Source organism: Nylanderia fulva, unplaced genomic scaffold (genome assembly GCF_048542155.1).
Source record: "Nylanderia fulva isolate GAGA-0341 unplaced genomic scaffold, ASM4854215v1 Scaffold160, whole genome shotgun sequence".
Taxonomy (NCBI): domain Eukaryota; kingdom Metazoa; phylum Arthropoda; class Insecta; order Hymenoptera; family Formicidae; genus Nylanderia; species Nylanderia fulva.
In genome coordinates, this window is record NW_028189836.1 from 76,313 (window position 1) to 148,401 (window position 72,089).

General features: G+C 37.4%; 4 protein-coding genes and 1 long non-coding RNA gene across 5 annotated transcripts; 3 read left to right on the top strand and 2 right to left on the bottom strand.

Moving 5' to 3' along the window:
- The first annotated feature begins 15,689 nt into the window (after window positions 1–15,689).
- Window positions 15,690–17,594, top strand: LOC114944006 (uncharacterized). Its single transcript, XM_029319706.1, has one exon. The coding sequence runs from the start codon at window positions 15,690–15,692 to the stop codon at window positions 17,592–17,594; it is 1,905 nt and encodes a 634-aa protein (XP_029175539.1).
- Window positions 17,595–17,777: 183 nt separating this feature from the next.
- Window positions 17,778–20,602, top strand: LOC114944008 (uncharacterized). The gene is made up of 2 exons (XM_029319707.1): window positions 17,778–18,883; window positions 18,970–20,602. Exons 1-2 carry the CDS (start codon window positions 17,778–17,780, stop codon window positions 20,600–20,602), a joined length of 2,739 nt encoding a protein of 912 aa, XP_029175540.1.
- A 17,528-nt stretch (window positions 20,603–38,130) lies between these two features.
- LOC146723907 (uncharacterized) lies at window positions 38,131–39,493 on the top strand. Its single transcript, XR_014924309.1, has 4 exons — window positions 38,131–38,517; window positions 38,608–38,667; window positions 39,291–39,339; window positions 39,422–39,493. It is a non-coding gene; the product is annotated as an uncharacterized LOC146723907 (long non-coding RNA).
- Window positions 39,494–43,749: 4,256 nt separating this feature from the next.
- On the bottom strand, window positions 43,750–44,505 carry LOC146723908 (uncharacterized). Its single transcript, XM_085480937.1, has one exon. It carries the CDS (start codon window positions 44,503–44,505, stop codon window positions 43,750–43,752), a length of 756 nt encoding a protein of 251 aa, XP_085337063.1.
- Window positions 44,506–51,000: 6,495 nt separating this feature from the next.
- Window positions 51,001–52,177, bottom strand: LOC146723909 (uncharacterized). Its single transcript, XM_085480942.1, has 4 exons — window positions 51,926–52,177; window positions 51,410–51,558; window positions 51,051–51,287; window positions 51,001–51,004 (listed from the first exon to the last, which is right to left on the bottom strand). Exons 1-4 carry the CDS (start codon window positions 52,175–52,177, stop codon window positions 51,001–51,003), a joined length of 642 nt encoding a protein of 213 aa, XP_085337068.1.
- Window positions 52,178–72,089: the final 19,912 nt, after the last annotated feature.

Here is a 72,089-nt window from a genome sequence, read left to right on the forward strand (position 1 = left end):
CAATCTTTAAGACCCATTTCTCTGTTAATTCTAACTATTATTCGTATTTGATTGTTATTATTCCATGAAAACTTTTTCATGGAGAGAAGATTTAATCAATCGCGTTGCTTAATTCAGCAATCTATAATGCCGAATCAAGCAACACGATTGATTGAATTTTTATTTAAGAGTTTAACAAGGCTCTGTAATATAAATATAAATTTAACGTATAAGACGGGCAATAAGAGCCAAATCGCGGATGACAATGCGTTATCCTAACGAAACTAAATAATTTTCCGTTAGAATTAAATACCGGTGCACAAGGCACCAAATTTTACTTGGACACGGCCAAGATTTTAAATCTGAAATAATCTCATATTTGAGATTTAATTTCACTACCCCTTTAACCCCCCTACGGAAAATAAATAAATGAATGCAAGAGAAAAATATAGATCCGAAAGTCGCTGAATCGGGAATCGAATTCAGCGACTTTCGGATCTATATTTTTCTCTTGCATTCATTTATTTATTTTCCGTAGGAGGGTTAAAGAGGTATTAAAATTAAATCTCAAATATGAAATTATTTCATATTTAAAATCTTGGCCGTGTCCAAGTAAAATTTGGTGCCTTGTGCACCGGTATTTAATTCTAACGGAAAATTATTTAGTTTCGTTAGGATAACGCATTGTCATCCGCGATTTGGCTCTTATTGCCCGTCTTATACGTTAAATTTATATTTATATTACAGAGCCTTGTTAAACTCTTAAATTTATACACGCTGACTTAAAGTTTGTTTACCAACATTAATATATATAACAGAGAAAAGTATAGAATCGAAAGGATCTGAATAGCTCAGCTGGAAGAGCAGTCGCCCGGCAAGCGAAAGGTCTCGGGTTCGATTCCCGATTCAGCGACTTTCGGATCTATATTTTTCTCTTGCATTCATTTATTTATTTTCCGTAGAGGGGTTAAAGGGGTATTGAAATTAAATCTCAAATATGAGATTATTTCATATTTAAAATCTTGGCCGTGTCCAAGTAAAATTTGGTGCCTTGTGCACCGGTATTTAATTCTAACGGAAAATTATTTAGTTTCGTTAGGATAACGCATTGTCATCCGCGATTTGGCTCTTATTGCCCGTCTTATACGTTAAATTTGAATTTTTATGTTACAATTACAATTACGATTACAGAAAGCCTCTATAAACCAGCCTTAATTATTACTGAACGTTTACAAATCTATAGCAAACGTTCAGTAATAATTAAGGCTGGTTTATAGAGGCTTTCTGTAATCGTAATTGTAATTGTAACATAAAAATTCAATCAATCGTGTTGCTTGATTCGGCATTATAGATTGCTGAATTAAGAGTAAACACTCTTGTTAGAAGAAATGGCGTAAAGAACGTTTGCTATAGATTTGTAAACGTTCAGTAATAATTAAGGCTGGTTTATAGAGGTTTTTTGTAATCGTAATTGTAATTGTAACATAAATTGCAACACTGCGGCGTTTGAAAGGCGTTTATATATGGTATAGCGTTTTTGAGAGTTTGCACAGCGTTTACATGACATATGACGTTTGCTGAGAGTTTTTTATGGGCGTTTGCCCATTAAACGCTTAATAGAGGCTACACACAGTTTCCAATAATGAAAATAAACTTAATAAAGAATACAATTAGATATTTAAAAAACAAGGCTCGTGTAATATTATAAAATTAAGATTTAGAAAGACAGGGCCAACTATAACGAGCATATTAAATTAGTGAGAGATGTAATGTCAACACATAATTACTTTATTTTTTAGTAAATACAATGATAATAATAAAAAAATAAAAAAATAAACGTTTCGGCTGTTACCTCAGCCTTCTTCAGTAAATATAAAAAACGATAAAAAATTCTTTTAAATAAAATTATGAAATATTACGCATTAGAGTCTATTTTTTATTTATGAAAATAAACGTTTATTAAACGCTTAACTGAGATTTATATATATATATATATTTATATATATACTTATATATATATATATATATAATACTATATATATATATATAATATATATAATACTTATATATATATATATTTATATATATACTTATATATATATATATATATATATATATATATATATATATATATAATACTATATATATATATAATATATATAATACTTATATATATATATATATATATATAAGTGTAGATAAAAAGAAAATCTCAATGTAAAATGTTAATGTTTGACTTTGACCGAAGCATTCTCGAAAACTTATTCTACACCATTATAAAAGTTTACTTATATAATACGACATGTGACACTCAATTATGATGAAAACTATAACATTGTATAATATTTAGAAATTATTATATATTTACATTTATTAGATATTCTACAGACAAAGATACCGTAATTAAAATATTTATTTATTCCAAAGGCAAAAAAAAAACATATATATATATATATATATGTGTGTGTGTGTTAAGAAATTATCGTGTATTACCTTATTTTATACATAAAACAGATCAACGCAATATAAATATCAAGCTTGTAAAATGAAAAAAAAAACATTCCAGACAAGTGTTTCATTTATTGCGAATTAGGTTACGTTGTGATATTTCACAAATATTTTATTAATTAAATATATAATATATATAAAAAAAGGGGTATTGAAATTAAATCTCAAATATGAGATTATTTCATATTTTTAAAAAATCTTGGCCGTGTCCAAGTAAAATTTGGTGCCTTGTGCACCGGTATTTAATTCTAACGGAAAATTATTTAGTTTCGTTAGGATAACGCATTGTCATCCGCGATTTGGCTCTTGTTGCCCGTCTTATACGTTAAATTTATAAATATATAATGTTTATTATATACATGCCATTTATAATTTCAAAAAATTTATGTTATCTTTCAAAATTTTTGGTTTATTTAATACTATAAAGCAATTATGTAAAGACAAATTAAAATCAGAAACTAAGAACTAAAGTACAATATAAAATACTTGGCTATTTACGTAAGATTAGCAGGGTTACATTATTTTTGTTATTTACGAATACTTGAGAGTTGGGTCGTATTATTTTACCATGGATTAGTGTGTGTGAAAATAGGATTACAACATATTACAGATTCAGTTAAATCGGAGGGAATCATGTCTGGTGTTCTTCTCGTAAGTAATAATTATGTAGAAAAACTAAAAGAAGAGATTAAGAACATTTCTGGTAGCTTTCCTGTAATGCCTGAAATTTAATTACAATTAAGAAGTATATTTGGTTCTCTCTCTCTCTCTCTCTCTCTCTCTCTCTCTCTCTTTTTTCTATTAATATAAAATAAATATAAATATGTAGGCTGACACAGCCGAACGCGATGTTGGTTATTGCAAAAATCAATTTAGCGCTACAATTAAATAATTATGTGTGAGCCATCAATAGAAATACAATTCCTAAGAAGTCTGGACACTGTACCAGCATATTCGTGCCTCGAGTACAATCATTGAATTGCAACGAAAGAAATAATGTTTACAATAATAAGACGCAACGACATCGCGTTCGGCTCGTTCAGCATACATATATATATATCACCATACATATATATATATATTTGCTTAAAATTTAAATTTGTTAAAAATTAAATATGTTCTTTCTTCATTGCATATAATCGGCAATAATAGTCGTACATGTTAAATTGAAATTTATTGTAAAAATACAAAACGACACTTTTCTTCTTAACTTAGTATTTTATGTGCATGTCATGTTACATTTTTTAAATTATAATATAAATTTATAACTGTTTCTTACATATCAAATATCTTTGTATACATAATCGCTATTAGATATTCTGCATTTTATAATGCAAAAATATTTATATATTCAAAAATTTACTCTGAAATATAATATTATAATACCATTAAAAATATTCATATATTATCGAATGTGAGTATATATATATATATATATATATATATATATGCATATATATATATATATTATATAATATAATGTAGTACATGGCGCCCAACAAATATTCACTTTTAAAAACTTAATATATTGATAATACCTCATGGATGATGTGGATAATTATCATTAATCATTTTGTTTTTATTAATAATTTTATATATTTTTTAAATTTAAGATAAAATTCTATGCTTGTATGTGTAATATGTTACAAATTTTTTTAAATGTATTCTTTTAAATGTAAGATTATTCATATCAATGTATGATTTCAATCAATAATGATTTCATTAATAATATATTGTGAAGCATAATAGTTTATTTAAATATTTAAATTTTTGTATTGAGTATTAGTGTATCTCTATATTCATAAAGAATTTATTAATTATTATAATGTAGAGATTTAATGAACATTCTATTAATTCTTCTATTTTTTATACATATTACATTAATATCACTAATATGTGAGAATATTATATAACATATATTAATAGATAAAATTTACTTACATTTTTTTAAAAACAATACATATAAATTCTTATCACCTCGTGGTCATTATTTGTATAAAATGGATTCATCATTAACATAAAGTCATTTTTTTTGAGCGCGTATGGACGTAGCCCTAATAGTATGGGCCTTAAAGGTGTCTGCATATAAATGCTTATAATAGTGAATTATTCTAATATGTGAATACTTATTTATACATATATGGATAGTTTATAATCATATGTGTGCTGGCAAATGAGGATTTCAAGGAAAAGTTAATAGTTTATTAAATATTAACAGTTTATATGTGAGCTCCAATGTGCCTTCCCCCACCACACTGTGATCATTGATTTAAAGACTTATTTCAAGTCTATCGGTTAATTAGGAATAGTGAAATGCACTAGGAATGTTCAATACGTTATTCCAGACTTGTGTGTTAAAAATGTTTTGTGACATTTATATTTTTAAGTCATAATTAAGCATTTATAATTTCGTATCGCTTTATCCTTGTCACTCTTGTGTAGTATATGAAGTGATGGATTTATGACTTAAAATGAACGTTTTTTGACTATATAAAATTACAGAGGTGTAAATAACTGTTAAATGAAGTGAACAATAAGTTATCACGCGTTGATAGAACATTTAAAGTACTTTAATAAGACTATTAATTTTCACGTGGTTTTCTGTCCTTGTCACTCTTTAGTGTGATTGAGAAAGTTTATTTTAAAGCTATCTGACAGTATTTTGACTTATACTGTTCAATATGGGTCACTTATGCGCAGTTTTAGGAGATTCATGTTCATAAAACTGAGTTGCAATGTATTGTTAATGTGTAATTAACAATACTAAAAGTGTGCGCGCGTGCTCAAGAATGAGTTGGCATTACTGATCCTTGAACAGATGGTCAAATCCTATTGGTGCGGCCATATTGATGTTGCGAAATTTGAACTGAGGATATGAATTTTTCCTTAAATTGTTATATATTTTGCTCTCCGGTTGAATATAATTAATATTAGATATATAAACTATAAAACTTTTCTATATTTTTAATTGTAATTGATTGTTACATGAATATTTAACATTTAACATTAATATGGGTAATCTTTCAAGTGAACTGGAATTTTGTAAGCTATAATTCTTTTACGATGTAATATTAGTTGTATTGAATTTTTCTTTAATTATTATATACATTCTAACTCTCTCTGTTTGATGCCTATCAATTGGTCTCACTTAGTTAATTATACGACTATTTCAATTGAGGCCACATGGCAGGAGTATGTGCGCGCGTGCTCAACTTTAAGTTGACAGCATTAGGCCTGGACTAGCTGTCTACTTCCTATTGGCTGAGACATTTCAGGATACCAAATATGAATTACAATTATTATGTGGAGTCTTGATGATTGGATTAATAACATTAATTGGTGACGTAAATTAATAGACATATCTGTACTCTTACACGAGTATTGTTATGGGAATATTGTCCACATGTGTTAATATTTTCATGTGTAATGAAATTATGACATTGGTTAAGTGTTCTAATATTTCTTACATTGAAAGACTGTGTACTGAATATAATTAATAGTTGGATTAAGTTAAATATGTTTTTGTTCATTTGAACAATATAGATGGTTTTTGTATACATTTTATAAATGAATACTTTAATTATTATGTTTTTGTAAAGTAAAGTTAATTTTGACTTTTACTCAACGGATATATATAGCATGTGGTCATTATTCTATCTTGTGGAATGTATATATTGGATGTGATAAATGTTCTTATAATACTTTTGTAGAGGATGTTATACTAATTTAGGTTTAGGCAATGACGAGAATGGTTAAATTAGAAATTGTTCGATCTTTAATAAAATATAAGAATATACACTTAAAACCAAAAGAAATCGAAATATATTGATATAAAACTCTGCGTTTACAGAACTCTCGCGCTCGCTTGTTGTTTTGTTTCTTTCTCTTTGGTATCTCACAAGCGACTCTTCCCCACGCACCTCGCGCTCGCGTTCTTCCCCGAACGATAATTCTTTTGCTTGCTAATCGCGCTAATCATTGGCCAATCGATGCCGCATGCGCAATGATTGATCGCCTAATTTGACATCCTACACTCGGCCATTCTGAAATAAAGGTCGCCTCGACCGTTCGTCGTTTTTTTTTTTTTTTTTAATTTTCCTCTATTTCTTCGTAATCGTCGTCCCGCATCCAAGGCTTCATGTAATTGGCTGCTGACGATGTCTGGATTGTACCCTCGTTTTCGCCTACCTTGCGTACGAGATATCGGTGGTTACGCAAGACTCTTATTATCTTATACGGCCCAAGATATTTATGTGCTAGTTTGAGATGAGGACCTCTCTGCGTGCGCTTAATCGCGACAAGGTCTCCTTCATGATAACTCAGGGGTTCCCTCCTTTTCCTATCGTAGGTTCTTTTATTTTCTTTTTGGATTTTCTCGATATTTCTTTTAGCCTCCGCTCGCAGCTCTTTTCGATCATCATCGAAGGATGCGACGATTTCTTCCTCAAGTAACGCTCTGATGTCAAGGTTCTCCTTAATATGTGGATTAACGCCCAGCAGCACTCGAAAAGGCGTCATCCCGATGCTCCTCTGTATCGTGGCGTTCATACACATTTGTACCGCGTTCAAATGTTTGTACCACTCGTTCGGCTTAGGGGCCGACAGCTTCGTTAACAAAGGTATGAGCGTGCGGTTTATACGCTCAACCTGGCCGTTCGCTCGGGGCACTCCCGTGGTTATCAGTTGATGTTCGATATTTTCTGATTGACAGTATTCTTCAAATTCCTTCGATGTAAAGGCTGTACCTCGATCTGATATAATCCTTCTTGGATTACCGAATATATGTGCCTGTCTTCGTAGTCGCTCGATTGCTTCTGCTGTGCCGTTGATCTGGTTGCGTATAACCAAGTGAATTTTGAAAATGCATCCACCACAACAAAAATATGGGCATAACTTTTCTTTGTTGATTGCAAGGGGCCTTCGTGATCGATATGAAAAGTATCTAGTGGCGCATTTCCCTTGCTAATTGGGCTTAAAAAGCATTCAGCCTTTCCTTGTTTTCGCTCCGCCAGGATGCACGGGATACAGTTTCGCAGAACACCCTCGACCTTGGGACGCAATTTAGGGATCCAATAGTCCCTCCTCACCAGTGCCTCTGTCTTCGCGATTCCAAGGTGTCCCTGCTCGTGCATCTTCTGGATCATCTGCAACTGCATGGCCTTAGGAACGACTAATCTAAGGTCGCCATTATTTTTCCTGTACAATACTCCACCTCGAATCAAATAACCCTCCGAACAACCTCGTTCAATCGCTTCAAATATTTCTCTTAGATCGCTGTCCGCACTCTGGGCTTTCTTTAATCGCGCAAGCATTCCTCCCTCGCACTCGCTCGCTATCAAACACATCGGCAGTGGATTACGGCTAAGAGCATCAACATGCGTCATGCTTTTGCCGGGCCTATGTTCTATCTCGTACTAAAATTCTTCTAATGCTAATGCCCACCCGCACGCAAAGGTCTCGCTTTGACATTGTCTGCGCGAACGCTCGACAATCGGTAATTATTTTAAATTTTATACCTAATAGGTACGTGCGAAATCGCTTTAACGCTTTAACAATTGCCAAGACCTCAAGTTCGTAGCTCGGATATTTTTCTTCCGCCGGGGTAGTCTTGCCACTCGCGTAGTATACTGGGTGCAATAATTGGTCTTTGCTGTCTCTTTGCAAGAGTATCGCCCCGAAACCGTACATGGATGCGTCGATATGCAATTCGGTTTCTGCGCCTACCCGAAACAAAGTCAATACTGGCCTCTCGCTCAGCATGATCTTTAACCGCTCAAAAGCATTTCTCTCAGCTGTACCGAATTGAAACCTGCCTCCATTTTTAACAGGTTTGACAGCGGACGCACGATCATACTGTAACCCGAAATGAATTTACGGAAATAACCGCTCAGGCCCAGAAAAGACTGCACCTGTCGCATGTTCGCGGGCTCCGGAAAACATAAAACCGCTTTAATTTTCTCTTCCGACGGCCGTATCGTACCTTCCTCAACGACGTGTCCGAGGAACTCCACCTTGCGACGCAAAAAACAACATTTTCTCCAATTTATTTTTAAACCGGCCTGACTTGCGGTATCTAACACAATCTTCAGATTTTTTAATCCGTCGTCCTCGTTATTTGAAAGTACAATTAAGTCGTCCATATATATTAATACAATTTTCCGTTTTATTAGATCCTTAAAGATCACGTTAATAAATCTTTGAAAGACGGAAGGAGAATTACATAAACCAAAGGGGACTCTTAGAAATTCGTATTGTCCGTCCGGCACAATAAAAGATGTATATTTAACGCTTGACTCGGCCACTCGCACGTGAAAAAACCCGTTCTTTAAATCGATCGTACTGAAAACTCTCGCGTCCTGCAATTGATCTAATTGGTCTTCGATGAGGGGAAGAGGATATCTGTCTTTAATTATTTTTTTATTTAGCATTGTATAATCTATGCATAATCTATGCGAACCATTTTTTTTCTTTACAAGTACGACAGGGCTGGCAAAATCAGAGACAGATTCCCGTATTATACCCTCTCTCCTCCACTCATCGATTTGACTATTTACAATATTTCTTTCATATTGTGAAAGTCGTCTGGCCTTTTGGTAAACAGGTTCGTCATTTTTCAAAATAATTGACATTTCAACATCTGTATCTCGTGCTCGAAGCGGCTTATAATTGTTTACCAAGTCCGCGACAATACGCTTGTGTTCGGCTTTAGTAAACACACCGACGTCTATTTCTGTATCCGGGCCGTCAACATCGATCGTAAATATTTCAGGTCGTGACTCGTCGGCCGTTAATTCGCAGATAGGACTAATCGACATTATGCCTTTTTTAATATTAATTTCTACGGTATCTATAAAATCCGCGCCAATAATCAAATCGTATGGCATGACGATATCGGACGCGACTCGAATAAGTATCGAATACGTATGCGCACCGATCAGAACATTCGCTCGAAATTCTCCTAATATTTTTGCACTAAAACCGCCTATCCCGCAGAATTCCGTATCTACCGCTCGCATTCTCGGTGACCCCATCTTCGCATATTCGCTTGCTCGTAATATCGATATATCGCTTCCGGTGTCCATCAATGCCGTAATGACTCGGCCGCCTAATGTCACCTCTTGCATATATTTTTTATGCAGCGTTCGCGAGATCGACGCGACAACAGATTTTTCCGCACCGTTATTATTTTTTTTCGGACATTTAGAAGCTATGTGACCGCGCGCCCCGCATCCGAAACACTCAGCTTCGAGGGCCCTCGTCGGGCAATTCGCGCCGACATGTTCGCGCTCGCCGCATTTAAAGCAGCGTTTAACGTCCGTCGAAGTTTTCTTCCTTTTGTCGCTTACTACCTTATCACCGCTATGCCGACTCGAACTCGCCACTCCACGATCGCGTAACGCTACCCTCTCGAATGCCCTCAATAGGCTATCCACCAATGAAAATCCCTGGATGCGCGCCTGATCGCGCATCGTGACGTCCGGTATTCCCTCGATAACGTACTCCAGTAGCTCGTCTTTCTCGACTGGTACTTTGTTGCCCATGATGGTCTTCTCGTGCAGGTATTCTTGGAACGTCTCGTCCTTCTTCCATGTACGACCCTCGAACTACTTGCGCAAATGTAATCTGCTCTCACGGTATCGAAACATGGTTCCCAACTCTTCCAGAAGCCTCTCGAAGGACATCTCGATGTACTCCGGCTTCGAATGAAACCATTCAAATGCTCGTTTTTTCAACCGCATTCTGAGCAAAAGCTTCGCGCAATCATCATCTAGCTGGTAGGCCGTCTTCAGGAACTTCAGTCGTTTCTCCCAGGTATCGAAATTACTAGAGACGCCGTCGAAATCACTCAACAAATCAGCCACCGTCGTCAAGTTCACCCGTGGTCGCGTGCGAGATGCCTCTCCATCACCAAGCATCTCCGCCTCCATCGTTCCGCCAGCGTGATTTCTTTCCAATTGTCCACGCAATAGCGAAATTTCGCGCCGTGCGAGATCAAGCTCGCGTTTAGCAAGCTCTCTTTCCCGCTTATAGAGCTCAATCTCCTGCCGCGACATACTCTCTCGCGGGGTATTTTCTCGCAATCCTCTCTTCTGCGAAACGCCCTCCTGCGCCTCGTTCCTCTCATCCGCGCCACCGCCAGACTCTCCGCTCTCCATCCAGGAACCCGTCGGATCGGATGCTTGCAATCGCAAAATTAGCTCCGTCTTGACATCCGCCGTCGGCAATCCACGCGCCTTCAGTCTCTCCTTTAATTCCGCTACCGTCAAAGTACACTCTTCCGACATTTTTCTTTTCACTATCTCCTGCCACGTATTCACTTCCGGGAAGATCGAACCTTCTCGACCTCGAACCCTCCCGCCACTTGCCAAATCCCGGACCGAGCCCCCAAAGTTGTAAGATGTTATACTAATTTAGGTTTAGGCAATGACGAGAATGGTTAAATTAGAAATTGTTCGATCTTTAATAAAATATAAGAATATACACGTAAAACCAAAAGAAATCAAAATATATTGATATAAAACTCTGCGTTTACAGAACTCTCGCGCTCGCTTGTTGTTTCGTTTCTTTCTCTTTGGTATCTCACAAGCGACTCTTCCCCACGTACCTCGCGCTCGCGTTCTTCCCCGAACGATAATTCTTTTGCTTGCTAATCGCGCTAATCATTGGCCAATCGATGCCGCATGCGCAATGATTGATCGCCTAATTTGACATCCTACACTTTTAATATACTATATAAGTAATATTTGATTTAGTATGGGGTATTGATCAATCTATACTTGTTTGAGATTATCAATAACATTTTAATATTTTGGTATTTTTTAAATTAGTAACTGAACATATTAGGTGCTGATATTAATTTTAATTAAATGTGTAATTTTTGGTCACTTTGTACATTGTTACTGAGTGACGGAAAAATTGAAACTTTGACGCTAATGGTGATTATAGCGACATGAGAGACATCTGATTAGAGTTTCGTTTTATTTATCTACTCATATAACGGATGTGTCAAAATAACCTTTCACGTATTAATAAAAGATTGTTAATCGGTTAAATACTATTATATTATAAGGCAGTATCAATTTGGACAAATTATTATCTTTATTTTTGATACTATGATGCATTAAGTTTCCTTTCTGAATGTTTTTAAAGAATTTTTTAATAAATATAATTATTTTTGAACACACGGTAAATGATTACGGCGGTGGAAATCTTGAAACTGGCTCTTGCATCGTGGTGCGCAGCATAGCCAATGTTAATGTCGATCTAGGGAATATTCCCTACAATAGTGCCAGTTGCTTAGAACATATATATACCTGGAAGGGGAATTGCTATTGTTCTCCATGGTAAAAATCTGTGTCTAAGTTGGGTGCGAGAAAGAAAGATAGCTTTTAACCTATGCTCGCAATGCGCAAACGTAGATGACGTCACGGTGACGTCACGCTCACCGCGCCGTTTGAAACTGGAAATGTAATTGGTGCTTTCGCTAATTCGCGTTTGCGCATTGCGAACGGAGGTAACAGGCTATGTGCACGGTACGTGGTTCGATTCCGTGCTATGTGCACGAATGAGCGCCGGTAACACGTAGCTGTTAAAGGAGATGAGTTCGAGACCTCGCAGGGCCAATTTTTTTTTTCTTTTTAGTACGTCTATATTTGTCAATTTAATCAACTTCTTTTAATTATTGTGGAATAAAGAGATAAAATGCATTTCTCAAGTGTACGCGAAAAAATCAAAATTAAAAATACTGAGTATGCCGTATAAATACGTATGGAATAGAGCGTTATATCGAAGAGCGTGTGGCGTAGCGTTAAGGGGCTAGACACGTACCGTCGAGATTAGAGGTTTGATTCTCAAGGTGTGACTTTTTTTTAATATTTTTTTATTTTAAATAAAATTTTTTTTACCATAAAATGTAATTTTTACACAAAATAAATGTAAATAACACGATTTATTTATTTATAACACGTATATTACAAAAATGCATTTTTCTTTGCCTCAAAAGCCGTGAAAAGCCGTCTGTAGAATAGCTGTATGCGATAGGAACTTGTATGATTATCTGTTTAATTAAAAATTATCCGATTTATGTCGTGTGTTTGGTGTCGTTGAAATCGCAAAAATCTCAATAATCCATTAATATTATTTTCGAATAGATAAAATGCGAAATAAAGGTTTTAGTTTTTCACTTATAAGATGTTTATATTTGTGAATTGCCGTGGATGGGGAAGCCTATTGTTCGAGAGTTCGGAACGTTATCTTTGATCTCGATACTCGGTCGCTCGGGCCCGCTTATCTTTTCGAGCTCATCTCACAACTCGTCGTGTGCGAGAGAGAAAGCGAGACCGCGAGTATAGAGCGAGCGAGAGGACCTATCATCAAAGAAAGTTTCGAAGTCTCCAACAATAGGCTTCCCCATCCATGGCAATTTACAAATATAAACATCTTATAAGTCAAAAACTATAACCTTTATTTCGCATTTTATCGATTTGAAAATAATATTAATAGATTAATGAGATTTTTGCGATTTCAACAACACCAAACACGATATAAATCGGATAACTTTTATAATTATATAAGTTCACATACCGCATACAGCTATTCTACAGACGGCGTTTCACGGCTTTTTGAGGCAAAGAAAAATGCATTTTTGTAATATACGTGTTATAAGTAAATAAATCGTGTTATTTACATTTATTTTGTGTAAAAATTACATTTTATGGTAAAAAAAATTTTATTTAAAATAAAAAGTGCCACTCCTCGAGACTCGAACCTCCAATCTTCAATCTCGACGGTACCGTGCCTAGCCTTACTTTTAATAGAGCTTTATTCAGTTTGGTTGAGTTACATATTCAATAAATGAAAATCATTTAGCTGAAATGTTTGTTACAATATAAATTGAAATTCCTGCCTTATGGCTTAACCTTCAGCTTCTTATAAATGTTACAAATATATGTTCGCCTTCGCTTAAATGTTATTTACAATATTCGTTTTTCTTTTTTAATAATTTGGTGATTATACAGGAAAATGCGTTTTATTAAAAACCTGCTTACGTTTTGTTGTTGGCTTATTTGCTCAAACCTATTTCTTTTACTTAAACAATATATAAATATACTATAAATAATAAATAATAAAAATACGTCAACTATGAATACATTCTGCGTCAGGTACATTGAGTTTTTCATACGCTAATTTATACAGCCATTTCTTTGGTCTAGTTGCTTTGTCGAGACACATTGTTTCCTTAACCAAATCAATTCCATTATTTATTTGTTCTGTGTAGAATCTTGAACCGATTTCGTCAATGTGGTTTTGTATTAGGCTTATATTTGAAAGTTCATGTAAGTTTTTGATTTTTTCATATCTGTCTTTGTTTAATATTAATCGCAGGCATTTATTTTGATATGATTGTAACAGTTTAATATTTGTGGGCGCTGCCGAGCACCAGACTGGAGCCGCATATAACAATATCGGTCTTAAGATTACTACATATATGAGTCTTTTATTTGTAATACTTAATTTAGAGTTTTTAGCCATAAGTGAATATAATTGTCTCATAGTCCCATATGCTCTTTGAATTGATTTGCTTATGTAAACTTTATATGTCAATCTACTGTCCAAGTGCATGCCGAGATATTTTACCGAACTTTTAATTTGAATTGGTTGTTTATACAGTGTAATCGGTGTAAAAATTCGTGTGTTTTTGTATTTTCTAGTAAAAATAATTGCTTCTGTTTTATCTGCATTGAGTGATATTTTCCATAATTTGTAATAATGTTCAAGAATATTGTTCGAGAATTTAGGAACGATCTCGAAGGTCAGAACATATTTTGTTTTCGCACCAAATAAGGCGGACTCAAGTTCCGTCCTGCGTGTCACCTTATTTTTAAAATCGGGAGTATCGATTGGCGATCCGACCGCGAATAGCGATTCGACACGCGCGTGTCACGCGCCAAATTCCAAAGGATGCGTGATCCCGCGACCGTGATCGTCGCGGGATCTCCTATGCGACCAGTAAGCCCGGAGAGCTCGCTGAGATCAGTCGTGCGAGTGAAACTTAAAATAAAGAACCCAAGTGTACAACGAACCTTTCAGTCTCAAATTAATCATCCTGTTGCTAAGTCTCCTTTCTCAACGAATCGGCAGTTAACAAATAAATATCTCTCGTTCGGTCGCGAGGAAGCAACAATACGAAGGCTCGCGTACAGAATTGAATGGTCTTTCGAACCGGATTTTTTCGCGAGATTGTGAGAAAAGGGACAGGTTCGAATTCGAACTCTCTCGGATTCACTCTCTGGGCTTTCTCGCTCTCCGCTTGAGTTTCTAGTGGAGTGTTGCTCTCCCGTAGTGGGTGAGGAAAAAGTGCATTGTGCTTTGCGAGACAAACTAGTCTTCCGCGAAGACTGCCGTCGACGCAGGAATATAGCGTCACGGAGTTCTTTCGTTTAATAGAGACATCCACGTACCGATAAGTGATCGTTCGTGGAAGGGCTGCCGCCAGGCGAAGCTGCCAAGCTCCCCGGCATCCTCGCGTGTTCTCTTCTAATATAATTCGCGAAGCGACAAGAGGTCGTCGCGAGTTACGTTTCGTCGAACAGTGTTCACGCGTCGCGATTGGAAACGCGTTTTTTAAAGGAGAAGTTCGCGCTTCGAGAAGTGATCGTTCGCGAAAGGGTTGTCGCCTGGCGAAGCCGCTGAGCTCCCCGACCTACCCCGTGAGTTCTCCATCTAGTCGTCGTGTTTCGACAGGGTCGATCACGATCTGCTGGCCGTCGGCGCCGCTCTCACGCGCCCGGCATATATTGGGCGGTTCATTCCGAGACAATTTCTATCTCGCTTCGGCAGGCAGCCGTCTGCGAGAAAACTACCGTCGGCAAAATTGTCATGCTGCAGTACATTGTGCAATCTCGGTGAAAATTTTCGTGTGTTTCGAAATACAGTCCACGTCAAAAACATTGACTCGAACGTCGCGCTCCGTCGGTCCGACGGCGCCGTGGTTACGCGCCCGGTACTCCAGTGAGGGGGAATTAGCATTGTCTCGGCTACTCTACATAGATAATGGTGCTCGTGTAAAGTTACGACGGCGAAGCAGGTTGGCGTTTCGCTCGTTCTGTGGCGAATATTGTCACAAACTAAATAAAGTTCGTCTCTTCGCTTAAATTGCGAGTGTCCGAGTCATTTGAAAAAAAAAAACCCGCACTGTGATCATGAGTGAATTGAGAAATTTACTCATCGCGCAAACGGAGAACATCGATTCGTTGAAAAGAGTCCTCGTCAATTTTAAGAAATTGGCAAAAGTCAACGTGACATTGGCTAAGACGCAGGGGCGCCTCGCTACTTTGGAGATGATTTGGGCCTCCTGCCGAGAGCATCAAGTCCGGCTGCTGCAGACTGCGACATCGGATGAACAGAAGACACTACCTTACTTCCAGAACGGGGAGTTTATAGTCGCCGAGGACTACTACAACGACACGGCAGACCTTCTTAGAGAAACGATAAGTAGATTTACTACAAATCAGCCTTCTTCATTCGATCGTAGTACCGACTCCTCCGTACGCGAGAGTTACCATAACAATTTTCAGTTGCCGCGGATATCCCTGCCAAAATTTTCGGGCAACTTTTCGGAATGGGAAAGTTTCAAAAACACGTTCGAGTCTCTAGTCGCGAATAATGATTCTCTTACAAATACCCAAAAGTTTCATTATCTTAAGACAAGCGTCATCGGGGACGCCGCTTTAATAATAAGTAACTTGAAAATTTCCGACGCAAATTACGAGTCCGCTTGGCAACTGATCATTGATGAGTATGACGATAAATTGACTCTTATCCATACTCACATTCACGCCTTCATGTGTCTTCCGACAATGAAATCCGAAAACGTCGCGGAACTACGAACATTGCGAGACACGGTGTCCGCGTCGCTCGCGGCACTTACCAATTTAAATCGGCCGGTGAGCGAGTGGGATGATATTCTCATATATATCATATCACAAAAATTCAGTGCGAGAACGAAGAGCGAATGGAACCTGAAAGTTTTATCGAGTCGAGATCTTCCGGCGTACAAAGATATCCACGAGTTCCTCACACTCCGCATACGTGGTCTGTCTGACTTCTCCGATTATTCAAAGACTATAAGTTCTAAGAATGACAAACAGCGTTCTTCAGTTCATAACGTTACCGTCGTTAAATGCATTTGTTGCTCGGGCAATCATGCTATCACGAGGTGTGAGGAATTTCGTGGGAAAGACGTACCGCAGAGAAGTATCATTGCGCGACAAAATAAAGTTTGTTTTAATTGTCTGCGAGCGGGACATTTCACGAGACAGTGTCCGAGTAAAATTCGATGCGCTCACTGCAAACGCTCTCACAACACGCTGTTGCATCAAGAGAATGTTCAAACGTCAAATGTCGGTGAAAATTCCGATTCATCTAAATCAAAAGCTAACGCGACTCCCTGTGCGAACAAGATTAGTGTCGTCGGCGAAGCTGCCGTCGCCAGCGTGCAATCAATTAGGCCTCCGAATAACGCGACGCCCGCGGTCCTCCTAGCGACCGCGTGGGTTAACGTCCATACGTCCGAAGGCAGATGCTTCAAGGTTCGAGCCTTGTTAGATCAAGGATCTAATTTTAGTTTTATCTCCGAGACGTTATGTCAAACGATCCGCACTAGACGACAGAGGACCGATCTACAAATCAAGGGCTTCGGCGAAAAATATACCGGCTCGGCGCGATCGCGAGTTTCGTTAAAATTGACACCGTGCGATAAGTCAAACCCGGTCTTCCCCGTTACCGCTTACGTTTTCCACCGCATTACGTCATACGCCGCAACGCGTATTCAGCCGGTCAATTCGTGGCCTCACCTGCAAGGCCTTTCGTTAGCGGATCCGTCAAGCAGACACCAGATCCATATGTTAATCGGCGCGGACGTGTACGGTTCGTTACTTATGCGTGACCTGAGAAAGGGTCCGCCCGGAACTCCCACTGCTCAATTGACCGCGTTCGGCTGGGTGATTTCCGGACCGACCGGATCGAAAGAATCAGCTCTCTGTGAGGCTGCTTTTCTGAATTGCGTTCTCGCTGAACAGGTAGACTCTCTCCTCCAGAGATTTTAGGAGGATGAAGAGATCTCTGCGCCGGCCTCCCCCACGAATGAGGAGGAGCAATGCGAATCTCACTTCATTGAAACCCACAGCCGGGATTCTGATGGCCGCTACGTAGTGAGATTGCCTTTCAAGAGAGATCCGCCGTTCGATATCGGGGAATCTCTATCCATCGCGAAAGCGTTGTATCGTCGCATGGAGACTCGACTAGATAAAGATTCCGATCTCAGTTCGCAATACCGCGACTTCTTGTCTGAATACGAATCACTCGGCCATATGACACGCGTGGACGAGGCTGAAATTACGGAGACCTTGCCAGTTTACATTCCCCATCATCCGGTGATGCGGGAAGAGAGCTGCACCACGAAGCTTCGCATTGTCTTTAACGCGTCTTGTAAGACTCGAAATGGGACGTCTCTCAACGACCATTTACTTGTCGGGCCGAAACTACAACAGGACCTTCCTGCTGTATTAACGCGTTGGCGTAAATGGCGCTTAGTCTATACGGCAGACATCGCAAAAATGTTTCGCCAGATACGCGTACATTCGAAGGACGTCGACTTTCAAAGGATACTTTGGCGCCCTACGGCTGACGCGCCAATTACCCACTTTCGACTGCTCACCGTTACATACGGTTTAGCTTCAGCACCGTATCTGTCTATGCGAGTGCTTCGACAATTAGCTCTTGACGAAGGTGCTGACTTTCCTGCTGCGGTTCCTATCATTAATGACTCAATCTATGTGGATGACGCGTTGTTCGGTGCCGACAACTTTGACTCGTTACTCGATACGCGCACTCAACTCGTAGAACTTTTGAAACGCGGCGATTTTTTGCTACGAAAATGGGCTTCCAATTGTGACGAACTTCTTGATAACGTTACAAACGATCAGTCGGAAGTTACTAATCACCTTGTACTGAAGGACGAATTGTTAAGGATTCTTGGTTTATCGTGGCTTCCGTCGGAAGACTCATTTCAATTCACAGTGAAGTTTGATCTTCCGATCGTGTTGACAAAACGTTCTATACTATCGTGCATTGCTAAACTATACGACCCTCTCGGATGGGCTGCCCCGGTTGTGATAACTGCCAAGATAATTCTGCAAGAATTGTGGCTACTACGTTACGATTGGGACACCCCACTTCCAAACGAGTTGAGTCAACGATGGACTGCTTTCGCCTCCGACCTTTCAAGTTTGGAGTCGATACGTATTCCTCGATGGACCGGTCAAAGCCCGGATAATCTTACGTTAGAACTTCACGGATTCGCGGACGCCTCGAATCGCGCTTACGCCGCCGTTGTGTATATGCGCGTGTTTCACTCCCTTTCTGAGTATCGAGTAAATTTAATCGCCGCAAAGTCAAAGGTCGCATCCTTAAGACACTTAGCATTCCTCGACTCGAACTCAATGCGGTAGTTTTATTAAGTCGATTAGTGAAGTGGTTGATAAATTCATTAAACTTCTCAAATACTTCGATTCATTGTTGGACGGACTCCACTATTACGCTGGCGTGGCTGCGTCAACACCCATCGAAATGGACCACGTACGTGGCCAATAGGGTATCGGAAGTACAGTGCAACCTGCCATCTGCTAAGTGGAGTCACGTGCCGTCCAAAGAAAATCCCGCGGACTGTGCGTCCAGAGGATTCAATGCGTCCGACATAGTTGAGCATTCGTTATGGTGGGCGGGCCCGCCTTGGCTTCAACAGCCTTCTACCTCTTGGCCTCCACATAACGTCGCTACTTCACTCTCTGAAGAGCTAGTGAAACAAGTACATGCCGAAAGTCGAAAATCCGCGGTTCTGCATGTAGAGGGCACTCCGGAATGGGACCTTCCCCATCGATTTGGCTGTTGGACTAGACTTGTCCGAGTGACAGCTTACATCTACCGATTTTTCCTTTGTTCTCGTAATAAAACGAACAGTGAAGATACCACTGTATTGTATCTTGGAGTAGACGAGCTCCGTCGAGCAGAGACTTTCTGGCTCGCTTATGCGCAGAAAAGATCGTTCGAACTCGAGTTCAAGACCTTACGGAAAGACGAAACGCTCCCTCACAAAAGCTCGTTGAAATCGCTAAATCCTTTCGTCGGAAAGGATTCTTTACTTCGTCTCGGCGGGCGATTACGAAATTCCGCTCTCTCCTACAAGGAACGACATCCGATTATCATTCCCCGGGGCAGAATAGCCGAGCTGTTAATCGATCATGCGCATCGGATCTCGCTCCACGGCGGAGTTCAACTTGTCCTCCGAACGCTCCGTCAAAACTATTGGCTACTCGGCGGTCGAAGTACGGTAAAATTTCGCATTCGGCAATGCATAGTTTGCGCTCGTTACGCGAAGCAACAAGCCAGCCAACTCATGGGAGATCTCCCTTCTCCCCGAGTTAATCCATCGTCCCCGTTTACTCATACGGGAGTCGATTACGCTGGTCCGTTTTTCCTTACCCCGTTCGTCAGTCGCGGACAGAAGACTCGAAAACATTATATTGCTTTGTTTATTTGTCTCGCTACAAAAGCTATTCATATTGAATTAGTCGAAGACTATTCCGCGGCGGGTTTTTTGGCGGCCTTTAGGAGATTCGCGAGTCGAAGAGGCTTGCCTCAAAAACTGTATAGCGATAACGGAACAAATTTCCACGGAGCGGACCGGGAGCTAAAGAGCACGTTTGACGCAGTAAGTTCCGATCCCTCATTGCGAGACGTCCTCGCTAACGATAGAGTGGAGTGGCACTTCATTCCGTCCGCATCTCCTCACTTCGGAGGATTGTGGGAGGCCGGCGTAAAGAGCTTCAAGACTCACTTGAAAAAGACAGTGGGTTCGCATACCTTATCTCAAGCCGAATTTTCAACACTGCTTTGCCGAATTGAGGCGTGTCTCAATTCGCGCCCCATTGCAACCTTAAGCGACGATCCAAGCGATTTGCTAGCGCTTACTCCTGGTCATTTTCTTATAGGTCGACCGATGACCGCCGTACCGGAGGAGTCTGTACTTGCGATAAACGAAAACCGATTGTCTTGATGGCAACTCGTCAACGCGATGAGCGAACGAGTGTGGCGTGCATGGTCGCTTGATTATTTGCATTCGCTGCAACAACGAGGTAAATGGACGAATAAGTCTTCAGACTTTCGCGTCGGAGAACTTGTACTACTGAAAAATTCCCTGCTCCCTCCGAGCAAGTGGGAACTCGCTCGAGTCGCGCTGATCCATCCGGGATCCGACGGACTCGTTCGAGTCGTGACAGTTCGCACCGCACATTCCTCTTTCAAGCGACCAATCACGCAACTATGCCGTCTTCCAGTTACTTGTGAAAATAATGATAAAACCATTGTTCAATCAACAAATTGTAATTAGATTAAGTTTAAAGTTAAGAAATTCTTATACTCTTTGAATGACTCACGTTACTCAAAGGTCACATTATTCGAAATTGTTTACGCTCTTAGCCCGTTATAACCTTGCTATTCGACCGAGATCAAAGCGAGCGTGTCTATTATTCAAGTATTAACTTTACTTTCGGGCATTCAAATTGTCACTCAGAGTTATAAATCTTGTCAGCCTTACAAGACTGTTTTTTTTTTGTTTTTTTTTTTTGTTTTTGGTCGAGTATTTACGCTTCCACAATTGTTAAGATGTTTTCGACTTTCGAGATTCGTTTCGGAATTCTATACTCTAGTAATTATTTTGAAAATTGTAGTAGGTCATGCCACACTTCTTTCGCATCCGTTCGTCTGCGAGGCGGGCGGTATGTTCGAGAATTTAGGAACGATCTCGAAGGTCAGAACATATTTTGTTTTCGCACCAAATAAGGCGGACTCAAGTTCCGTCCTGCGTGTCACCTTATTTTTAAAATCGGGAGTATCGATTGGCGATCCGACCGCGAATAGCGATTCGACACGCGCGTGTCACGCGCCAAATTCCAAAGGATGCGTGATCCCGCGACCGTGATCGTCGCGGGATCTCCTATGCGACCAGTAAGCCCGGAGAGCTCGCTGAGATCAGTCGTGCGAGTGAAACTTAAAATAAAGAACCCAAGTGTACAACGAACCTTTCAGTCTCAAATTAATCATCCTGTTGCTAAGTCTCCTTTCTCAACGAATCGGCAGTTAACAAATAAATATCTCTCGTTCGGTCGCGAGGAAGCAACAATACGAAGGCTCGCGTACAAATATTTATATGTATTTGTATTTGTTTTGCCGCTACTACTGCGCTAAAAAAGTGTGCGTAAATTGCCGTGTCATCAGCGAACATTGCTAAATTGGTTTTAGGAAATTCTGTGGCATATCATTTAAAAATATATTAAATAATATCGGACCGAGAACTGAGCCTTGAGGTACACCTGCCCTTATTATTTTCGTTCTAGATTTACTATTATTTATTGTTACTCGAAATGTTCTATTGTTTATATATGAATGTATTAGCTTGATCATATGAAACGGGTATTTTTGTTCCAACATTTTATATAACAAACCATCCATCCAAACTTTAACAAAGGCTTTTTCTATATCTAAGAGTAACATCACCGTTACGTTATCTTTATTATAATTTACTCGTATGTCATTTACTATTGTTGGCATTTATTTGTTGGGCTCGACTTATTTAGTTATCCGTCGTCCGTCTTGTTATTGCAGGCATGTATTAGTATAAGGCATTGTCTCGGTATTTACATTCTTTTGTATTGTATGTCTTCCGTACATGTTCATCCGTTCGTCGTCTGAGAATTTGTCGAATTTGTGTCCTCGCGTGATTGGCGCGATTTGAAGCGTCGGTTATTTTTGACGACGGTATATAAGACGACCGCCCGGTCGAGAGACACTCTCATTATTGATTCTTCTCGTACTGAATCCGCGTAATAAACAGTTCTCAACGCATCAAGGGTACTTTATTCAAATATCTCTCGCCCAACAGTTTATCAGAAGTGGGATTCGAAGTTCACGTGTCAATTACTTGGGAAAAAAAAGGGGAGAAAAGTGCATAATGAGTACGCCGGGTAATAATTTCACGGTGGTGGAATTGAAATCGGCTTTACGGGTGAAAGGGCTGCCGTCGGGAGGAGCGAAGGCGGAGTTGATCCAGAGGTTCGAGAAGATCGGCGATCCGGGCGTGTGGGCCGAATTGAACAAGCAACCAGAGGGGCGGCGCTCAGCGAGTGCCTCGCGTCCGGAAATGGAGAGTGAGATGGAAGAGACCCGGGCGGGGGACGACCTTCTGGAGGAGTCTGCTGCGGAGGAGATTGCGTTGGAGAGGACTGCGGCGAGACGGGATGCGGCGGTGCGAGGGCACGAGGGCGCCTCGTCCGCTCTCCTCGGAAATTTAGAACGCGCCGAGTTAAATCTTCTGCGGAGAGAGAGAGATTTGTGGGAGAGAGGGAGATCATTTTTTCAAAGGGAGAGAGAGCTGCTTCGCGGCTCTTCGGTGGCATCAGCGGGATCGTCCGGTGGTGAAAGTTTTAGGGGTGTCAAGGAGTTGTTGCCGGAATTCGACGGAAGTGAGAACACGTTTTGGAGGTGGAGGAGTCAGCTCGGACTTCTCAGGGACATTTATCGTCTTGACGAAGGCGCTACCAGGATCCTGATCGGCTCTCGTTTGAAGGGACGGGCATTGACCTGGTTCTACTCCCAAACCGAACACCTTGCATTGGGAATGGAGGAGCTGCTGGAAGAGATGGCGCGAATGTTCGACCTGCGTCCGGCGAGGATCACGCTCCGGAGAAAATTTGAGGCTCGCATGTGGAGGGATGACGAGCCATTTAGCAATTATTATCACGAAAAGGTGATTCTTGCTAATCGTGTCCCGGTGGCTGAGGACGAGCTTCTTGATCACGTGATTGAGGGCATTACGAACGTGCAATTGCGGAACCAGGCGCGTCTGATGAAGTACCGGTCGGGAGCGGAACTGCTGGAGGCCTTCGAGAGCATCGTGTTCGAGCGCAGAGACAGGATGATGGGGCCGCCCGGAGGAGCGAGACCCGCTGTCGGCGAGGGATTAGGAGCGGCGTTGGGCCCGGGACGGGCGGAGAGCCGGGGAGGCAGGGTGAAGCCAGCTGCGGATGGTGGAGCCGGGCTGCCGGGGTTAGAGCGGACGCGGTGTTTCCGCTGCGGTGGGGTAGGCCATATCGCGGCACGTTGCGGGCGGCCGCCGACGGGTCGCGCGTGTTATGTTTGCGGGGCGTCGGGACACTTGGCGACGGGGTGCCCTGGGCGTGGACGGCCGGCGGTGGCGGGTCCGACGGCGGGATCGGCGGAGATCGTGTTGGCGGACGCGGTTCGGCCCGCCGCGCTTCCTGAACCGTACATTGTAAGTGTGGATATTTTAGCGGCGGATGAGGGCGCAGATTTTAATTATACCGACGGCGCGGTGGTTGATTCGGGATCACCGGTCAGCCTAATAAAAAGTAGTAGCGTCCCAGAAAAATTGTGTTCACTGGTCGATCAGAGCGCAAATCAATTTCGCGGTATTAACGGCTCTTTACTCCGCATAAATAGTATTTTTTATAGTATTGTAAAAGCCTGTGGCGTCCAAATCAAAATAAAGTTTTACACAGTACCGGACGACGCAATGACGTATAATGTTCTTCTCGGAAGAGATTTTTTGACGTGTCCGTCGATACGAGTTACGCTCGGAGAAACAGTAGAAATCGTAGCGATCGAGGAGCCGAGTATTTTTGGAAAAATTATGGCGATTGAGAGTGGTGACGATTCGGTCAATATGTGTGGCGAACTCTGAATCGACGAAGGTATTGGCGAAAAGAGCGTTAGAGAGATCAGCGAGGCGTACGAGGCATGTTACCTCGGTTGCTTGCGGGCGGAGAGCGGCGCGCCCGATTTTGAGATGACCATCGCGTTGAAGCACGAACAACCGATAGCGTCGCGCCCGCGGAGGTTGTCATTCGCTGACAAGGAGGCTTTGCGCGGTATTTTAGACAGGCTCTTGAGTGATGGAACTATACGACACAGCGATTTCCCGTATGCGAGTCCCATCGTGCTCGTTAGGAAAAAAGACGGAAGTATTCGTTTGTGTATCGATTATCGCGAACTAAACAAAATCACGGTGCGAGATAATTTCCCCACGGAATTGATCGACGATAATATTGATCGCTTGAGAAAGCAAAAAATATTTCTCGATTTTGGATTTAAAGGATGGATTCCATCACGTCAGGATGCATCCCGCGTCGATAAAATATACGTCATTTGTGACGCCGCTGGGGCAGTTTGAATGGCTACGTATGCCGTTCGGACTGACGAACGCGCCGCGTGTGTTTCAGTGTTTTATACATATGGTGTTTGCGTCATTAATTAGAGCCAATAAAATATTATTATACCTAGACGATATCTTGGTCGCGACGGAAAGCCTAGATGAGCACATCGAGATTTTGCGGGAGGTTTTCGGGTCGGCCGGTCGGTCTCGTTTGCAGTTTCGCCTCGATAAGTGCTTTGCGCGAACAGAGGTCAAATACTTGGGGTATTGCGTGAGTCAGAGCGGCATACGCCCGAGCGATGAAAACGTCGAATCCGTGCTGAATTACCCGATCCCGCGTAACGCGAAGGAAGTGCAGAGATTCGTCGGTTTGGCGAGTTACTTTCGTCGGTTTATCCCCGGATTTTCCGTGATAGCGAAGCCACTGTACGATTTAATAAAAAAAAACGCGAGGTTTAAATTCGAAAGTTTAGAAGCCACTGGCAATCGAGACGCTTAAGGGGCGCTTGTCGAGCGGACCGGTGTTGGCGATATATTCGCCGTGCGCCGATACGGAGCTGCATTGTGATGCGAGCGTTAGCGGTTTCGGTGGTATTTTGCTCCAAAAACAGAGCGATGGATTGTGGCGTCCGATCTCGTTTTGGAGCCAGAGAACGACGTCCACCGAAGCGAAATATCATAGCTTCGAATTAGAGTGTCTCGCGGTCGTGTACGCGATAAAGCGTTTCCATATTTATCTGGCGGGACGGAAATTTAAGGTGATGACCGACTGTGACAGCTTTCGACTCACGCTTAATAGAAAAGACGTGAATCGTCGGATCTCGCGGTGGGCTCTCTTTTTACAAGACTACGACTGTGAAATCGTTCACCGCCCGGGGGGACGTATGAGCCACGAGGACGCGCTTAGCCGCTGTCACAGTGTTCTAGTACTCGAGGGTAATACATTCGAGCGAACTCTGTCAATTTGCCAAGACCTGCGACGAAGAAATTAGTAAAATTCGTGACGAACTCGAAAAGAGCGAAATAAAATATTATGAATTGCGCGACGGAATTGGTCTATCGGAAGGACAAAAATAGGAAATTATTGTTTTACGTGCCACAGTCGATGGAAAGCAACGTGATTAGAACTTGTCATGACGACCTGGGTCACGTCGGTGTCGACAAGGTTATCGATAGTATAAGGAAAGTTTATTGGTTCCCGCGGATGCGGGACAAAGTCAAAGAATACATTTTTAACTGCTTGCGCTGTGTTGAATTCTCACCGCCGAGCGGTAAAACGGAGGGTTATTTGTTTAGCATTCCAAAGGAAAACTCTCCGTTTGCGACAATCCACGTTGATCATTTAGGGCCACTAGAAAAAACCGGAAAGGGATTTCGGCATCTACTCGCCATCATCGACGCGTTTACAAAATTTATTAGACTCTATCCATGCAAATCAACGACGTCAGAGGAAACGATTAGGCATCTTCGCGATTATTTCCGTGCATACAGTCAGCCGAGGCGTGTGATTTCAGATCGGGGCACTTGTTTTACGTCTGAGGTGTTTAAAGAATTTTTAAAGTCAATATTAATCGATCACGTTTTGATCGCCGTTGGAACACCGAGAGCCAACGAGCAGGTAGAGCGATTTAATCGAACAATAACACCAATGCTAGCAAAATTGTGTGAAACGCCCTCCAAATGGGAATTGTGCTCTGAAAGAAATAGAATACGCGATGAATAATACCGTCTGCCGTGTAACCGGCGAAACACCTGCTCGTTTGCTGTTCGGATTAGAACAGAGAGAAAAACAAATGATGTACTACGCGACCTTGTACAGATTGATGTAAACACGGAGCGTGATCTCGATCGACTTCGATGCGACGCTGAAATAAAAATTAAAGCATCGCAACAACAAAGTGCTGCGCGATATAATTTGCGACGAAAACCAGCACGTAAATATCAACCTGGCGATTATGTCGAAATACGAAATGTAGAGAATACGGTCGGAATAAACAAAAAATTGATACCAAAATTTAAAGGACCGTACGTGATAAAGAAAGCGCTCGATTATGACCGATATATTGTAAGCGATATCGACGGTTTCCAGGTGACACAACGGCCATATAGCGGTGTAGTTGCGCCCGATCAGATGCGACCATATGTAAAATTATAATTGTGTTCACGAGTATGCGTTTGACCGATATGCGATATTTGATTATGTTAGTCCGGGACGGCCTAATGTCAGAATGGCCGAACTGTTGGCATTTATTTGTTGGGCTCGACTTATTTAGTTATCCGTCGTCCGTCTTGTTATTGCGGGTATGTATTAGTATAAGGCATTGTCTCGGTATTTACATTCTTTTGTATTGTATGTCTTCCGTACATGTTCATCCGTTCGTCGTCTGAGAATTTGTCGAATTCGTGTCCTCGCGTGATTGGCGCGATTTGAAGCGTCGGTTATTTTTGACGACGGTATATAAGACGACCGCCCGGTCGAGAGACACTCTCATTATTGATTCTTCTCGTACTGAATCCGCGTAATAAACAGTTCTCAACGCATCAAGGGTACTTTATTCAAATATCTCTCGCCCAACACTATTCTTACTATTTGTTGTACTGTGTTACGTTTTTTCCTAAAACCAAATTGATGCTCATTTGTGAGTTTGTTATTTTCGGCATGCTTTTGTAGTCTTATTGTTCAAAACGCATCAGAAAATATTATCAGTATAATAAAATATTATATTCGAACAGAATATTTTAGAAGATTCTAGACTAATCGATATTTACAGCAAATTGTTTTTGTATGTTTTTCGAGGAGAAAACACAGCGACATAAATCAATCTAATACAATTGTCGCTCGTATATTGAAAACAAAGTGATAAATATAAGGCCAACTTATCGAGCTGAATATTCGAGATGTTCAGTCAACTACCATTTATTACATGTATAAATTATAAAACTACAGTCATTATATTAAAACTGACGCAAATTACAATCATTCTATAAACGTTTCGACCGCACGCGGTCTTCTTCAGTATAATTATTGAAATATAAATTCTTACAATTAACATAATATCGAAATTTAATTATAGTTATTCAGAATCAAGAGTTTTTGAGCAATTAACGCGTGTTTCAATCCGTCCTGTCCAACAATGTTCGCCTCGATATGATCCCTGATTTTGTTCAGATCTCGGATAGTTTCATCGTTAATATGCGAGAAATTAACCCGTTCCGTAGGCGCTGCGATTAATAAAAAATTACCGATCAACGTATGTCCAAATTATAATATGTATCCCCTACAATTGGTAGTATGCTTACCTATCATCGTTCTTCTTGACAATTTTGCTACTTATTAACAGTTATTAAGGATGACACATAACAAACCAACAATACAGAAAGACAGCTCATTTTAAACTCTACTTGATCGGAGAGCGTGCGTGTTTATATATGATCTAATATCTATGTTTTACTCGTTAATGTCCTATTTGTCCTATTATTATTTCTTGTTCGCTAATATATCCAAAATATCAAAATACGACTCGCTAAGTAACTCACAAGGGGAGTGCACGACGTGCCCCTCACCGATTCAAACGAGGATTTTTTTATGTATAGTACCTAATTAGAAACAAGTTCTGTTAAAGCGAGAGAACGCGCTTCTCAAGCATTCGTCTGAAAAAAAATGTTGAAGATTTGCCAGCACTTCTTAAGACGTTGCAAAGAAGCATTATCGAAGCGCCCTGGTGGCTTAGTTGGTAGTGTTCTTCTTTTGTAACTGCGAGATCGCTGGATCGAATCTCGCCGTGTGAAACTATTTTTTTTCTTTTATTTTTGTATAATTTATTTTTTTTGTTTTTAGGAACATTTTATAACATTAATAAATATTTTTTTAATAATTGACATTTAAAAAATTTTTAACTTTTTGTTCCATATATTAAAAAAAAATTCGATTGCTTTCTGTCAAAAATATAATATTAGGAAATGTTTAATATTATACGAGAAATATATCACTACTATAAAATAAATAAGTAAATTTAAAATAATCTTTCAGCTGGAGTTTCGCAAATTCCTCGTTTAACAAAACTTCTTCATCTTTACTACTTCCTGCAAGCGATTCTTTTTGTTCAACATCGCTTTTTATCGAAGAATCAGATGTTGATTCCATCTTCGAAATTTTCACGGCACTGTCTATAACGTCTTCCTTGTACTGTCGTAACTAACGGTCGACTATTTCAAAAACCGACGCTTTGCCTGTCTTCTCCTGTACGATTCTCCCCTCTCTTACTTCAACAAAGCGGCTGATCCCTTATGGTCAAAACTCGTAGCTATTGTTGCTCCAGGTCAGATATACAAAAAGTGATCCGAGACCGAGCATAATAATAAAAATATAGCTCTAACGTATAAAACTTTTAAGAAATATTTTTATTTCTAGAGCTAGAAAATTTAAAATATTTTTAATAATTGTACAATAAAAAATAATTAAAAATATTACCAAATTATCCGCATTATTATTGATAATTGTTTACTAATTTATTTTATTAGTAGTGATATATTTCTCGTATAATATTAAACATTTCCTAATATTATATTTTTGACAGAAAGCAATCGAATTTTTTTTTAATATATGGAACAAAATGTTAAAAATTTTTTAAATGTCAATTATTAAAAAAATATTTATTAATGTTATAAAATGTTCCTAAAAACAAAAAAAATAAATTATACAAAAATAAAAGAAAAAAAATAGTTTCACACGGCGAGATTCGATCCAGCGATCTCGCAGTTACAAAAGAAGAACACTACCAACCAAGCCACCGGGGCGCTTCGATAATGCTTCTTTGCAACGTCTTAAGAAGTGCTGGCAAATCTTCAACATTTTTTTTCAGACGAATGCTTGAGAAGCGCGTTCTCTCGCTTTAACAGAACTTGTTTCTAATTAGGTACTATACATAAAAAAATCCTCGTTTGAATCGGTGGGGGGCACGTCGTGCACTCCCCTTGTCAGTATCTTTGTTTAAATTTAGTCCATTTTTTTGTTCCTTGATATGTAGCAGAAATGAGTCTTTTATAATAATTATTTTCGTTGTCCATGATCTTAACATTGTCCCAATTAAAAGTATGATGTTCATTTATTATGTGTTCAGAAATTACTGAATGTTTCGTTGAGTCCAACCTAATATTATTTTTATGTTCTTTTATTCGCGTCTGCAATTGCCTCTTTGTTTGGCCTACATAAGATGCATTACAATTATTGCAACTGATCTTATAAACCACATTCGAATTGCATGGATGGAGTTTTATCTTTCTGCGCTTTAATAATATTATCCAATTTGTTGAGACATCTATATCCTACCATACAATTTTTATTTTTTACCGAGGAAACAATCATTTCTGAGATCCCATCTATATACGGAATGACAAAGAATTTTTTATTGACCGAGTCATTTCTTATACTTTTTGTTCTTTCTATGTTGGCCTGTCTCTCTATAATGCTCCCCTTAGATATGATGTGTTCTATCCGATGATTAATTTTGTTAAAAATCAGATCAAGAGGGTAACCATTGCTTCTGAGTATATTAATAATTAACTCCAAATTTTTATTAAAAAATAGTGGATGTGATAGCAATAGACGTCTGTCTACAAGGTTATATATTATTCCAATTTTGTGACATAATGGGTGGTTTGAATAAAATGATAACGTCCTTCCTGAGAAGGTTTCTTTTTGATACCAGTCTATATATATTTTGTTATTAATAATTTTAAGTGATAAATCTAAGAAATTTAAGCTATGGTTAACCTCTTGTTCGACCGTGAATTTAAGTCTTTCATGATAGTTGTTAAAATTATTCACAATCTGAGTCATATTAGTCATAGAGGTGGCCACTATTATGTCATTCACATAACGAAAATAAAACAAACATTCCAAATTCAACGCTTTGAGAACTGTATCCTCAAGATCTTGCATAACCAGGTCTGCAATAATTGGTGATAACGGTGACCCCATAGGGGTCCCAAACGTCTGTTTATAAATTATGTCATCAAATGTAAAATATGTAGAAGTCAATATGAATTTTATACCCCCCAAAAATTCGTTTTTCGGTATTTTAGTATTTATTCCAATGTGATCCCATCTATCGTTAATACCGTCAATCGCAAGATCCAGAGGAACGTTCGTAAACAAAGACACCACATCCAAGGAAAACATCCTATCATTCTTATCAATCTTTTTACCAGACAATATGCTGTACAAATCAAAACTATTATTAATATGACTTTTCGCTTTGGGTAGGCTAGTTCGTAAGGTGTTTTGTAAAAACGAAGCCAGCGAGTATAGAGCTGTATCAACCGATGAAACTATGATTCTAACTGGATAGTTTTCCTTATGGATTTTAGGTAATCCATACGCTTTTGGAAGGAGAGAATCACTACAACGTAATTTATAATATTCGTTTTTTGAAATATAATCTTCCTTAAGCCATCTCTTCAACAAATCATTCAAATCGTTCTCTATTTTTTTGCACGGATTTTTTTAACAATAGTGTAAGTGTTGACATCTTTTAAAACGTTTTCCATTTTGTTAATATAATGAGATCTTTCCATTGCCACCGTAGCATTACCCTTGTCCGCGCGTGTGAATAGAACATTCGGATTGTCTTTACAAAATTTTATTAAATCTCTGTGTGCACCAAGTAATTTTTGTTGACTTACGTCATTTTTATCCTTCGTGTTCAGAAGTTGTGCAAATTTTGGAACCGCGATATTTCTGATCGTTGTGAGATTATTAATATTATTTCGTTTGCTATTACTCTCTATGTCCTTGATGAATTCATGTATCGCTGTTTTTTTACTAATATTCGGAAGACAGAATTTATCACCCATTTGCAACAGATTAGAAACGTTAGGCGGAATGTCTGTGTTGGAAAGATTAACAAACCATTTTTTATTAGTATTTTCCAAAGGGTTAATTGTATCATTGAGAAATTTATTGGCTTCTATGTGTATATTGATCTCCTTTTTGGAAGAATAACCGCAGATTATTTTAAACAATGGATTAATGCGAATTACTTGTTAATAAGAGCGAGAGCAAAATTGGAATTTTTAAGAAATTGTAAAAATGGCGATATTTTTCCTACACATTTAGAAGGTTTTTGCCGCATTAAATTTAACGTTTTTCATCACAGATCGATCAGAAGACTAGATAGTATGTTGTACAAATTCAAAACAAATGCGATGAGCATTGAAATCTTTGATTTGCATAGACAGGTAGAGTCATTACAAAATAGGATTTTTCATCTCACCAGCGGGTTATTTAATCGTTTACCTGTACTCGCGTGGAATAGAATTTTCGAACATCATAACATTGCTTTTAAAAATTGCCACAACAGATTGGTTACTGCACACGAAAAGAAATTCAATTGGCTTAAGAGAAAACAACACTATAAGTATATCAACAGCATCAAACCTATAGATATACATTGCTCTTTACATTTTGAAACTTCACAACCGACGAAAATATCACAAAATTCTCTCAGGGCAATCACTAATGATGCCAAGGAGATCAATATACACATAGAAGCCAATAAATTTCTCAATGATACAATTAACCCTTTGGAAAATACTAATAAAAAATGGTTTGTTAATCTTTCCAACACAGACATTCCGCCTAATGTTTCTAATCTGTTGCAAATGGGTGATAAATTCTGTCTTCCGAATATTAGTAAAAAAACAGCGATACATGAATTCATCAAGGACATAGAGAGTAATAGCAGACGAAATAATATTAATAATCTCACAACGATCAGAAATATCGCGGTTCCAAAATTTGCACAACTTCTGAACACGAAGGATAAAAATGACGTAAGTCAACAAAAATTACTTGGTGCACACAGAGATTTAATAAAATTTTGTAAGGACAATCCGAATGTTCTATTCACACGCGCGGACAAGGGTAATGCTACGGTGGCAATGGAAAGATCTCATTATATTAACAAAATGGAAAACGTTTTAAAAGATGTCAACACTTACACTATTGTTAAAAAAATCCGTGCAAAAAAATAGAGAACGATTTGAATGATTTGTTGAAGAGATGGCTTAAGGAAGATTATATTTCAAAAAACGAATATTATAAATTACGTTGTAGTGATTCTCTCCTTCCAAAAGCGTATGGATTACCTAAAATCCATAAGGAAAACTATCCAGTTAGAATCATAGTTTCATCGGTTGATACAGCTCTATACTCGCTGGCTTCGTTTTTACAAAACACCTTACGAACTAGCCTACCCAAAGCGAAAAGTCATATTAATAATAGTTTTGATTTGTACAGCATATTGTCTGGTAAAAAGATTGATAAGAATGATAGGATGTTTTCCTTGGATGTGGTGTCTTTGTTTACGAACGTTCCTCTGGATCTTGCGATTGACGGTATTAACGATAGATGGGATCACATTGGAATAAATACTAAAATACCGAAAAACGAATTTTTGGGGGGTATAAAATTCATATTGACTTCTACATATTTTACATTTGATGACATAATTTATAAACAGACGTTTGGGACCCCTATGGGGTCACCGTTATCACCAATTATTGCAGACCTGGTTATGCAAGATCTTGAGGATACAGTTCTCAAAGCGTTGAATTTGGAATGTTTGTTTTATTTTCGTTATGTGGATGACATAATAGTGGCCACCTCTATGACTAATATGACTCAGATTGTGAATAATTTTAACAACTATCATGAAAGACTTAAATTCACGGTCGAACAAGAGGTTAACCATAGCTTGAATTTCTTAGATTTATCACTTAAAATTATTAATAACAAAATATATATAGACTGGTATCAAAAAGAAACCTTCTCAGGAAGGACGTTATCATTTTATTCAAACCACCCATTATGTCACAAAATTGGAATAATATATAACCTTGTAGACAGACGTCTATTGCTATCACATCCACTATTTTTTAATAAAAATTTGGAGTTAATTATTAATATACTCAGAAGCAATGGTTACCCTCTTGATCTGATTTTTAACAAAATTAATCATCGGATAGAACACATCATATCTAAGGGGAGCATTATAGAGAGACAGGCCAACATAGAAAGAACAAAAAGTATAAGAAATGACTCGGTCAATAAAAAATTCTTTGTCATTCCGTATATAGATGGGATCTCAGAAATGATTGTTTCCTCGGTAAAAAATAAAAATTGTATGGTAGGGTATAGATGTCTCAACAAATTGGATAATATTATTAAGAAAGATAAAACTCCATCCATGCAATTCGAATGTGGTTTATAAGATCAGTTGCAATAATTGTAATGCATCTTATGTAGGCCAAACAAAGAGGCAATTGCAGACGCGAATAAAAGAACATAAAAATAATATTAGGTTGGACTCAACGAAACATTCAGTAATTTCTGAACACATAATAAATGAACATCATACTTTTAATTGGGACAATGTTAAGATCATGGACAACGAAAATAATTATTATAAAAGACTCATTTCTGAGATGCTACATATCAAGGAACAAAAAAATGGACTAAATTTAAACAAAGATACTGAGTTACTTAGCGAGTCGTATTTTGATATTTTGGATATATTAGCGAACAAGAAATAATAATAGGACAAATAGGACATTAACGAGTAAAACATAGATATTAGATCATATATAAACACGCACGCTCTCCGATCAAGTAGAGTTTAAAATGAGCTGTCTTTCTGTATTGTTGGTTTGTTATGTGTCATCCTTAATAACTGTTAATAAGTAGCAAAATTGTCAAGAAGAACGATGATAGGTAAGCATACTACCAATTGTAGGGGATACATATTATAATTTGGACATACGTTGATCGGTAATTTTTTATTAATCGCAGCGCCTACGGAACGGGTTAATTTCTCGCATATTAACGATGAAACTATCCGAGATCTGAACAAAATCAGGGATCATATCGAGGCGAACATTGTTGGACAGGACGGATTGAAACACGCGTTAATTGCTCAAAAACTCTTGATTCTGAATAACTATAATTAAATTTCGATATTATGTTAATTGTAAGAATTTATATTTCAATAATTATACTGAAGAAGACCGCGTGCGGTCGAAACGTTTATAGAATGATTGTAATTTGCGTCAGTTTTAATGTAATGACTGTAGTTTTATAATTTATACATGTAATAAATGGTAGTTGACTGAACATCTCGAATATTCAGCTCGATAAGTTGGCCTTATATTTATCACTTTATAAATCAATCTGTTTCGGAAAAAACTTCTCAAAACATCAACAATTAACGGTACCACAACCGTTCCGCCGAATAATTATTTTCAGCGAGCATGCGCGGCTTATCACGGGCGCCTCGTTTTCACCAATAATTATCGCGATCGCCCGCTCGCGCATGCTTTCTGCCAGCCGTCGTCTTGTTAATTTTGACAGCGGCCAATTACGCGTAATGTGCTCAGGTCACCTCGCGCAACGTTTGAAATCCGCAAAACTATTGGCGCTTCACGCGAAGGTGGGCTCCATCCTAAAAATTATAAAAGAAGAGCTCACACCCGGCTCAGCAGCCTTATCGCTTTTCCGCCGTGAACCGCATAACGCAAACCGCATACTTGATAAACCACTAAAATTTCGTTGACGACCGCCGCTTATTCCGCACTTTGATTTTTGATTACGATTTCAATGTAAAATAATTAACATTTGTACGAAGTTTGTTAAAGTGTATTTGTTATTAAGTGTGTTAGAGAATTAAATTCTTTTGATAAAAACGGTGACTCATCCTTTGTGCCGCGCGACCCTTTCTTACGCAGCGCGTTCGCGAACACTTATTAATAATTATTTTTTCCACTACTTTGCTTAACGTGGCTAAGAGGCTTATCGGTCTGTAGCTAATTGGTAATGTTTTATTTGTACCTGATTTATGGATTGGTATTATATATGCAGTTTTCCATTTTTGAGGAAAATATGCCAATTTAAAGATTGAATTTATTATATATGTTAATTGTACAATTGCTTTTCTCGACAAATTTTTTAGGATTATATTTTGTATTTTGTCTGGACCAGGAGCTTTATGTGCATTCAAATATTTAATTTGTTCCCATATTTCTTTTGGAGAAGTTAAACATTTAAACCATTGATTGTCATCTGTGTTCTTAATTAAATAAGAATTAATTTTTTCTACTATTTTATCTTGTTCATTGTCATTGTTTGTTACGTGTGTATGTATCTGTTCGTAATGTTCTGCTAACATGTTAGCTTTTTGAATATCTGTTAATGCTGTTATATTGTTATTGGTTAAGGTAGCTATGGATTCATAAGATTTCTTTAATGATTTAGTCATTTTTCAGATAGAATTATTTTTTGCACTTAATTTTTGTAATTTATTGTTCCAAATGTCATTTCTGTATTTTACTATTTCCTCCCTGATTTTACGTGATATTTTATTTAGTAAGGTTCTATTTTTGTTCAATCTTGTTTTTTGCCATATTTTCCTAATTTTGTTTTTATATCTTATTTGATCTAGAATAGTATCAGGTAAGTTTGTTATGTGATTTGTTCTTGTAATTATTTTTGTCGTTAGTTGTTGCGCTTTTTGTATTACTTCTGTTAATTTGTTTACCTCGATATCTAACTCTGTATGATCTTTTATTTTATTATTAATATTTATATGTTTGTCTAGAATAGATCTAAATTTAGACCAGTCAGTGTTTTTAAAATCAAATATTTTATGTCTCATATCTGTCAAGTTTTGTTTTAAAAGAGTGAAATATATTGGATTGTGATCCAAATCTAGTTCATGAAGTACATTTATGTCGGTATGGTTATTAACTTGCTTATTTATAACTATGTCTATTGTGGTGGGAGTACCACCATTGTTTGGTATGTGTGTAGGTTCATTAGTATACATATTTGTTACGTTATTCTGCTGTATATAATTATTTAGTGTAATTCCGTTTCTATTATTTCTGTGACATCTCCATTTTATATTTCTAGCATTCAGATCACCAACCAACAGAACTCTTTCAGCCACGCTAAACATTACATTTAAATCCCTGATTGAAATTTTATTTAATGGTCTATTATATGCTGCTATTATGTGAATATTATTTTCTAGTTTAATACATATATTTTCTATTGCAATCTCTGATTTCATTTTGATTTCTTGAAACGGTATATCTTTTCTAATTAATACAGCTACTCCTGCTCTATTTTGTCTCTCTTTCCTGATACAAGTATATTCCCTAATTTTTAGTCTATTATCTTTATTTAGTTTAGTTTCATTAATTAGCATAATTCCTATATTAAGTCTTTCTAAAAATTCTATTAGACCCGCAATCTTATCACGTATGCCATTTGCGTTCCAACTACAGATTTTAATTTTAGCCATGTTTTTGTTCTAATTCTACAGTAAAATTATAAAATACTTCAAATTTTTCTACGTACGATTTACACTTTGAAAGTTTATTATTTAAATTTCTAACGTCATTAAGCATTTCTCTCACATTTATAAGATTATTTAAATTTTCAAATTCGCTCGTTAATGTTATAAAGTCTGTATGTATTTGTTCACTCCTGTTGTCTGGTTTATACGTCGTTGTTGTTTGTTTATTCCTTGTCCTACCTGCTTGTGTCCATGGATTATTTGCTTCTGTCATCTTGAGTGGTGCGTCACCTCTCAATCTGGGAAACATGCTCTCGTCCGTGATGTCTACTGATATATTTTCTTTTATTTGTTGTTTGTCTGTCCTTGTCGCCTTAGTGATCCAGTTTAATTTTTCTTTGTATGTTTCACAGATGGTAGCGTTTGCTGGGTGATCCTTGCCACAATTTGCACATTTTGCTGGAATGTTTATTGGTTTTTTACATTCCCTTGTTAAATGATTTTCTGCACATTTAAGGCATTTGGGTGTGACATAACAATTTGATGTTGCATGTCCCCACTCTTGGCATCTGTGACAATGCGTAATACGTTTTTTATTGAGATATCTTTCCCACGTTATTTTCGTGTGATTTAAATATTTTAGAATATAAATATGCTGTTTTCTAAGTCGGGCAATAGAGCCAAAGAAACGAAAAATTAATTACTCGGAACTGTATCTCAATTTGAGATCCCAAAGTTCCATATATAAATTAATTTCGAAACTTACATATGGAGAAATAAGCGCGAAAAATATAGGTCCGAAAAGTCGCTGAAGCGGGAATCGAACCCGCGTCTTTCACTTTCCTGGCGACTGCTCTTACCAACTAAGCTATTCAGACTGGTAAGAGCAGTCGCCCGGAAAGTGAAAGACGCGGGTTCGATTCCCGCTTCAGCGACTTTTTCTCCCGACTGCTGCCAACCGTAGGTTGGCGAAAAGAGAGGAAGTATGCTTTTCATCGAGCCCGGATCGGTCGTGACCTTAATTCTCGATAACTACTGCATAGTTTTATATCAACTTTGGAACATAAGTTTCTTATTAATCAAGGAAGGTTTAAAGCGTATTATTATCGTTATTTATTCTATTAATAAAAAGTGAAAAATGAGTATTATTTCGTCAATACGGTCTCTCATTGGCTGCTGTGTGAACCTAAGAGGAAAAATGATTCACCAATGAGATTCGTTGTAGTATCCGGATAGGGAATGTTGGTGACATTGGTATATACATCTCGAAGTAATAATGACGGGACTGATAGGATAGGTTAGCTGTCACCTGTTGCGTGTTATTGTCAACAACAATATTAAGTGAAGTGTATTATTATGGATATATCTCAAGAAGATATAAATAAAGGAGTAAGTTTCTTCTTTTATATTTATTGTTTTTTTCTTTATTTAGGATATTGTTAATTATTATTTATTTATTGTTTCTTTATTTATATGTAGGAAGAAGATACTCGCTTGGAGATATCTGAAGAAGAAAACATTATTAATAATAGAAAACGAGTAAGTCTTGTTATTAATAATTAATAAAAATATATAATATAATTAATAATATAATTAATCTGTTGTAGTCATAACATGGCTATATGAATTTATATTTGTCTGCGTAGCCACTTATTTGCTATTAAATTTGCTACGTAGCCACATTGCTATAAATATCCACATATATAATTGTATAAATGTATATAGTTATTTTTTCTCTTATTTGTATATTATATAATAATTATATAATTAATTAAAAATATGTATACAAATATATTTATAGTTATACAAAGATATTAGCGCACCAATAATTATGGCAATGCAGACAAATATATTAACTTACATAGCCAATTATCTACTACAAAAGATTATTCACATATGTAATAATAATTAAGGCTATACAAATATATAAACTTACTTGTGATTACATAATGTATAAACTTATATAGCCATAAGAAAGTTAATATATTTGTCGAAGCCATAATTATAACTGCGTACAAGTTATATTACGTATTTGATATAAGATATTGTTGTCATCTGTCTTTGTCATCTGTCTCTCTCTATCTATCAATCTATCTATCTAGCTATTTTTTTTTATTTAACTCTCTATTTATATTATATTATATTAATTAAAAAAATTCTAGCAGAAAAATATTTGGAAAGAATATAGAACATTGCAGTCACATGGTGAGTGTATGTGTCTTTATTATTATTATTATTATATTATATACATTGTAATATATATATTACATAATAAAAACTTTTACATGTGTAGGATGAAGAAGCAGAGAGACAAAAGAATGAAGAAACAGCATAAGAACAGCAATAAATTAGAAAATAAATAAAAAAAAAAATAAAAAAATTAGAAAATAAAAAATAAAAAATAAAAAACAATTAAAAAAAAAAAATAAAAAATAAAAAACAATTAGAAAATAAATAATAAAAATAAATTAGAAAAAAAAATTAGAAAATAAAAAATAAATTAGAAAATAAAAAAATTAGAAAATAATAAAATTTTTTACAGAAAAAAAACTCCCGACTGCTGCCAACAAAGTTTTAATGTTTAAATTAGAAAATAAATAAAAAAAAAAATAATAAAAAAATTAGAAAATAAAAAATAAAAAATAAAAAACAAAATTAAAGTAAAAAACAAAACAAAAATTAAAAATAATAAAAGAACAAAAAAATTATAAGTATAAAAAATAAGCTTGTAAAAGTTGGAAATAATCACACATAAATAAAGTCTGTTGTTTATTATATAATTTTTCTTATTTAAATTTATTGTTATCATACATATTTAGCGCTATATAATTTACAAAAATTTCAGATTTTTGAATTCAAAAAATTTTTTTAATTATAATTATTATTATTAATTCTACAATTTACAAGAGCAGTCGGGAGACGCCGCGCTAAATTTGAGACATATACGCACGCGCACGTTTTATGTAATAAATAGACACAAACACAAATATCGATATTCAACGGACGTACTCACACACTCATACACATGTACGCGCACGAAGTCACGCGCGCACGTACGCACATATGTACGCACTCATGCGCGCAAACACGCGCATACGAACATATGAATACCCGCATTCATACACATACTGACATGCACTCACATACGCACACACGCATATGTATACTGACGCTGCGGAACACACACTTAGCGCGGCGTCTCCCGACTGCTCTTGTAAATTGTAGAATTAATAATAATAATTATAATTAAAAAAATTTTTTGAATTCAAAAATCTGAAATTTTTGTAAATTATATAGCGCTAAATATGTATGATAACAATAAATTTAAATAAGAAAAATTATATAATAAACAACAGACTTTATTTATGTGTGATTATTTCCAACTTTTACAAGCTTATTTTTTATACTTATAATTTTTTTGTTCTTTTATTATTTTTAATTTTTGTTTTGTTTTTTACTTTAATTTTGTTTTTTATTTTTTATTTATTTCTAATTGTTTTTTATTTTTAATTTTTTATTTTCTAATTTTTTTATTATTTTTTTTTTTATTTATTTTCTAATCGGACCTATATTTTTCGCGCTTATTTCTCCATATGTAAGTTTCGAAATTAATTTATATATGGAACTTTGGGATCTCAAATTGAGATACAGTTCCGAGTAATTAATTTTTCGTTTCTTTGGCTCTATTGCCCGACTTAGAAAACAGCATATTTATATTCTTTATATTGAGAGCCGATAAAAATATTTATTTCTGAGTTAAATATTTTACTTTATGTGATAATATTTTTATGTTAATAGCACCATGAATTGTAACCATATATAGTGGATTATGCGTTCCTCTCATTTCGTTGCAGTTATTTACTTGAATGTCAAGTTCTTTGAGTTCATTTTTGATGTCCAGTGTGTTTATATTTTTAGGAAGTCCTCTTATAACGAACGTCTTTGTTTTCTTATCCTTCGATGTGAACGTATGATACTGTGTTCCATCTGATTCCAGTATCGCAGTTAACTTTTTATGATCTTCTTGTGTTTCAGTGTGTAGAGCTGTACGATTTGTTTGATATTTTATGAAAAATTTGTTATTAATTATGTTTTTGACTTTGGCAATAAAGTCTTTATGTGATTTTACCTCTCCGTGAATGATAATTGGCGGAGGTTTTTGTTTTCTGGTCAGTTTTTTTGTGACTCTTGATTTACTTGGGCTGTTATTTGTATGATAATTCTGTTCGTCGTTGGTGTCGTCCCACTCCATGTCTGCTTTCTTCAGAATCCGATAATAAATTAAAGCGATTTTTCGTGTCTATTGTATACTCTTTACTATGTCTTGCCATTTTTGTATTAGATGTTCCTGGTTTTTGACTGCCAGTTGCTTTCCTTTTATTACTTTTTATATTTTCAGTGTTGAATATGTCAATAAATTTTGATTGTATAAGAGGCGATCTGCCTTCATTTTTTTGCGCTGGATTCTCGGTTACTGCTACATTGGATGACAATTTAAAATTAAAATCTTGAGTTTTACTCCCTTTAGGGACATCTGCGATGTTTTTTCTTGATTTCTCAATAATATTATTGTTTTTTTGTTCACTTGTAGTCACTGTTGTTCACTTGTAATCACCGTTAATGATCTTATAACTGATTACTTAATATTAATCGCTCTGTTAAATTAGCTTAGAGAGTCGCTCCTCGCTACACGTGACACTCGATCGACAGCTCGAACGAGACTCCGTGCCTAGCCCGTTGCCGCTACGCCACACGCTCTTTAATGTAACGCTCCATACGTATTTATACGGTACCCAGAATTTTTAATTTTGATTTTCTCGCGTACGCTTGACAAGTGCATTTTATCTCTTTACTCCATAATAATAGAAACAATAATTTATCGACACAGAGTTTCATCAAAATCGATTGGGGTATCAAGTCTGATAAATATTTAATTTATATCTGAGCTTTTATTATACTTTAGAGCCTCGTCGCTTCTACATTTGCAAAATATGTACAATATATGAATTTTAATTGCAATAAATTGACAATTGTCAATAAATTAGTTTTGTAAATTTAAAACTAAATTGACAAATATATGTGTACAATATAAAATATATGTAATATAACATATGTAGAAATATACATATGTAACTTTTTTTTTTTTTTTGGTAGGAAGAGAAAATGCTTTACGCACACCTCACGAGCCGATCTAGTGGGGTAGTGTGGGACTCCTCCATTTAACAGCTAGATATACCCATTAAAAACTCTTCCTTGCATATCTTCTTAATCTATTTCTTATTTTAAATAATATTATAAACTTATAAACAAATTTATATATTGAGAAAAGCTATATTAATTATATAAAATTATAATATATATTAAAAATTTTTTTTTAATTTATTAGTATATAGAAGCTATATATATATATATAATTTATTTTCTCGGCAAAACATTTTCAATGTAGAACGTATATTTGAAGAAATTTAAATCTTTGATAATAAAAATGTATATACACAGACATATATGTGTTCATATGTATATTATATGCGTATGTTTTTTTTATCATTGGCTTTTATTTTATGACGTAAAGATCGCAATCACAGTTGAAATAATTGCATAAATCTACGACTAGCAAATCTTATCACGGGGAAATGTACATTTCCTATTTTAACATTAATAACTGACAATCAATGTTTGTTTTGTCGTTCATTTTTATATACATAAATGTATAATAAGACGTCTTATTGTTTATAGATGGTTTGTGAAAATTATTTTCAATGCAATTTCATGGTATTTGTTTGCTTTATCTTATAATTTAACATAATATAATAAAATAATATTTAATATAATAAAATAAATACCATGTACCAATGATTTAGTATATGTTTTATGTTAAATTATTTCTCTTTAAAGTGCATTATTAATTTATTTCTCATTTTGCATCATTTATAATCAGAAAATGCATGATTTTACAATTTCTTAGCATAATCGCATTTAAGATATTGTATTTATTAAGATATCTGTCGTTTATCTGTCCGTGAGAGGATTTGCTAGTCAATGATTTATACAATTATATATCAACTGTGATTGCGATCTTCTAGGAAATTGAAAAATTCATGCTTCTTTTTCTCATTATTTTTGAAAGTAATATCTACTGCAAAGTAATATAATTTGTGAACAGAGTTTATATCTGAACAATATATGTGTTATATGCTCGGTTATAAAATATATTCAGACAAATCATATTTTGCTGCATTAAGTATTTCTTCCTGCAATGACGATTTAAGAGATACAAATAATAATAACAATTTATAGAGAAAATGCTTCATTCACATATTTAAATTTTTTGTTACTAAACAAGATTTTGTTTTTGTATTTTTTTATAAATATACGTTTTGCATTATTTGGCTTTTACATACATACCTTTTTCTGTTTGAACATACCTGCTATTGTTTTTATTTTACCTTGTATCCTCTTGTAATTTGCACTGTTTTGAATCTTTTTATTTGTCCATTTGATATTTTTGTTCATTGTTACTTATTTTTCCTTCTTTATTGTTTTCATTTTTTTCTTTATTATATAAAATGATGTCCAAGACAGTATATTCGTTTAGTTTTTTCCTATTATTGCATCTAAATCTTACTTATTTGAGAAGTTTTTAACTTTTCTGCAAGATGCGCTGCTTTTTGTATTAGCACGATTATTGTATCTCGTACGAGAATACAATTTTACGGTAATCATATATTTCAGCGCTTCAAGTCGATGATTGTAGCACACATCGTTTTTATTGAACCATCCAGAATGCAATTTATTTGTTAAATCTACGCATTCATTCGTTATTTTATTCAAAATTTGTGTGGAAGCCCAATAATTTTGCCAATTTTGATTAAATGCTCTTAATTGTGTTTCAACCACTTTGGTAAATAGAGCTGTTGGTCGTATTAATTTTGTCACAGCAGGAGCGTTTTCGTCTATGTTTGGATATTCTCTAAATTCTATATACTTTTCATTTTCCGTCGCATGATCCATTGGCGTTTTCATCATAATATTGCGGCAATTATCGCAATTTGTTTTTGCAATACTTCGTCGTGCTACGTATTCAGCGAAAAATGCAATAACATTTTGATTATAAAAGTTAAGCGGATTTATATTTTCAAGATCTTCGATATTATCGTATTCTTCGAGAATTCTGGTATCTTCCATAAGCAATTCCTCATCAGGTTCAATATCATGTTGTATAACAGTATGATTTTCACTCAAGTAATTTTCCATTGTCTTTACAAATTGATTCGGTGGATTAATAAGAGCTTCCGTTTCCGGGCATTGAACATTGCCTTTTTCACTTGTTTGAATGTATCTTGTACAGAGTATATGTCTAAAAGAGAGACGAACCATTCTTGCTGTAGGATTAGGGTTAAATCCTCCGCGCTGTCTTAATTTAGAGAATAAATGTTCGACGGAATCTTGATTGCATAATCCAGTAGCAAGTTCGAATGCTTCATATTGTCTTTCCAAATCTTTATATGTTTTGAGAATAGCTTGTACTGTTAAACTAAAGCCTTTTAAACAAGGAATCTTCAATACTTTTTCTGATGATGTGGACCATCTTGAACACCATCTAACAAAATCTGTTAATAAATCTTCAATATCAGGGTTTTTATAGGATAATAGTCGTTTACCACCAAATTTAACATTAAGGCTATAAGAATTACAGGCGTCAATTATTTTATTCATACGTTCTGTAAAGTCTGCCGTTGCTTCCCATGTATTTGTTTGCAATTGTTTTCCGTAGCTAGCTGTTCTTATTGCGGCTGCAAACTTATTACTAAATAATTGGAAAGCTCTTTTTACATTCATGGCTTCAAAAGTATTTGGATAAATATGTGCTAGTGTAATATGTAATAATAAATTTGAGCCTCCTTTTGCAGCATCATCAATAGACCATGTTAATTCAAAATCAGTATATGATGCAATTACTTTTCCATCACAATACAAAGATTTATGCTTTCTTAGTAAGCTTGCCAATCTTTTTACTAAATGTGGAAAATCATATGACGCGTAGTATGTTTTGTCATTATGTATGAAAAATGGCTTATCCGAATCCACGCCGAGCTGATTATAAGCGCTCTGATTAGGTGTGCCTTGATCACATGTTACGAGTCGCACATCGGCCCCTGTTTCGATCACCCTATCTAAACATTCTTTTACTAAAATTACTATTTCTTCCGTTTTCATACATTTTCCTGGAAGAAAATATGCTAACGGTTGATTATAAAATGCTTAAAGTTTCGCTTGAAAATTCGGCAAAAATGTAGAAAGCAAACAAATAAAAAAAGTAAGAAAGTAATTTTAAAAAATTTAATCGAGGAACAAGAATTACACCCTCCATGCCATGGATGTCGCGCATTTATACTATCTAAGCAAAAAACGAATACACATTTTGCTTTTTCATTTTTTCTTCCTAAAGGTCCTAAATCGACGAGTCCTTCTATTTGATCCAGCTTGAGCGAATATTCTTCATACGATTTAATATACATTTCATCCCATTTTAAAGCACAAATTCTTTCTTCTCCAGGTATCTCTGAGATTTTCTTTTGCAATTTATGAAATATAAAATCACAAAATCCTGGCATCGTGTTATATTGTTCGTGCCATCTTCTAATTGTTCTCTCTGCAGGAAAATTGCAACCTGCCTTTCGTAAGCGACGTAATGCAGCAGCTGAATAATAAAAAAGTTGTTCCGAAAGAACTCTTTCTTCTCTTGTATACGGCGCGTGTGGCGTATGTAGTTGTAAGTAGGAATACTAGGTCGGTTCTAGACCAGGTCCTCTGAGGGGGGTGCGGGGCGGGGGGGGGTATTCGGGGGCGAGGGGGTATGACGTCACGCGGGCGGGGGGTCTTATCAGCAGATAAGCTTATCTTATCAGCTCAGGTTACCTGATAAGGAGCTCATGTTACCTTATATGTTTATAAACAAAAAATAAACATTCCAGCGATATTTATTAAAAGATAAGATAAACATTCCAGCAATATCTATTACAAAAGAACTGCCGCTGCCGACAAAGATAAACATTCCAGCGATATTTATTAAAAGATAAGATAAACATTCCAGCAATATCTATTACAAAAGGACTGCCGCTGCCGACAATCAAGGGGGTTGCGTTTCTTCCCCCATACGTTATCAGTATATTTCTAAGAAATATAATTAAATTCTAAGAAGGGCTGCTGCTTGGATCCGAGCGCCGACAATCAGTTCTCTGAAAATCTAAGATAATCAAATTTTAAGAAGGGCCACCGCTTGGCATACGCCAACAATCAAGGGGGTTGATACATGATCTATACGTATATTTCTAAGAAATATCAGTGGGTAAAGTTTCAGGGCAAACGTGTCACCGCTTGCGGCCTGCGACATGTTTTTGCATGGGATTGTATATCACTTTCGCGGTACCTCCCCAATAAGCGGCGGTTCTTTATTGTTTATCTTAGGAAGAAATACCAGCGCCGATAACCAGCGGCTGCAGGAATTTATAAACAAAACGAGCGCCGAAAATTTACGTCATCTAAATTTTTCTCGTTCGTACGTTGACGAACAAAGGGTTGATCGGGATATATAATGAGGACCGATGCCGCTGCCGGGCCATAGTACCACTGGCGAGCGCACGCTTTCTTCAAGGAAAAATAGCTGTGAAAAAAAAAGTTTAGTGTGCAATTAAAGTAGTTATTTCTGTGAAGTACATGTGAATTTTTACAAAAATGGAGAACGCGGTAAAAGATCATTCGAGGTGTTTTGAGAATGTTGAGAGATGGTATAGACATCTCGATGAATGCTATTATGATGAAAAAAAAGATGACCCGTTTCATTTTAAACGTGAAGCGGTGACTTCGGTTGTGCAATTCGTAAGAAATCGCGAACTTGGTGTGCAAAAACCGCATACAAGAGATGTTGCCGATTTCCTAGAAATTCACGAAGACATTTTAAGAGTGACTGGTGGGTTATCCAAATGCACCAGATCGTCTAAACGACACAAGCGAGTCGCATGTTATCAGCGTCGCTACAAAAATTGCGCAGAATATTTTACTGTGGACAACCTTTATTTTGCCGACATGGATATGCCTTCACCATCATTATCATGCAAAACACAATCATCTGATTATGATTCGGACCAAGAAATAGAGGAGTCAGATATGAGAGAACCGTCACCACCGCCATCGTCGTCATCGCCAGATTTCTTGTCGGCAGCCTATTTATCTTTTCTGTGATAAAATAGGTGTACAATATATGCGAAGAGTATAGCAGTGTTTATGAGATAAGTTTTATCACGCGTGAAAGAGAGGATTGTAGTAAATGTGTCAAGACATATTTTCACGAGGTGTAAACAAAACAATAATCAACTGCTGCAGCGGCTGCTCTTTTATGACCGATCATCTTTCTTTCTGAGATAAGTTCGATCGCATGTGAAGCACAAAGGGCTGAACGAGATATATATTGAGGACCTATGCGCTCTCAAAAATCATCCAGTCCAGGATTTGACAGCACCCTGACCAGTCCGTGAAAAAAAGTCTAGTGGCTATACTTATTTACGGAAGTGCGGAAAAAATTCATTGACTTGTATCATAATTGTGTAAACGCGTGTTGAAAAAAAAATGGAAAAAGACATTGCAATCGACGTTTCTGATGACGAGATGGAGGTCATCACGATCTCCGACAGCGACAGCGACAGCGACGCCGAGATGTACGACCCTGTGTACGACAGGGAGGTGAATATCATCTTAGATGATATAGAAGAAATGGAAGGTGATGTCATACCCATTGTTGAGCAAGAAGAAGCAGAAGAAGAAGAGGAGGAAGAAGATTTGCATGACGATGGGTACGAAAGCGAAAACGCTGTTCGGGAGTCGTGCCACTCGCGTACGTTAGATGTACGAGCAGTTGCATCCCTTGACGAAGAAACATGGGTATGCGTTATAACAGCATACGTCTCACCAGGAGGGTCAGTGAAAATCTGCATTCCCTGTTTCATGAGAAACAGGGAAAGATTCGCGGCAACTACACTAACGCACAGGCACGTGACGATGCGGTACAGGGATGTACCGCATCTTTATTGCATCGATTGTTTGGAAAGAGTGTTCGTACTCTTCCTGGCCAACTTGTGCCCAATCTGTCAAGGCTGTAAGTATATATATATTAAAATACCAAAAAAATCTATAAAATAGTATAATAATTTATTATATTTCTATGTGCAGATGCCGAGGCACAGTCTGACAGCGATGGTTAACGCGAACCCCTCTCTCGCAGTCGCAGCAGGCCCGCTGGCTCTCTCTCTCGCCGCTACCTCGAGCCGCCGGCTCTCTCTCGCCGCTGAATCCAGGCGTGAATCCCAAGCCGCCGTACCTCTTTCGCCTCCGACGGCCTTTTTTTATATATATATTTTATATAATTTTATATATTATTTATATGTTTATTTTATATAATTTTAATTTCATATTTTTATATTTGTATCTTTTTATAATTTTATAAATTTTATATTATAAATAATTACACATTCACGCACACACACACACACACACAAATTTTGTAAATTTACACATATTTTATAGATTAAAAAATATTATTATCAAATAAGTGTATTTATTTTAGATTAAAATGTCCTCCTTACCTCTTGTTCCCTTTTAAATATTAGGAAAATATAAAGAAGTTATTAAAAATTATCTTTAAAAGCTCTTTCTCCTTCGCGTCTTTCTCCTTCACATCTTCTCTCTCGCATCTTATTTCGCCGTCTCTCTCAAAACTCGTATGTCTCTTTTTCTCTCTCACGCGCTGTCTCTCTCTTTTGCATCTTCTCTCACCGTCTCTTTTTCGCGCTGCCGCCGCTGCGGCTCGTTTTCTCTCTCGCATATGCATGGAAGAGCGCGCGCCTCTCCACGTGTCTCTTGCATGGATGCGACCCGCCGGCTCTCTCGAACGTGAGATGTAAACATTCGACACTTGGAATGTTTTTTGAAATAGATATAGTTCTTTGTGAAGATTTTTTAAGTGGGGTACAGCCTGTGGAGAGCAGGGCTGTCTCTGCAATCATAAAGTTTCGAACGGTCATCAACGAAGTATCGGGACATTGCAACGAAAATGGTAGTGCTTTTTAAGTGCAAAAATATTAATTAATAGTGGAGGAAAAAATATATTAATATTAATATTTTTTTTGTAGTTTGCCCTCTGTATTATTTGTTGTTGTTGGGTGATCAAGGACCTGGTTTATGATATATTAAGGGATGCAGAATGGGAAAATTATTCAGATGATGACTTTGAAGAATGGATAGGGGATGACGAATGGGACGGTAAGAATAAAATTTATAATATTGTATTATATTTTTAAATGAATAATGTTATGTTTACATTTCAATAATGATTCCAGATATGTGTGATTGGGATTGGGACCCATATTTAAGAGACGATGACGGTGATTTATATGATGGGGGTCTGGTGTGGCTGTTCGAGCCGGATCCTGTACCTGTGTATGAAAATTGGGGCGGTAAGAATAAAATTTATAATATTGTATTATATATTTAAATTAATAATTGTTATATTTTTAAATTAATAATTGTTATGTTTACAGATGAACCATACGTTCCAATAATGGTTCCAGAGATGTTGGATTGGGACGCATTTTTTAGAGGCGACGACGAAGCTGACCTGCTCGATTGGGGTCTGGTGCAGCTTTTCACTCTACCAGACCCGTACGATGTTAGGCCTCAGCCTACACCGCCGCCACGCCGCCGCCGTCACCGCCGCCGTAACCGCCGCAATCACCGTCGCAATCACCGTCGCAATCACCGTCGCCACCCCAATTGTCCATAATGTAAATTATTTTATTTTTTTTATTTTTCATTTATATCCTTATTTTTATATATTTTATATTTTATATTTTTCTATTTTCTATTTTTATATTTTTTATTTTTATATTTTGTCATTTTTAATTTTACACACACACACACACACAAATGTAAATTTACACATATTTTATAAATTAAAAAAAATATTATTATCAAATGAGTGTATTTATTTTAGATTAAAATGTCTTCTTTACCTCTTGTTCCCTTTTAAATTATAAGTAAATATAAAGAAATTATTAAAAATTATTTTAAAAGCTCTCTCTTTTTCTCTCTCTCTCCTTCACATTTCTCTTGCGTCTTATTTCAATGTCTCTCTCACTCTCACGCTGTGTCTCTCTCAAAACTCGTATGTCTCTTTTTCTCTCTCTCGCGTACGTCTCTCGCTGCAGCCCGTCTTCTTTCTCTCTCTCTCGCGTCTTATTTTGCCGTCTCTCTCAAAACTCGTATGTCTCTTTTTCTCTCTCTCGCGTACGTCTCTCGCTGCAGCCCGTCTTCTTTCTCTCTCTCGCGTCTTAATTCGCCGTCTCTCTCTTGCCGCGAGCCGCCGAATCTCTCTCTCGCCGCCACATCCGATTTCTCTCTCGCGCGCTGTTTCTTTCTTTTCTAGTGGTTGCTCTCTCGCAAAGTATGTAACAGGTGGCGCGCAAATAAAGTACACCATGATATACATATAAGTATTTATTTGTCTTATATTTAATACATAATTATATATAAAGTTTTATTACATATTAAAAACTAAAGCCACCAGCTCGCAATCGACAAGTTGGTGCATGCCGAAGGCGTTGCTAGCGCGTATCGCATTCGGCAATTCTCTCGCATTCGTTACAGTGGATGCAATATTGGAGAATTGCGTATGTTTGATATCAACCGTTGCGATGAGCCTCGTCAATCGATCGAACATTATTTCGATGCATGAATCGAGCTCGAACATACGACGTAACGTCGATTCGACCATCATCATGCGCATGTCCGTCGATTCGAGACTTATGAGCTTGGTGTCGTTTATCTTGTGAAAACGTACTGTTAGCGGCCCGACACTTATGAATTTATACACATCGTTGCTGGGAGAGTCATTGTTCAAATAATTTTGAATAGCGTGACGTTGCTCGTAGAGTCCTTTCCACGTTTCGAGAGATAGTATTAGCTGTTTTCCCCGATGATCTCCTATGGCGATCTCCACGTAACTCGGCGGATCCACTCTGATGCCGATTTCGAGGAATTTGAATTCCGTGGTCGTCAATGCGTATCGTCTTCCAAGTATACGAACCGCACGAGACTCCAGCGAAACGCTGTAAAAAAATTAGGAAAAAGAAATTAAAACTAAATTAGGAAAAAAAAGAAATTATAACTCATAAAAAATATAAAAATAGAAAAAATATAAAATATATAAAATAGAAAAAGTTATACTTACTCGTCGCATTTCTTCTCGCACGTTTCATCGCGTCTCGGCATGTAGTAATTCATGCTGCTGCTTTTTTGGTGCAGAATATTTTTCTCGAGGGTATTAAAAAGTGAACCACCAGTCAGAACAGTCGACAAAAGACTGATCGTATAAAAGTACTAATAATCGAGTAACGATCATTTTTAAAATATTAGGAGAAGGGGATTCTTAGAAATATATATCTGGAGGGGGAATAAAGGAAAATATTTAAAAGTAGTGGGGATAAAATTAAATATTAGGAAAAAGGAATTCTTAGAAATATATATCTGGAGGGGAACAAAGAGAAATATTTAAAATATTAGGAGAAGGGGTAAAACAAATTCTTAGAAATATATATATCTGGTGAGGGAGAGAAATAACAAAGAAAATAGTATGTAAACAATATGTTTATTCAAAAAACGGATGATCGTCGGATCCAAGCCTGGATTTTGCGGCCGACCACCAATTGAATAATTTAAATACATTTTGTAACGCGTAATTTTTTACATGTTTATTACACCGTAGAGTATATGTGGGATCTAACTTATTTAATGTAGGTACATCTTTATATATGGCATCCAAGGTCTCAATGGTGAAACCGCTGCTCGCATCGTCCATTATTTCGGCCAGCCATTCCCGCTTTTCAAGTCCTTTTACATACACGAGAGAGGACTCTTCATCGTCTTCTTGCTCATTTATGCCAACGATAGCTGCCGTAATCAAGCGCTGAGCCATGCCGTATGGAACATTTCCTTCCATCCTCCCATTGTAAGCTGTGATGATGTTGAGTTAGCCACGAGGCCTGACGCCTTTCCGACTTTATAAGCACGCTCCATGGCACAGGGCATGCGAAGAAATAGTGCGACAGGATATATCCTCTTCTCAGGATTGCCGCTTCCTTTACGATAAATCGTTTGTTTAGTATAAATCCTTGCAGGTCGACAAACGTTGGTGCGGACATGATCTCTTCGATGCGAGTCAGTCGAGAGGTATTACTTCACTAACATCAGATATCTCACATCATCTTGATTATGTATCCTCCTTCCCCTCTTTCACACGCGTATTTGTGTAAACATTTTTAGGTGATTTTGCGCACAACGTTGGTCAACGGGTTGTACTGGATCACGCGATCGTGCATGATGAGGCAGTACGCAGTGGTATTATTAGGTATATTCTCCTTACACTCAAATTCCAATCTCACATCCACCGTTGCGCTCTTGACCGATTCGTTTTGTCGAGAACAATCGATAATCACAAACGGACCGTTTTGTAAAAACCGTGTGATGGTGAGGCTCGGCTCGAGATACTCGTATCCGTAATAATTTTTGCAGAAACGCGCATACGTGTCATACAGAATCGACCATCTGTTTCTATCGAAATCCAGATTCATATCGTCGTACGGATAACATTCCGAGTTCAGATAGAGTTTCACGTTGGTTAATTTACAGTTGTCGAATCGACTCGTATCCTCGGACATGACATTTTTACGCCCCGTCTGCAGAGCAAAAATTACATATCGCGGCTTCTCCAGTTGAGTCGCGGTCTTAATGGCCCACAAATGCTTGGTCGTACGCTGCAATAGCGGAAATTCGTATAGATCCCACGAGCGGAAACCCATGCTGAGGTAACGTCCGCTTTCCAGAGCGCGCAGCATCGACAGCTTCTATCTCTGTCAGACATACGCGAGAATACCGAAACATCTTATACGCGACAACGCGAACCTGCTAATCCTGTTTAAACAGGACGCCACCAATTTGAAGCACGTGTACAACGATCACGTGAATACCGACATGTCGTATGAGGATTTCGGGGAGTTATGTCGTACATGTTGGCAACAAAAGTATGGATTTCTAGTGATAGACAAGGACAGCTCGCTTACGAACGGGCGATACAGAAAAGGATTTAACGAGTTCGCGATACCGCAGAGCCATTAGTCGTCGCCAACAATCCTCCCAGTCGAGAGAAACTCTAGAGAGAGTGCTGCCGACATGGCTGATAATATTCGCGAGCGTGAAAAGGTTGCCATGGAGATTGCGAAGACGGCCGAATCGATCCGCAAGAAACACCGCGCTCTGAAGACCGGAAAGATCGATGATGATATCGCCGTCAAGACTCACTTTAAACCTATTATCGAGCCGCTACAAAAGATTGTCGACAACGCGACGATTTCGGTGAAAAAACGAGCCTAACACCGACGACGACGACGGTGTGAAGATCGAGACACGGTATGAGGGGGAGACACCGAAAAAGAGAAAACATAAAACTATCAAGCGATATAAAGAGGAGGAGGAGGAATTGAAAAAGAGAAAATATGATATTTCGAAGCCATTGGACGCTTCACTTGCCGACAACATCTACACCGATAAGCGTACTACCTGTGATACCCAAAACACTCGTAGACGAAAATGTTTTCGAAACCACGCGTAACCCGCCCGAAATATCTCTTCGACACTGGTTAAGATCGTTGGAAGGTCGACAAATGATGCGAAAGGATTGGGGGCCATTAGGACAAAAGTAAATGGACGCTCTCCTCGGTGCTGATGAGAAGAAAGAAATTGATAATGTATACGGAGTCTACTTCGGCGAGAATGAAATGCGGCTCGGCAGCAAGCGATTCGCGATTGACAAAGATGACAATATAATCATAGGCGACACGCGGTACATTGGAACGCCCGGATTGTACGAGTTGATCTTCAAGAAAAGACCTGATTACCGGGATGACGATTTGCAAAAATACAAACATATATTATTGACGACAAACGTGCATAAACGCAATTTTGACGCGCAAGGTCGTGTGAAGGGTAGCAAGGAGGACAAGTACAAATATATAATTGCGCCCGTTGACGCGGGTGGAATCGGACGACCCAAAATCTGGCATGGGAATGCCTCGCGCTATGACGCTAACCGACAATAAGATTGATTACGTGCACTGGGACGACCCTAACGAGCTAGTGGATCGCCTACGATTGCTCGACTGCTTCGCGCCAAGCTGGCAACAACGCGCATGACAACGAGATCTTGTCGATTATCGAGGAACTGCGGGAAGCGGGCATTATTATAAATTAAACAAGGTTCCCGACAATCTATTCAGTTCATCGTGTGACACTTTACAAAGCATTGCAAAAAAATGTCTATCAATAAATTTGGATTATTCGAGAGGAGAATTGATACAACCGGCGATCATTGGCACACATTGATGAGAAGATGTGTGCGTAAAAACGCTCTATGTCGCGTCGCTACAGATTATGACGCGAGATCGCGCAAGATTCGCCGTGTAGCGCAACCTGAGGCGGATACCGATGCCGTCAACAAATTGTACCTGAAGAGTGCTTTAAAACATTGATGGTCCAACAGAAAGAGTCAGATGAGAAGCTGGCTGCGTTAGAGAAGGATGTACGAGCGTTGGAAACTGCGATAAAAGAGCTTCTGCGTGCGCCAAACACTACCTCAGACACAGGCATCTAATGAGCGGTTGGCTCAGAAACGTCTATCAAACAGTTGTGAAACGTCTAGAAGGGATTCTCGAGTGGTTGCAAACGAACAGCTACGAAGGATTATCAGCGTGCTACCAAACAACAATAAGTGGCATCAGTGACCGACCCGGAAGCAGCAGTGAACGACCTGGAAACGGTGGTGAACGCGACCGCTACGATCGAGGTTACGATCATGTCAAACAGGGTTGCGAACGAGGCTACGAACAAGTCCTTAAAGGTTACATACAAGGCTATCACCAACTCAGTAAGGGTTGCGAACAGGTCAGGGACGGTTACGATCGATTCAAAAGCGGCTGCGAACGGATCAGAAACGATTGTGAAAAAGGTTGCAAACGAGTCAAAGACGATTTTCGAATGGGTCAAGGACGGGAGTGAACGAACGCGAAAGAACCCGAAACAACGTGGTACGAACCCAAAAGAACCCGAAAGAACCCCGAAACAACGTGAACGAACCTCGAAACAACGAGGCACGAATCCGAAACAACGTGAACGAACCCCGAAACAACGTGAACGAACCCCGATACAACGTGAAAAAACACCGAAACAACGTGAAAGAACACCGAAACAACGTGAAAGAACACCGAAAGAACCCCGAAACAACGTGAACGAACCCCGAAACAACGTGAAAGAACACCGAAACAACGTGAAAGAACACCGAAACAACGTGAAAGAACCCAAAAGAACCCGAAACAAACGAGGCGCGAACGCAAAAGAACCCGAAACAACGTGAACGAACCCCGAAACAGCGTGAACGAACCCCGAAACAACGTGAACGAACCCCGAAACAACGTGAACGAACCCGAACAACGTGAAAGAACACCGAAACAACGTGAAAGAACACCGAAACAACGTGAACGAACCCCGAAACAACGTGAACGAACTCCGAAACAACGTGAAAGAACACCGAAACAACGTGAAAGAACACCGAAAGAACCCCGAAACAACGTGAACGAACCCCGAAACAACGTGAACGAAACCCGAAAGAACGAGAATTTAACCCGAAAGAACCCCGAAACAACGTGAACGAACCCCGAAACACGTAACGAACCCCGAAACAACGTGAACCGAACCCCGAAACAACGTGAACGAACCCCGAAACAACGAAGAACCCGAAACAACGAGGCATGAATCTGAAACAACGAGGCACGAACCCGAAAGAACGATAATCTAACCCAAAAGAACAAGGCACAAACCCGAAACAACGAGAATTTAATCCAAAAAAACGAGAATTTAACCCGAAAGAACGAGGCACGAACCCGAAAGAACGAGAATTTAATCCGAAAAAACCCGAAACAACGAGAATTCAATCCGAAAGAACCCGAAACAACGAGGCACGAACCCGAAACAACGAGGCACGAACCCGAAAGAACCCGAAAGAACGAGAATGAATAGTGAAAATAACAACGAGCAACATAGTTTGGAGAGACGACAGTTGGTAAACGAGTTGCACGCGTCAGCGAGAAAAAATTTTCCTCGAAGACATGTCATAGTGCGAGGATACGATGATCTGTGGCAAGCCGACATTGTCGAGATGCGTCCGTACTCCCGTTTCAACAGAGGTTACCACTACATACTCACCATCATCGATGTGTTGAGCAAGTATACGTGGGCTGTACCACTCAAGAGTAAAGGAGGAAGCGAGACAGCTGACGCAAGTCGCCAAGATAATTCGGGATAGCAAGAGATGCCCGAAAAACATGCAAACCGATAACGGAAAGGAATTTTACAACGCCGATGTGCAACGACTTATGCGAAGACATAACATTAATCACTATTCTACATATTCGATATTGAAGGCGTCGGTCGTCGAGCGATTCAATCGCACGCTAAAGAATGACATGTGGAAGATGTTTACGCTGAATGGTACTTACAAGTAGGTTCGACATGCTGCCACGTCTCGTATCAGATTACAACGGACGCAAGCATCGAACGATTGGTATGCGACCCGCCGACGTTACCCCCGCGATCGCTGAGACTCTTGGCTACCGTGTACAATCGTGTAAAAATTGCGGGCCCGGCAAAGTTCAAAGTAGGTGATCAGGTACGCGTCAGCAAGTACAAACAACTTTTCGAGAAGGGATACACGCCAAATTGGACAACCGAGGTGTTTAAGATTGTTAAAGTGCAGCATATTAATCCCGTAACATATCTACTCGAGGATTATCGCAAGACATCTATCGCTGGAGCGTTTTACGAGCATGAGTTGCATCGTGCAAATTATCCGGATGTGTACCTCGTGGAGAAAATACTGCGCAGGAGGGGTGACGAGGTTTATGTGAAATGGCTGGGATTCGACAGTTTGCACAACTCTTTGATACATAAAAACAATGTTATTTAATGTATTTTATTCAATCATTGTATAACATAATATATATTGTATAACATATATGAAATATATGAAATATATAACAAAATATATATAATTCCCATTAATACGTCCTTACAATATAATTTATTTACAATGGTATTCGATAATGTCCCCACGGCAAGGTGTCGGTCGAATCAGGTACGACATACCGCTTGTCGTCGTAGGGACTTAGAGCAATTTTCGTCTCGCTGATGGTATACACTTTATGCAATTTCGATCTTATACATGACTGCTGACGCGTCATTTCAATCTCGTCATTAAGACAGCGTGTATAATCGTCGAATGTTATACTACGCGCTACAACGTTACTTTTGACACCTTTTGCCTTTTTAGTGTCCTTTTTACCATCCACCCGCAAAGCATACATTTTTGCTCTAAGCCCGACGAATTCGGTCATTATCCGCGCCGTTATTCTCATCTTTCATCAGACCCGGCACCTTTTTATTCGCGAGCGGTATACCGTACACATTATTCGCGGCGTAATCGCTGGTATCGAATCGAGCGATGTCGCGTTTCAAATTTTCATAGACATCCTGACATTTAATTTGATATATTAAACTATCCGTGTCGGTGTACATTACTCTACAATTGTCACGATAGAGCGGTGACATGTATTTGTGGTGAAATTCATAAAGACATACTTTTGATACGTCGAGTATGCACATGCCGACGTAGATTGGTTTGTAGAATTTAACTTCGAGTTTGCGTAATTCTATGGCAACTAATTTTTCCGAAAATATGCTTGTACTATGAAAATTTGGTTTCGCGATCATTGCCTCCGCACCGTACCGTCCGTCCCATTTTGTTAATAATTTTACATCCATATGATTGCGCACATTTTCCATCGTCTTGCCGAATACCGCGTTATTCATCAATTTATATTATATAAATTTTTTTCAAAATCGTTTTTTGCTCGTGTTCTAAACTGTGTGTTGAGTTCGATGTATTTTTGAAGCCACGCTGACTGCGTGAATTGTAGTATGCGATATATTTTTGTTATGCGTAGCCCGTGGCGCGTGCACTGCTGCAGATTACGATAGTGTATTACGTAGCGCTTCTTATCGTAAAGCGTTGCGAGGAGTTTATACTCCCGCTTGCCGGGCGACTTATCGCGCGTCGGGCAAAACGGTAGGTCAATGTGCGCGTCATGAAGATGCTGCGGATACTCTAAATCTACTTCGAGAACATAGCTTATAGGTGAATCGAACGCGATAGATGATACGTCAAAATTCGATATATCGTCGACCCACCGAAAATATGGCAATGGTTGACACATTGCCCATCCGTACAAATTATTTACATCAAAATACATGAGGTACGATGAGGGTTTCGATGGATCGTACGATTGCATGTACTTGTTATTTGCCTGTGCGTATCGACTTGAACACTGACTAAGGCCGCCGCGTATACCTCGTTCGACAAACATTACCATGTCAATGTCTGTTAATAGTTCAAATTTTATATTTGTATGTTTTAACATGGCGTCCCATGTATATCCGAGGAGAGTATAATAATACGCTGGATCGAGTCCATAACTTTTTATACAACTGTCGCGAAAATTTTCAAATATGTCTGCCAATAACAAGACATCAATTTTTAAATATAAATCGCTATATTCGCCTAGCGTTGGAAGGGAAAATCGGCTCCAGACGGTCTCGGCGTGCGCGTAATCACTCTCGGATACTGTGTCGCCGGTCAGGGAACTGTAAAATGAGTTGCGCGGCGGTAAACGTGTGTCTTGTAATCTGTCCACGCAGTCTATGTATTTGTATGGAAAAGACACCCTTTCGTGTCAATAAATTGAATTTTTCACTAGTTAAATTTTGATATTCCGAATGTAAAATTTTTAGTTTATCTTTATCCAAAAATGACGCTAATTTGTTAAGACTAGCATTGAGAAACTTATACGAATCGATAAAGCGTAATTTGATATAATTTTTTGCATTGTTGTCTTGTGTCAATCTAACAGTTTTCGAGAATGATATATATTTTTCCTTTGTTATCGGCAATAATTCGATTTCCCCTTCGAACGCTGTGGCTATGTCCTCGATAATGAAATGCGCGTCGTAGCCGGACAGATTGTGAAAGACTATAGGAATACAAAATGATTCTTTGTAATTTAAGTTACAATTTGAGTGCGCGGGACTTCTGTACCGCCCGGTGAGGTGGCAATGATCGCGAACGCGTGTATCGTCTTCGTCAAACGGTTTTTCGCATATATGACAATGTGTTGCGCTGCGAAATTTTGTCCACTCGTCAGGCGTTAAATTTATCATGGGGACATTGGTCGTTAAAATATTTTTTACGCGGAGTGCTAAATATTTAAGCTGTTCGGCGAACCACGCGACGCAATCGACACTACAGCGGGAATTGTATGTGGACAACGAACTGTCATACGAACACTGTACGTAATACGCGATGCTGAATACTTGATGGTGTTGATAATTTTTGGCATCTTCGGTCTTTGCCAAAACACACTCGAGATCGGCGTACACTACAAACGGCAGCCGCTCCTTCCTCGTGTAATTGTCGAAGCTGAGCCACTTGTCCTTGTCGCTCGGCAACCGGATAGCACAGTCGTTCAATTTCCCGCAATCTTCCGTATGCGCTTGCAATTTATCCGCCGCTCCGAAATAGTGTAAACATCTGTAAAAAATAAAAAATTTAATTAGAAATATTTTAAATATAATTTAAGTTTAATAAATATATACTTACCGATCGCAGATAAATTTTTTATGAGCTTTTTTGCTCAGTTGCGAGCTCACGAGACGAGACAGATTTTTTATCAAAACAAAATGTCCGACGCTGTTTTCGTCTTCCACGTACAGCAGATTGACGTGTCTGTCCTTCTTTTTTTCCGAAAGACGTAGCGGGACGATGTTCTCGTTGTCGATGATGTACACGTTTACGGAGATGTCGTTTGCAAGTTCGAATTTTTTAATTTGATTCACAGTCACTGGAAACTCAATGTTTTGGAGATTCAGCACTGTGGTGTAATGCGGATAGGAGGATTCTCGTTCTATATGTCTTTCAGCGGGGTACAGAACGGCTACCACTGACCATGCGAAACACGCATTGTCCGCTGATAGCACATTAACAACCGCTCTCTTTACCATAATTTTTTGCGGTAGTTTGACATGGCATCCAGCGCGCATTGGATTTCACTTGTTGATATTAACTGTCAAATCTATTATCTGCGACAATGCCCAGTCGCTATCGCGTTCCTGGAACTCTTCTAGCGATGCTAGCGTGGGCTCGATTACGCGGCGCTCGTACCACTCGCGTACATCGGACGTGCGAAAGAGTTCAAAGTTTCTCGTATTGATACTTTTATTGGCACGCTTGTCACCGGACACAAATTCGCCGTTGAAAACAGTGTTCACTTTTACACTGGCGTGTCTCTGCAGCACATTCTTTACGTTCTCGACTACAATGTCTGCTGCATTTTTCAAAAACTGACGCGGTTCGATGTAGTCTGCGTTAATTACCGCACCGGTAAGTATACGGCTATCGAACGCCGTATCGATCTCGCGCCAAACAAGTCTTTGCGCGTTATTGCCGCCACCACTAAATCCACCGCCGCTGCCACTAGGTATGGATCCACCACTAAACATGGATTCACTGACATACTGTCTCTGCAAGCGCACCTTCGCACCCTCGAGTCGCGCTATTCTCGCCACGAGAGATTGCCTATGTCCAATCGAGAGACGCGGACGCTTGACACGGCTGCGTTCTTCCAGCTGTGTGATAAATTCTTCACAATCTTGCAGCCATCCGAAATATTCGCCCAAGGTGGCGACTTGGCGGGAACGCTCCAACAGGTCGCGCTCAATATGTTCTGCGTTCTCCATTTTTTTTATGTCTGGCACTTTTTCACACTTTTAACCTCAGCCTATTTTCGCTGACATTCGCTGCAATCCCTGATCATCGGTGCTGGACCGTCAATATGCGTTCGCATCCACGGCCGATTGTAATGTTCGAGGCAGCGACGATATGTCTGAACCTCCGGATCCGTCTTGATATGCTCCGGAAGCTTGTCCCACAAATGCTTTACGAAATATCCGCACTTTTGTAGTAAAACAATCTTCGGAATATATTGTAACTGTTCGGCACTTAAACTGAGAATGTCGGAAGCACTTGATAGTATTACAAACATTCTGCACCCCGAATAAAGAGAGCGTGCGCTCGCCAGTGGTACTATGGCCCGGCAGCGGCATCGGTCCTCATTATATATCCCGATCATCCCTTTGTTCGTCAACGTACGAACGAGAAAAAATTTAGATGACGTAAATTTTCGGCGCTTGTTTTGTTTATAAATTCCTGCAGCCGCTGGTTATCGGCGCTGGTATTTCTTCCTAAGATAAACAATAAAGAACCGCCGCTTATTGGGGAGGTACCGCGAGGGTGATATACAATCCCATGCAAAAACATGTCGCAGGCCGCAAGCGGTGACACGTTCGCCCTGAAACTTTACCCGCTGATATTTCTTAGAAATATATGTATAGATCATGTATCAACCCCCTTGATTGTCGGCGTATGCCAAGCGGTGGCCCTTCTTAAAATTTGATTATCTTAGATTTTCAGAGAACTGATTGTCGGCGCTCGGATCCAAGCGGCCCTTCTTAGAATTTAATTATATTTCTTAGAAATATACAGATAACGTATGGGGGAAGAAACGCAACCCCCTTGATTGTCGGCGCATGCCAAGCGGTGGCCCTTCTTAAAATTTGATTATATTTCTTAGAAATATACAGATAACGTATGAGGAGAAGAAACGCAACCCCCCCCCCCCCTGATTGTCGGCAGTTCTTTTGTAATAGATATTGTTTATCTTTTGTTTATAAACATAGATAAGCTTATCTGCTGATAAGACCCCCCGCCCGCGTGACGTCATACCCCCTCGCCACCGAATACCCCCCCGCCCCGCACCCCCCTCAGAGGACCCGGGTTAGAACCGGCCTAGTATTCCTACTTTCGCTTGTCCTCGTCGCTGCTACGCTCGGAATCCGTATCACTGTTTCTCGTTTTCGGACTCTTACGACTTTCGGTTGCATTAACGTTACGCGATTTTTTATTACTGTTTGTTTTATCGTGACTTGATGTCGTTTTTGGCCGTCTATTTGAAGTCCCGCACTCGTCGCGGTTATGCCCACGCTTCTTGCAATAGTTGCAAAATTTTTCTACCGTAGTTACGCGATCTCTCTTCTCCGGTTTCGGAAGCGCGTATTTACTACTACGGCATTCTCGCCCGATGTGGCCTGGTTTTCCACATTTGTAGCAAATAATTTTTTCGATATCTCGCGATGACGACTTTATATCCCGGTGGTTATTTTTAGTCGATCGGGTCGCATTTGCGTTTCTCACCTTTTCTTCCGTTATTGCTGCGTTAATTGCATCTTTCAATGTACGATAATCCCGTGACCTAACGATGGTTTGAATTTCCTCGCGTAGTCCTGTCTGGAAATTACTCTGCACATAAATAATTCTGCACATTATTTGGGTAAGAGCGACTCAGAATTATTTACTCACGAGAAAACCGAACACGAATTTCCGTTTGATACTTTCGACGAAAGCTTATTTGCAAAAGAAGAAATCGACGCCGATATAAAAGTAAGAAAAGAAATTAAAGTACGCGTAAGTCGAACTCCTAGTAACATGTCGGTTTTCTCGTGAGTAAATAATTCTGAGTCGCTCTTACCTGAATAATGTGCTTCTAACACATTATTCGGGTGAGAGCGACTCATATCGATTGTTTTAAGGCAATCACTAATGATGCTAAGGCTATTAGTATACACATAGAAGCCAATAAATTTCTTGATAATATGATTCATCCTTTGGAAAATACCAATAAAAAATAGTTTATCAATCTGTCCAATATAGATATTCCTCCTAACGTTTCTAATATTTTGCAAATGGGTGATAATTTCTGCCTCCCGAACATTAATAAAAAAATTAGCTATACATGAATTTATTAAAGACATAGAGAGTAATCATAAACGGAATAATATTAATAATCTCACAACTATTAGAAATATTGCTGTTCCAAAATTTGCACAACTTCTCAACACTAATGATAAAAATAACTTAATTTAACAAAAACTACTTTGTTTATACAAAGATTCAATAAAATTTTGTAAAGATATTCCGAATATTATATTCACACGCGCGGATAAGGGTAACGCTACGGTTGCAATGGAAAGATCTTATTATATTAATAAAATGGAAAACGTATAAAAAGATGTTAATACATACACTATTGTTAATAAAAATCCGTGCAAAAAAATAGAAAATAAATTAAAAAGTTTGTTGAAGAAATGGCTTAAGGAAGATTGTATTTCAAAAAATGAATATAATAAATTACGTTCTAGTGATTCTCTCCTTCCAAAAGAGTACGGATTACCTAAAATCCATAAGGAAAACTATCCAGTTAAAATCATAGTTTCATCGGTACAGCTTTATACTCGCTGGCTTCGTTTTTACAAAACATCTTACAAACTAGCCTACCTAAAGCTAAAAGTCATATCAATAATAGTTTTGATTTGTACAGCATGTTGTCTGGTAAAAAGATTGATAAGAACGATAAGATGTTTTCTTTAGATGTTGTTTCTTTATTTACGAACCTCTAGATCTTGCGATTAATGGGATTAATGATAGATGGGATCACATTGAAACAAATACTAGAATACCGAAAAGCGAATTTATATGTGGTATAAAATTCATATTGACCTCTACTTATTTTACATTTAATGACATAATTTACAAACAGACTTTTGGGACCCCTATGGGGTCTCCGTTATCACCAATTATAGTTGACTTGGTTATGCAAGATCTTGAGGATACAGTTCTTAAAGTTAAATTTAAAATGTTTGTTTTACTTCCGTTATGTAGATGACATAATATTAGCCACTTCTATGATTAATATGACTCAGATAGTTAATAATTTCAATAACTATTATGATAGACTTAAATTCACGGTAGAACAAGAGGTTAACCGTAGCTTGAATTTCTTAGATTTATCACTAAAAATTATTAATAATATAATATACATTGATTAGTATCAAAAAGAAATCTTCTCAGGAAGGACTTTATCATTTTTTTCTAACCACCCATTATGTCATAAAATTGGAATAATATACAACCTTGTGGACAGATGTTTGTTGTTATCACACCCACAATTTTTTAATAAAAATTTGGAGTTTATCATTAATATACTCACAAGCAATGGTTACCCTCTTGATCTAATTTTTAACAAAATTAATCATCGGATAGAACATCTCATATCTAAAAAAAGCATTATAAAAAGACAAGCTAACATAGAAGGAACAGAAATTATAGAAGAGGAATCAGTTGATAAAAAAAAAAAATTTTTTGTCATTCCGTATATAAATAGGATCTCAGAAATGATTGTCTCCTCGGTAAAAAATACAGAGTGTATAGTAAGATACAGATGTCTCAACAAACTTGATAACATTATTAAAGCACAGAAAGATAAAATTAAACATCCATGCAATTCGAATGTTGTTTATAAGATCAATTGCAATAATTGTAATGCATCTTATGTAAGCCAAACGAGGAGGCAATTACAGACGAGACTAAAAGAACATAAAAATAATATCAAGTTGGACTCAACGAAATATTCAGTAATTTCTGAACACATAAGAAATGAACACCATACATTTAATTGGGATAACGTAAAGATTCTGGATAACGAAAATAATTATTATAAAAGACTTATCTCTGAAATGCTACATATTAAAGAACAAAGATACTGAATTACTCAGCGAGTCTTATTTTGATATTTTGAATAAATTAGCGAACAATAAATAATAATAAGACAAATAGGACATTAACGGTTTAAACATAGGTATTAGATCATATATAAACACGCACATTTTTCGATTAAGTAGAGTTTGAAATGAGGTGTCTTTTTATATTGTTGATCTTGTCTTGTGTCATCTTCAATAACTTTTTTCAAAAAAACGTGGTTAAAATTGTCAAGAAGTTTGATGTCAAGTAAGCATGTTGCTAATTGTTAAGGATATATATTTTAATTTCTGACATACGTTAATCGTCAATTTTTTATTAATCGCAGCGCCTACGGAACGTATTAATTTCTCGCATATTAACGATGAAACTTTTCGAGAATTGATTAAAATCAAAGATCGAGGCAAACATTTGTTAGATATGACGGATTGAAACACGCTTTAATTGCTTATAAATTCTCGACTCTTATTGAAGAACTAACATTAATTTTCGATATTATGTGGAATTTTTGTATGAATTTGTATTTTTTAATAATTACTGTAATATAATACTGAGGAAGACCGCGTGCGGTTGAAACATTTATTTTATAATGATTGTAATTTTTGCTTAAGTTTGAGTATAGAATGTTTGTAGCTTTTACATAATGTTTTATGTTTATACATGGAATAAATTTTATTTGACAGAATAACTCTAATAATTGCTCAATAAGTTGGCCTTTTTATCTATCACTTGTTGTATGTATAAATATATTTATAAAGATCATGATGCTGTATCTGTAGTTATTGGAGAAAATATAAATGAAACAATAAATCATGATGAAATTCAAGATTTTATCGAAGCACGATATGTCGAGCCCGTGGAAGCATGTTAGCATATTTTAAGCAAACCTTTGTAAGAAAAAAGTCACGCTATATTCCGTTTACCAGTTCATTTATCAAATGAACATACTGTGATAATCGATGAGAATATTAATAATAATGCGATAACATTTGCTGTAGAACGAGTAATAATATGTTATTAGATTATTTTGAGTTAAATACTCGAGATGAGGAAGCAAAACAATATTCAATATAGTGATATTCTATCGCATTATGTATTTAAAAAAATTATAATTAATGGCAGAACTATTAATCGATGGGAGAAACGTCAAAGATATTTAATTGTATCGGTCGAATGTATTCTGTTAGCTCATCTCAAATAGAATTATTTCATTTACGTATACTTTTACTACATGTTTAAGGAGCTACGAATTTTCAAGAATTAAAAACAGTTAATAATGAAATACATCAAACTTTTACCGATGCATTAGAGCTCATAGAAGATGATGAAGAATGGTATCGCGCAATCAATGAAGCAAAAGTTTGGATAATGCCAAGACGACTTCGTAATTTATTCGTAAGAATTTTGATTCATTGTCAACCAGTTCATCCGAAAAAGTTATGGAATGCATTTAAAAAAGATATGTCGGAAGATTATACAAAACGATTTGGATCTATAATAGGAATAAAGAAACTTTATAATTTATAACCGTATCGCGCGGAATTCGCAGCAAATATCAATTCGTCGCGTAAGGAGAAAAGTCTCCTGCGGAATATCGGTTCCCTTCGGCGCGATCTCTCCGTCCGATCACAAAAAAAAATTATAACAAAAAAAAATAAAAAAGAAAACTCAAATCTCGATTTAGTTGGGTGCCAGGTGCGGCAGCCGCACCGTCTCTCAATTAATAAATTCGCGGAACGCTAAGTCTTGATTTACTCGGACTTATTGTCCAAGCCCTCTCGCGGGCGTCAATCACGGGAGAGAGAGAGATCGCGACGGCAGCTTTCCCGCTCGGCTAGCCTCCGTACGGGTAAGGGTTCGGGTGTGTGGCGGCGAGAAATCACCCGAGGAATTAAAGTTAATAAAACATATATTTAAATTTTATTCACAAGACACATGAGTATATAATATACAGAAATAAGCGGCGTGCACAGACGCACGATTGAGAGTTTGGTGAGGCAATACGACCGGTGGTTCGCCGTGCCGAGTTATGAATAATATTTAACTAATTCGCGGCAACGAGGTAGTGTCTCCAATAACAAAAAAAATGATTAATTAAATCGGCGATGCGCCACCGGGTATATTACTCCACGCCGCGGGCGCGTGATCCGCGCGGTATGCGCGACAACAAAGGGGCCGGCGTAAGGGCGAACCGCGTGCGCCGTACATAAATTCCATACACCAAATTAAACGTAATCACGCCTTTTCTTTTAAGACAACATTAATACTTTAATGAGCCCGAAAGCGTTTATGAGCTCCCCGATTTTTCGCCTCGAACAATATTCGGCAACGCGTAAATCGCGGAAATTTTCGCGCGACAATGTTACGCGCGAAGACTGTCCACGCGGGAGAGAGAATATGCGGAAACGCAAGAGAGTGGATGGGTCGTAGTTTCTCCCAATAGAGTTTCGTTACGTTAATACCGCGACTCGACAATAAAACTAATCTCTCGCAATTTTGTAACGGGCCGGCAACTAAGTCCGGCATAATCTCTTAACGATAGGTAATTCGGGACCCATCCACCCTGCTACCTTAATTCGGCGACAGCAGGATGACCACGTCGTCTCACCAGTCCTGTAACGATCCTTATCGTCCTCTCCTCTCTCGCTCTCTCTAAGTCGCGCTTCCGTCTCGGGACCTCCGCTCTCTTCGGGCGCTCGCTAGACAGTGCCGAACCGGGGGCCCTCAGGAGACACGTCGGTGGCCCAATTACCTAGATAGGCCACTCGCGGCGCTATCAGGTCGGCCGCGCGCGCGGCCTCGGTAATCCTTGCGGCCGCGCGCTTAATTATCCTTACCCGCGGAGTCCTGATCCGCGGGTTGCCCTTCGTAGGCGGTCGTCGCGGCAGCGCACGGCAGGGCCGCTCCTTGCTCTCCTTCGGGATTCCGGATGTCCCGGGGGCGGCAGCTCTCCTGCCGGCGCTCCGTATGCGGGGACTCGGGTGCTTGTTGTACCCGAGTGGCCATCCCCTGCTCGCTCCTGGAAGGTACAAATTTTTAGGCAGTGGCACCTACTCCGTGGTCGGATGTTCGGTGAAGAAATTTTGAATCTTGGGCTTACCGGGCGTGTCCCTGACGAATGGGGTCCCCGTCGTCCTGCTTCCTATGCCTTCCTATTTCTCTCTCGGCTGAGACTCGTCGCACATCCTGTCTGCCGCCGAAATAATCCTAACTCTTAACAAAAAATATACGAAAACGCGTAGAAGCGGGATCGCGTCCGGTCCCGCGCTTTTCGCACGCACGCTCTCTCTCTCTCTCTCGCTGTCTCGGGAGAGCAGAGGTCCCGTGCCCTCCCCCGATCGGGCCATTCAGCCCTTGTGACGGACAATTTCAATTTGTCACGTCACAAATTATATTATTAATTTATTTTAAAAAGAAGGATCCAATATTGCTAATTTTCCTGAAATGGAACAAGAAATAGAGGATCAAGAAATAAATGACGAATAGATTGAAGAAGATACATCGATAGGTATGCGACAATATGAATAATTAAATACAGAACAAAAAGAAATTGTTGATACTATTTTAATAGCAACCACAAGTAATAATAGTAACAACTGTTTTTATATTAATGGTAAAATACAACCTTGTATTATATACTTAAAAGTAAAGGCAAAATAGTTAATACAATGGCATTTATCGGTATTGCTGCAACATTACTTCCAAATGGTAAAACAATACAAAGTTTTTAGATTACCTGTACCTCTTTTCGCCGATTCTACATCGAACATTAAAGTTCAATATAAAGAAGCTGAAAATTTAAAACTTGTGGATGTTTTCATTATAGACGAAGCTCCTATGGCACCACATATTAGACATAATAGATCGAACACTATGTGATATAATGCGAAATAATTTATATTTTGGTGGTAAAATCGTTCTCCTTGGTGAAGATTTTAGACAATTATTACCTATAAAAAAAAAAGGTACGCGTTCTGGAAATATTAATTTATCAATAAAATTTAGTATTCTATGGTAGCAATTTAGAATATTTTTATTGACACAAAATATGAGAACTTTACCACAAGAAAAAGAATTTGCAGAATTTTCAATAAATTTAGGTAACGGTTCTTTAAATGATCCTTCAAATAATATCAATATTCTAGAAAAATGTATAGCAAATGTAAATTCGAATATGGTTAAAGATATGTATGGTGACATTATAAAACGTAAACAATATAAAACAATGACTAATTATGTTATATTATCTGCAAGGAATGTTAATGTTGATGAAATAAACGAAAATGTAATAAATTTGCTAGATGAAACGACAGAGAGAGTTTACACAAATATAGATACTCTTGAAACAACTGGAGATAATCAAGATATATATGAAACAATTCCGATAGAATATCTCAACTTTTTAAACCCAACGTGTCTTCCATCTTATGAATTACGCTTATTAAAATACACTATTTTGTCATGCTTATTAGAAATCTTAGTATCAGCGAAGGTTTATGCAATGGTACCAGATTATTAGTTTTAGATTTAGATAATAATTAATTACGCTGTGAAATTTTAACAGGTAATAAGATTGGAGAAATAGTTTTTCTTAATCATATTACTTTATATTGTGAAAATGTATATCCATTTACTTTCAAAAGAAGACAATTTCCAGTAAAACTGGCATTTGCTATGACAATAAATAAATCACAAGGACAAACTTTCGACAAAATTGCAATAGATCTTCGAAAAGATATTTTTAGTCATGGACAACTATATGTCGTATTTTCACGAGTTCGTTCTTGGGATTCTTTGAAAGTTTATTTAAGAGACGATAATCAATCTAAAAATATAAAAAAAATTATTAGAAAACGTTTGTCATGGACAACTATATGTCGTATTTTCACGAGTTCGTTCTTGGGATTCTTTGAAAGTTTATTTAAGAGATGATAATCAATCTAAAAATATAAAAAAACTATTAGAAAACGTTTATAAAGAAATACTTGATTAATTATAACAAGTAAATGAGTGATATGTATATGATTATATTATAATAATATCAAACATGCCATAAATAATAAATAAAAATAAAAAGAAATATTGTTTCAAATGTCTGATTTAATAAAAAATTGGTAATTATATATATATATATATATATATATATATATATTTATACTATTTTAATTGCATCTGAAATAAAAATGAAAAAAAGTTAAATAAAAAATTTTAATTAAGAGTTTAACTAGGCTCTGTAATATAAATATAAATTTAACATATATAAGATAGGCAATAAGAGCCAAATCGTGGATGACAGTGCGTTATTCTAAACGAAACTAAATTTTTTCGTTAGAATTAAATACCTGTGCACAAGGCACCAAATTTTTTACTTGGGCACGGCCAAGATATAAAATTGGAATAATCTCTACAAGAGATTTTTAATTCCATGTATCCCCTATTCCCCCTAAAGAAATAAAGTGCGAGAGAAAAATATAGATCCCCGATTCTGCGACTTTCGGATCTATATTTTTCTCTCGCACTTTATTTCTTTAGGGGGAATAGGGGATACATGGAATTAAAAATCTCTTGTAGAGATTATTCCAATTTTATATCTTGGCCGTGCCCAAGTAAAAAATTTGGTGCCTTGTGCACAGGTATTTAATTCTAACGAAAAAATTTAGTTTCGTTTAGAATAACGCACTGTCATCCGCGATGTGGCTCTTATTGCCTATCTTATATATGTTAAATTTATAAAAAATTTTAATATTAATATTGATTTTTTAAATTAATAAATGCAAAATTTATATTTTAATTGAAATGTATTTTGCATTGTAAATGATTAGCGATAATCTCTTTTAATTCAATCATATTTAAAAATTTATTACTAAATTTTGTTTTAATTTGTTATTGACAGATGGAATTATCCTATATGATTTATTATTTAAAAAATAATTAAATTATATAAAATTAAAATTAATTAATGAAAAGCTCGTATAAATTAACAAAATAAAAAGAGGTAAATATTGTAGGCCAATTAAACGAGCAAAATTAAATAAGATCTAAAGATTTATTAATAATTAAATAATTAAATTTTCATTCCGTTAGAGAAACAATATGCAGCGTAAACGTTTCGACTGCACTACAGTCTTCTTCAATACATAAAATATGTTCAATATATAAAATTAATTATATATAGGCGGAAAAACGTAACATTTTTTATTTATTATCATAATTTTTAAATATATTACATGTATAATAATCTTATAACGATTTTATGATGTTAAATAATAAAAGAAAAGAAAAGAATTTACAAAATTAAAATATTCATTGTTAATTATTTTAAATATTTATATATATTCTTCTTTTCCGCTATTAATATATATATATTTTTTAATAATAATCTAATTATTTAAAATTATAAATCCAATTAATGTGTAATTTAAATAATGTAATAAATAATTATAGAATGTAAAAATCATCTAAATAAATCAAATTTTAATAAATAAAATATTTCAAATTAAAATTATTTGTTTTATGTAAAAGTTATTTGAAGATGATCTGAAAAGGTATAGTATATATTTTATTTTGATTTAATTTTAACATTTCTTTTAAGACTATTTAGAAATTGTCGATTTATTGTAATTATATTATATAATAAATTTTTTACATGAGTATATCGCAATTATGTATCGCACATTTTTAGCACACGGTATTTGAAAGATTATATTTTTAAGTAAATTTTGCACCCCTGAACATATTTTTAAGTTGCAATCTGTTCTGAACAGAAGTATGGCTCGGTTAACGTGGAATGACTCATATATATATATATATATATATATATATATATGTATATAGTACATTTTATAATACAGTTTAATAATGTAGAAAAACCATTTTTTATTATTATTTATCTTTTAAATATAGTTATATTTCATAATAAGATATTTATTAAATTATTATAATTGTTTTACAGTTCATACATTACTTTACTTCGATTGGAGGAAGAGATTCCAAAGAAATGGTCACAGACATATTTAAAAACATTTTTACTGATAGTATAACTACT

What these genes read in the sequence shown, in the direction of transcription:
- LOC114944006 (XM_029319706.1), top strand. Translation starts at nt 15,690, where the DNA reads ATGAGTGAATTGAGAAATTTACTCATCGCGCAAACGGAGAACATCGAT.
- LOC146723908 (XM_085480937.1), bottom strand. Translation starts at nt 44,505, where the DNA reads ATGGTTCGTCTCTCTTTTAGACATATACTCTGTACAAGATACATTCAA.
- LOC146723909 (XM_085480942.1), bottom strand. Translation starts at nt 52,177, where the DNA reads ATGGAAGGAAATGTTCCATACGGCATGGCTCAGCGCTTGATTACGGCA. An exon ending in CTCTACGGTGTAATAAACAT is followed by an intron (nt 51,559 to 51,925) that starts GTAAAAAATTAC and finishes CTCGATTATTAG; the next exon opens with TACTTTTATACGATCAGTCT. An exon ending in TGCGAGAAGAAATGCGACGA is followed by an intron (nt 51,288 to 51,409) that starts GTAAGTATAACT and finishes ATTTTTTTACAG; the next exon opens with CGTTTCGCTGGAGTCTCGTG.
- LOC114944008 (XM_029319707.1), top strand. Translation starts at nt 17,778, where the DNA reads ATGGAGACTCGACTAGATAAAGATTCCGATCTCAGTTCGCAATACCGC. An exon ending in CGCGCTTACGCCGCCGTTGT is followed by an intron (nt 18,884 to 18,969) that starts GTATATGCGCGT and finishes TAAGACACTTAG; the next exon opens with CATTCCTCGACTCGAACTCA.